General features: G+C 40.0%; 2 protein-coding genes across 3 annotated transcripts in view; both read left to right on the top strand.

Moving 5' to 3' along the window:
- Positions 1-27,610, top strand: part of CCDC112 (coiled-coil domain containing 112) — a gene marked incomplete at its 5' end in the record, with an annotated part of 29,024 nt that extends 1,414 nt beyond the window's left edge. Inside the window, 9 exons of one of the 2 annotated variants that reach the window (XM_080920466.1) lie at positions 10,866-10,987; positions 14,662-14,783; positions 18,365-18,454; positions 20,215-20,290; positions 20,667-21,057; positions 23,797-24,210; positions 25,812-25,907; positions 26,948-27,066; positions 27,475-27,610. In XM_080920466.1, the coding sequence (XP_080776592.1) occupies positions 10,866-10,987; positions 14,662-14,783; positions 18,365-18,454; positions 20,215-20,290; positions 20,667-21,057; positions 23,797-24,210; positions 25,812-25,907; positions 26,948-27,066; positions 27,475-27,505 (1,461 nt within the window). In that variant the 3' untranslated portion in view covers positions 27,506-27,610. The remainder of the gene's footprint in view (positions 1-10,865; positions 10,988-14,661; positions 14,784-18,364; positions 18,455-20,214; positions 20,291-20,666; positions 21,058-23,796; positions 24,211-25,811; positions 25,908-26,947; positions 27,067-27,474) is intronic. The other variant, XM_080920467.1, reaches the window with a different exon arrangement.
- A 3,159-nt stretch (positions 27,611-30,769) lies between these two features.
- PGGT1B (protein geranylgeranyltransferase type I subunit beta) lies at positions 30,770-60,019 on the top strand (the record flags this gene model as incomplete). The annotated part of the gene is made up of 9 exons (XM_080920498.1): positions 30,770-30,909; positions 35,385-35,503; positions 43,736-43,803; positions 46,654-46,805; positions 47,962-48,094; positions 52,103-52,148; positions 52,831-53,015; positions 55,009-55,117; positions 58,929-60,019. The coding sequence occupies 9 exons, from the start codon at positions 30,770-30,772 to the stop codon at positions 59,108-59,110; spliced, it is 1,134 nt and encodes a 377-aa protein (XP_080776624.1). The 3' UTR covers positions 59,111-60,019.
- Between the last annotated feature and the right edge of the window lie 12,070 nt (positions 60,020-72,089).

The following is a 72,089-nucleotide window of genomic DNA, read 5'->3' as shown; positions in this document are numbered from 1 at the left end:
TCCTGATGTACCTTTCTTACCAGCATCCTAACAGTGTTATTGGTATACACTAGCATGATTCTGCCACGGTGATTTGCAAAAGTTGTATTTGCCTTTTCTGGGGTTGGCTCAGAATGACCCTTGAGTCTGTTTCACAGTATGACATTTAGCAATCCCTGGAGATATCTTTGGTTGTCACAGAAGTCAGGAAACTAATTCCTAACTACCGCTACTACTGAAAAGTGCTACTAACACTTAGTAGATACGGGAAAGCAGTCCCTCCCTGAAGAATTACTTGTCCAGTAATGTCAGTATACTCACTGTACTTACCTTTTAGCTGAGAGCCACAGTAGCAATGGAGTAGAATTTCTCAAGAGTATCACTATTAAGGCTGGCTTTATTTTTTAACTTAAAATAGGGGCTCACATGGTGAACTGCTTGTTGTGTAACTGTGAGGACCCAAGTTTAAGGCTGGGCACTACAGCATTAGTGTAGTGTGCTGGAGAGTTGGAGGCAGATTCCTGGGGTTTGCTGGCTAACCAGCTTAGTAACATCAGAGAGAGAATCTGATCAAATAAAATAAGGTGGAGAGAAATAAAGACACCTGACATCAGCCACTGACCTCCACATATGAGTCCCAACACATAAACCGTACACATGTGAAAAAGTTAGGGTCATTGATGTACATGTATGGTATGATGTTTGGACGAGTGTATGTGTTGTCTGTCCTTCATACTCTCCCCAGCATTGCCACGGCCACCCACACACTTGCACATACAAAACCTGTACTCTATCACTGAATCTCAGTATTTGTCAGATGAGTAAATGGACATTTGGACTAACCCCCAAACCATAAATGTTTACTTGAGAAAAGCTAATTCTTATCATAATAGTCTCACGATTTTAGACATCTGTGCCAAAAGGTCTTGTCACCTGAGTTCCCTTGCCAAAATACCACAGTCAGGGTATTGTGAACTTCAGAAATTAATTTCCTCATTTTACTAGAGACTTGATGTCCAAATTCAAGATGTCACGAGGGTTAGTTTCTTGTGAGATTTCTTTATTGTCTTCTTGATATCTTCATAAGGTCTTCTATGATTCCAGATGTGGGCTGGAAAGACGGCTTACATGTTAAGAGCAATGGTTCTTCAAGAGGACTTGGGTTTGATTTCTAGCACGTACATGCTAACTCACAAACATTTATACCTCCAGTTCCAGGAGATCCCAAGCTTTCTTCTGGCCTTTACAGATAACAGTCACATACATGGTGCACAGACATGCATACAAGCAAATAACCATACACATAAAATAAATCTTAAAAAAAAAAAAAGATTCCAGCTGTTCTAAAGAAAGGTTCCTTAAGAAGCAGGAAGCAAACAACTCAGAAGCTTCAAGAAGTCCTTGAAATTGACCAAATATACTAGGGTGTTCCCTCTGTAAGCTTACATAAGCAGCAAGGACGGCTGAGAAACACTCTCAGAGCAGACCAGCTTCCTAGAAGAGGTAGATAGGACAAGCTGCCTGGAAGAAGCAGAGACCAGCTACGCTGCCTGGAAACGTCACTCACCAGCTTGTTGAGCTGCCTGCATGCTGAGCAGTGAGTTCCAAATTTCCAGCTTTCATAAGCTGTGGGCTCTTGGGGTTCCTGATGTCCTTGAGTAATTTCTTCTCCTGTAAGTCACCCCTCACCTGTACTCTGTAAGTAACTCCAATAAAACTCGTTGGTTCACCAAGTTGGATTTTTGGCAGTTGTCCTTTGTATTTGCTGGTTTTGTATCAACTTGACACAAGCTAGAGAGGAAAGAGGCTCAATTGAGGAAATGCTTTCATGAGATCCAGCTGTGGGGCATTTTCTGGATTCGATATCAGTAGGGTAGGACCCAGACCGTTGTAGGTGGTGCCATCCTTGTGCTGATGGTCCTGGATTCTATTAAGAATCAGGCTGAGCAAGCCAAGGGGAACAAGCCAGTAAGCAGCACCCCTCAATGGTCTCTGCATCAGCTTCTGCTTCCAGGTTCCTGGCCTGTTTGAGTTTCTGTCCTAATTTCTTTTGGTGATGAACAGCAGTATGGAACTGTAAAGGCTGAATAAATGTTTTCCTCTCCAGCTTGCTTTTGGTCATGGTGTTTTGTCAAAGCAATAGAAACCCTAACTAAGGCATTCTTACCTTGGTCTGTTGAACTGAGCAGACCTTTGTTCACATCTCTTCAGGAAGAGTCACACAACCCTTTTCAAGGCTGAAAAGTACTCTTCTCAAATGCCCTATTCATTCCTAGGAGCTGTTCTTTCATCCACGCACACACACTTGAAGAATCTAACAATATCACACTAATGGTTTTGAACCAGGTTTTATACCAGAGACAGGGCTTTATATTTTTTACTTTGGTTCTGGTGAACTTCGCTGTAATGACCTGAATTTTATGTCTCTTGGCTGACTGGAATAGCTCTTCAATAATAACTGCATTCCATTGGGCCTGAGAGGGGGCTCAGTGGTGAAGAACTACTTTTCTGGAGGGCCAGAGTTTGGTTCCTTTTACCGACATTGGGTGGTTTATTACCACCTCTACCTCCAACTCCAGGGCATCTGATGCCCTCGTCTGGTCTCTGAGGGCACCTGCACATAGAGTGCACACACGCACACTCACACACATAAAAAATATCAATGTTTGAAAATTAAAAACAAAATGAACATTTCTGGATTTTCTGATTTTAAATGTTATTCAAAATGAATTTCCTATAAAAAGTCATGTACATGATATAGGGCTAAGTATATGTCCACGTACGGCTGACTAGTGATCTTCAAGGATCTGTACATCTTAATTTCTAGCACCTGAGAGTATATAACTTTACATCATAAAAGAATTGGTGGATGTGATTTAAAGACCTTAAAATGAGTAGATGGTCCTGGGTTCTCTGAGTAAGGTCTAAGCATAGGCAGAAAGTTAGTAAGATCTAGTGATAGAAGCCAGAGAACGCAGTAATGTGTCGAGTGGTAGGAGCTGTGGTAAGGAAGTGGATTCTCCCTGTAAGACTAATGAACAAAGCTTCACCAATAACTTAAATTAACTAATAATTTAGCGAACACATTATGTACTTACTAGACATTGGGTGTGCTAGGCGGTATGTTTTTGTTTACTTTGGGATGGGTACGTGCTGTGTTACCCAAGCTGATCTAAAACTCAAGCGTTCAATATTCACCTGCTTTAACCTCCAAGGCAGCTGGGACTTCAGATGTTCTACCATTCACAGCCTTAATCATCTACTCATCTATTTTAAATATGTTTTAAAAAACTGAAGGGAATCACATCTAAAGAAATAAAAAATGTTGACAATGCTATCGAGAGAGAGAGAGAGAGAGAGAGAGAGAGAGAGAGAGAGAGAGAGAGAGAGATTGATTTAGGGGGTTAAAAGGTGCAAGAAGTGGAAACGTCACCAGGGAGGTTTACCCCACCCTGGTTTAGCTGGAAGGAAAAGAATCTGCCAACTTGTATAGGTTAACACAGATCATACTGTTTGGGAGACTCAGAACCAGATGAGGAGGATAATAATCATTGTGGAGGCCTCAGTTCATGACTTTGAAAACATAATGGAAACCATTCTTACTGTAGAAACTCAGAAGCAGTGTGAGAACCAGCAACCAGAGGTCGAACTATAACCTCCAAATACCTGCCCTAGTGACCCACTTCTACTAGTTTCCACCTCATGAAGGCTCCACCGGCTCTCAAAATAGAGTCAGTCACTAGCTAGTGAAGAAGCAATGGAAACAGGAGCCTGTTGGAGTAATTGAAGATTCCAACTATGACATTCCACTCCTATCCCTCAAAACTTATGCCATCATATAATGCAAAATACATTTGAGAGAGTTCAAAGTTCCAGTACAGTTCAAAAGTTGAGTTCCATTGAGGCAATCTCCTAGTTGTGAGCATATTGAGTAAAAAATAAAGATACTTTAAAGAAACAGTGGCTTAGAATATACATTTCCATTCCAAAAGGGAATAATGGGAGAATGAAGTGAGGGATAGGACCAAAGCTAGACTGACAGCCAGGGGGACAAATTTAAATTCTGTGGCTCCCTTGGCAGCACCTGGGGCACATGGTATCAGGATTGAACTCTAGTGGGTTTGGGTAATGTTACCTCTCCATGCCTTTTTTCTTGGGTTGCCTTTACTTGGTGTCTCGCTTTCTTAGGTAGATATGCCTGCCACATTCTTATGTCTACAGCATCCTTGACTCTACTTTAAAACCTAGGCTTCAGTCTCAAGCTCATATATAACTGTTTGTGGACTCTGGAAGGGAATCCACCTCTGCTACTTATTGCCTGTCCTCTAGGCTTTTCTCCGTGACCCTGTGACTCCTGTACTCTAGGCCTGTAGACAGCACCATGTGGGTGATGCCCAGCACTGCTGCAGGTTCAAGTGTTAGCCAGATCCCACTGGGTGGTGACTGCAGCAGGGGCATGGTTTGTGTCAGCCTACCTGAAGAATTGCTTTTATCAGATTAACCCATGGGCATGTCTGTAGGGCATTTTCTTGATTGCTAATTGATGGAGAGTCTAGACCACTGTGGGCAGTGCCATCCATAGGCAGGCATAAGAAAGGTAGCCAACCCTGAGAATGGAGTAAGCCAGTAAGCAGTGTCTTCCATGGACTCTGCTTCAGCCATGATAGACTGTATAGAGCCAAATAAGCCCTTTCCTCCCCAAGTTGCATTTGCTCAGATTATATCACAGTAATAGGAAATAAACTAGAACGAGTGGCCACTGAGTACCTGGTAGCTGAACCTTTTCCAGCAGGCAATCCTGGAGGCTTTTGTGTGAGGAATGTCTTTGGAGCCTGTGGTCGATGGGTTCTCACTAATTTCTGTAATGCCCTCAAGGCATCCTTTCCTTTGCCTCAATACTGATTGCTCAGCTTCTTCTTAATGATGTTAATCCTAATCTTTTTACCATCTTTGTCTAATTGTGAGTTTCTTTTCTGACTAGAATATAGGACTTTCACTCACAGTTCAACTTTGTTTTTTATTTGCTCCCAGTTTTCACTGTGAACTTGGCTAAGGGCAGTCAGAAATAAGTGCTGTAACATGAATGCCATGAGCCCTTGAAGCTTTCTTTCCCCACCAGTGGAATCAGTCTACTACTTTTTAATTCACCTCACTTACATCTCCATAACACAGGTAGAATATCTTGTCAGACTGTAACATGAATGGCCTCTAGTCCAATATAGGAGTCCTTGTCCCTATAGGAACTGTAATGGGAGTTGTTGGGGTCAGAGCTTGGGCGCTGGTGGCTCTCACAAGCTAGGATCATGACCCACCTTCACCAGACCACTTAACAGACAAGTTAACACCGAAAAGTAGAGGATTATTGGTTCCAAGATGCCCTTCCATCTGTCAGCTCCATCTCCAGCCTGACATGAGATTTTGGTGTAGAGGTTGTGTTATGACTTGTTGCTATGACAGAAGAGTTAGCACAGCAGCTCAGGAGGGGAAGGTCTTACTGGCTCACAGTGGGAGTACAGTGCATCACGGCAGAGAGCTCATGGCGCTAGGAACTTGAGGCAGCGTGTCGCTCTGCATCTCTGCATCTGCAGCCCAGAAGAGAAAGGTGGATGCCTATGCTCAGCCCACGTTCCCTTTTTATTTAGTCTAGGTCCGAAACACTGATTCATCTAGAAAATTCCTTACAGGCCTACCCAGAGGCTTGTTTGCATGATTCTAAACACTGCCAACTTGACAATCAGGAGTATCACAGAAGTCAGGAAGTCTGTAACAGCTAAGCAGTTCCAGTCAAGCTGTGGTTCTGCCAGTCACCGACCCATCATTTCTGGGCTACCATTTCTCCTAGGAGGTGGTCTGACACATTTTCAGAATTCTGTGAAATCTCTTCCTGGAAATAGGATTCTCCTGTGGCTGGCACCAGGCTTGAGCCTTTTTTATCTCCTAGCCTGAGAATTGTGGGGAAATTCCAAACTGTTGGAGCCCATTACCCCAGTAGCCTGACAGCTGAAGGGAGGACACAGCGTCTCTTTAGACTACCTTCCTGTAAGGATGGTTGGCGTCCAGTCGTCACTGTCTTCCTCTCCACTGGCAATCTGTTCTTTCACAGTCCCATCAGAGCCACCCTGCTTATCTTTACCACATTCAAGGACCTCCCCAGCCCAAATCTTGAGGCACTTGTAAATTCTTTCCACAGACCAGTTCCAAAGGCCTTTCCCATGTGCCCAGGTGTAGTTACACAATGACTTTGTATTAGATACTTTTGTGTTGCTGTGACCACTATACCCTATAATGACTGTTGCTAAACTCGAAATGCTCTTCAGAGCCTGGGGAGATGGCACAGTGGGTAAGAGCTCTTGCTACATAAGCATGAGAATCTGAATTCAAATTCTCAGCACTCATGTAAAATTCTGAGTGTGGCTGAATGCACTTATAGCCCCAGCAGTGCGGAGGGCATAGACAATGTCTGGGGCTTGCCCGCTACCAGCCTAGATCCAGGTATGCTGAGAGCAGTGAGGGGTCCTGTCTCAGGGAAGTAATGTGGTCATTGATGGAGCAGGCTTACTGATCTTCTCTGGCCTCTGCACACATTCAGGGGCACATCACACACACACACACACACACACACACACACACACACACACACACTAAAGTAAGATACCTAAAATAATTTAAAAAAAGGTTTTTTAAAAGAATATTAAATTGCTCATAATTCTTAATTCAAATCGCTTCAAAGCCACGGTAATCATAACCAAATGTGGCACTGATTTAAGGCTAACCAAAGAATACATGGAGATCTACGTTGTAGGCATTTGAGTTTCAGGAAGAGCACAACTACAATGAGGAAACATCACTTTCAACAAGTGATGTTGGAATGGTTGGATACTCACCTGTTTCTGCCCGTGCTGTGCACATGACTTAAGTAAGTGGATCAGAGACCTTGGTGTTAGGAGTCCAACCCTCAGAAGACCAGGCATAGTCTTTCTGACCTGTGATTGCACAAGAGTCCCTCCTGTTTGTCCCACAGAGCACAAGCAACTGAAGCTCGACTAAGATCAGGTGGACTCTGTCTCTCAGGGCTAACTGTTGTTCCTCTGTGGACGTTGTCAAAAGTGAAGGGGCTCAGGGCTTGCTCAGTGGTTAAGAATGTGCTTATTATGTGCAAGGGTGTAGCCTCAATCCCCAGCACCAAAAAGTGTGAGGTTGTGTATGTGTAAAGGCAAGTCAGAAAATGAGAAAAACATGGGAATTTTATATCCTGGCCAGGGTTCTGTGTCTAAATATATGTTAAAGGACAAAACTGCAACAACTTGAGCTTAGATATCAAGTTGGCCTTTATTTACAATTCATGAATTGGAGGAAATATCCTTGTTTAACATCAGGTTACCTTTCTTGTGTGGCCTTAGTGCTGTTGCTTTCAACTTAATTAGAAAGCCATGCATTTTGTTCCCAAAAGATAAAGAAGGAGAGTGGTGAACGGACTTCTCTTAAAAGGTGATGAGATGTCCAACATCATTGGTCATCATGAACTAATCTAAACCACTCTGAGAGGGGCTGAGTGTGTGATAACTGATAGAGTGTCTCATCATGAACTAATCTAAACCACTCTGAGAGGGGCTGAGTGTGTGATAACTGATAAGAGTGTCTCATGCCCAAGGCCCTGAGATTGATAATAAAAATACAGCGAGATGCCACTTTATAACCATTAAGATGGCTGTAATGAAAAGGACAAACAAATACCAGTTGGAGAGGATCCAGGGAAATTAGGATCATCACACATTACTGGTGGGAATGTAGAAGGAAGCAGCTACTGTGGAAATACCTGAAAATGTTTTGAGTCTTTGGCATTATCAAAGAAGTGAATAGATGATCAGCGTGGGGGAAACTATCAGTGATATATGAATATAAAATAAGGAGTTTACATTCAGAATGCATACAGAATGAATCCAAATCAACAACAAAAAAGCAACTCAAATGTTAAAAACAAGAAAGCGGAAAAACAATTTCCTTATGACTCAAATTCTGTTGCTAAGATAGTAAGAAAATTTAAAACATTTTTTACATTAAAACTTGTGTAATTTATTTATATTAGCACTTCATATTGAGAAGATAGTGGTAATAACCCAACTGTTCATCAGAAATGAAAGATAAATCCATATAACATAGTAACTCTCAACTTGTGGGTGGTAACCACTTTGAGGGTTGAAAGACACTTTTACAGGGATTGCCTAAGACCATTGGAAATATCAGATATTCATAATAACAAATCTACAGTTATGAAGTAGCAATGAAAATAATTTTATGGTTGGGGATTACCACATCATGAGGAAATGTGTTAAAGAGTCACAGCATTAGGAAGGTTGAGAACCACTGATTCATACAATATTAATTTAGCTATTAAAGGTATAAGGTGGGTAGGAAGATGACTCAGTAGGGACAGTGCTTGTAGCACAAGTCTGAGAACCTGAATTTGGATTCCCCAGTCCTTATCTGACAGCCAGGCACGACGGTGAATATCCAATTCTAGGGCTGGCAGAACAAAGGCAGGGGCATCACAGGGTCCTGTTGGGCACTCAGCCAGCCAGTGAGCTAAACTCAGTGAGTAACCTTGTCTCCTAAAGATAGATGGAGACAGCAAAATGCACCAGACACTGAGCTCTGGCCTCCACACACACATGAATACGTTCAGACATGTGAACATGTGTACAGTACACACATCCACACAAAAGGAATGAAATATAGATCAGAGAATAGCATGAATGAGTCTTAAAATGTTGTGCTAAGTAGGTTAGACATACAGGAAAGATTGTGTGTTCTGTAAGCCCCATTGATTCAAAATAGTCAAACTCAGAAAAGTAGGCACCGAGAGAGGACATTATGAGGGACAGACTGCTAATGGCTGTGGGCTTATCTTGGCATGATGAAAATATTTTGGAGCCGGACAGTGGTGGTGTTTTGTAACTTTATAAATACCTATAACTTCACTGTCAACACTCTTAACAAATAGTATTTTCTTACCCTGTGCTATTCTCATTTTAAAGCTGTTCTTGCTCCCAGAAATAGAAAGCCTTGTTTATTTTCCCCTCTTACCCCTTGTTCTCAGCAGCCGCCCTTGGTCATAAATACCATTGAGATCCACGTCACCTTTTACTTTGGGTGGCCCAGGTAGCTGTCACACTCTCATCCCTTCATGGTCCTCCTCCTGTTGTACTTGTCCCCATCACCATACTTCCTATCAACTTACTATGTCAGACAAACAAGCAACCCCAGCCAGACACATTCTGTTTAAGAAGTAAGTATGGCAGGATTTCCTAAACATTTTCTACTCTTCAACCCCATGGACCTTAGAAGGTTTTTTCAAGATCTATTTAAGTATGTATATGTGGGGTGGGGGTGGAGGTGTGTGAACATGCTCATGAGAGCTGGTACCCACAGAGGCCAGGGGCCTAGGATTTCCTCAAGCTGAAGTTATAGAGATTAATGAGCCTTCCACAGTGGGCTCTGGGAATTTGAACTTAGGTCCTCTGCCTGAGCAGCATGCACACCTAACTGCTAAGCCATCAACTCTAGTCCCTGTGTCAGAAATTTATGTGACACTGGGTATATAGGTATATAAAATGGGTCTCCAAACCAAACATTTACTGATAATATATTATAAAGAAATTTGTTTTAAAACAATTATTTAGCATGCATATAATTTTATCATTTATTGATGATGAAAGCAAATTTACATACTAATAAAGTTAAAAGAAATCATGTGATATGAAACTGATTGCCACTCCTGATAGGTTGTAAAAAGTTAGATTTCTTTGGAGAAATGAAGCACCCTAGGGGGATGGTAGAATGATTGGTCGCTCTGAAGGCTGTTCTCTGAAGAGGCATCTCTACCTCCCCTACTCCTCTCTTCCTTTCTCCCTTCAGTGCCCCCTCATGTTTATATCTTCACAACTGTGTCTTCTTCCTTTTCTGACTGACAGCCTGCTGTTATCATCTCTGTTACATTGAATAACATATACATAAATATGTAAACTCCAGTGGGCCCTAAACCATCTATATACCTAGCACAAAGCTACCGATATACTTCCATCTTAGCCACCTTTACGAATCTCTGGCCAGAGTTGTCTTTTCTCTGCTAGCCAGTCTTTCTGGCCCTCAGAATTCGCATAGCTAATTCCTTGACCTAATCACCTTCTGTTCTGATTTTACAAGGACTGTCTCCCTTCTTCCTTTGATGTGAGCCTCTCAGATAAACCCTTGAGGGTGTTCTAAAAGAAAAAAGCACCCCCACCTCAGCCCCTTTAGTTTCTTATTATCATTTAGCACACTTTCTGGCTTTTTGTTTGTTTTGTCTATTTTTTGTTTGTTTTGTCTACTTTTTATTGTTTGTTTATTCTTTTCTCTTTAAATCTTTTCCTCATGATACTGGGTCATGGTGGTATAGAATCGTCCTTCTCTGCTGTCCCTGTCATATCACAGTGTTCAATCTAGAGATGATAAGTGACTTGTGACCAAAGTATACCTTTTTAGTCAGTAATTCCTGAACACAACTTTCATGCTCAATTTAGCATTTTAAGATAGATTTCTTTTGTCTACAGATTATATTTTTATTTTATCTGTATGAATATTTTGTCTGCAAGTGTGTATGTTTGTACCATGTGCATGTGTTGTCCCTGCAGAGGCCAGAAGAGGTGTCAGAATTGGACTTGGAGTTATAGTCAGTTAGAAGATGTCATTTGGGTGCTAGGAACTGAACAAGCTCTCCAGCCCCCAAAGTATGTTATTTAAAACCCAGGCTGACCACATGATTGCCCCCAGAAAACTGCTGATGCTTTATTTCTCTGGACATCTCTTGCTACTTTTATCATGGATGTTTATTCTTGTTCTTTCTGCAGACTGATGGCAGCTTTAGTGCTTCAGGTGGAATTCGTCCTTTTCAGCTTCAAAACTGGAAACAGAAAGTTAGTCGGATGAAGAAAGCAGAATTCATACGCACAGCAGAAAAATTAAAAAATCAGTGAGTATAGAATATTGCCTCCAAATAATATCACTGGCTATTTTATAATGAACAATATAAAATTAATCCAACTCTACCTTCCCCAGACTCACAATATAGGAAACTTCCAGTCACTAGCCTGACAAACACAGCAAGAAGGAGGAAAGAGGCGTGAAATGCAGTCTGTTTAATAGAAAGTAGCTCTAGTGAAAATGTCTGTTTTATTTATTTTTTACCATTTTATATTAGTGTATTTTAAGAAAAATAAAACAATAATTATTTATAGTTTGTATCTCAAATTGTAGGTAGGCACTTTAAAAATATTTTAAGTATCTTATAGGTTATGAAGTTGGTCAATGATTGATGTCCCTCCCCTCTAGTTCCTCTCCTGTCTCCCCACTACTGTTCGCTCCCTACAACATGTGACTTCTCACTCCTCTTTTTCCACCCACTGATTTCTATTGCTGCCTCTGTATGCCTGGGTCCAGGACCATCAGTTGAAGCTCCTTTCAGGAGAACCCTGGAAGAAAACTTAGTCTCTCTCCTCCAGGAACCACTAGTTATCAATAGCTTCTCAGCTAGAGGTAGAACGTCATTCATGACATGCTAGGGTTTTGGTTGGATTGATCTTATGTAAATCTTATGTAAGCAGTTAGGGCTGCTGTGAGTTCATGTGTGCAACATCCGTGTTGTATCCAGCAAATCGTGTTTTAGAGAAGACACCTTCTACGTCCCGCTCTTATAATCTTTCCCCTGTGTCTTCCTCAATGATGCCTGAGCTTTGGAGAAAAAGAGTTGTTAAACTGATGTTTCATTTACACCCGGGCATTCTACTGTCTCTTCATCTCTGCATGTTGATCACTTGTGGATCTCCGTATCAGTCTCTGCCTACTGCAAAAATAGCTTCTCAGAAAGACTGATAGATATACTGACCTATGGGTATGAAGATAAAAACTTGGCAGGGACAGTTTAACACTATGTCCATTTAGCAGAATAATAGTATTAGGTTCTTTTATAGGGACTGTGTTCTAGCCAGTCACAGGTTTTGATCTGGTTAATAGTACCAGGCATGAGTTCTGTCTTCTGGAGAGGGCTTTAAATGCAGTCAGAAAGTAGTCAATTACTCCCATAAATTGATCCTACTATTTTATCAGTGGTGATATTTTGCCAGGCCAATTTTATTGTAGATTATTAACAGGGTTCATAACTAGGTAAGATTACTGAATAATTTTTCTCTCCCAGTATCAAGTGGGTAGCCCTAGTTAGGGTTACTTTTGCTGTGATGAAACATGATTATCAGAAGCAACTTGGGGAGGAAAGGGTTTATTTATATTATATATACTTCCACATCATTGTTCATCAGAGGAAGTCAGGACAGGAACTCAAACAGCCAGAACCTGGAGGCAGGAGCTGACGAGACCACGAAGGTGTGCTGTGTACTGGCTTGCTCCCTGTGACTTACTCAGCCTGCTTTTTTATAGAACCCAGGCCCAGCAGCCCAGGGGTGGCTCCATCTACAATGGACTGGGTCCTCTCACATCAATCACTAAGTAAATGTCCTACAGTTTTGCCTGCAACATGGTCTTACAGAGGCATTTTCTCAATCGATACACCCTCCTGTCTGATGATTAGTTTGTGCCAAGTTGAAATATAACTGGCTAGCACACTGCCCTAATTACTTTCCGATTGCTGTAATGAGATAGCACGGCCAAGGTGACCTACAGTTTCAGAGTGTCAGAGTCCATGACCGTCATGGCCAGGAACATGGCAGCAAGCAGGGAGGTATGGGTGGCCCTGGGACAGAACCTAAGAACTCATGTTCACCTTCACCGAGTGATCAAGCTTCTCTATGTTGTCTTCTAGTTCTAATTTTTTTTAATAATCCATTATACTGCTTGGCTTTCCACTGAGGCTTTAGTTTGGATTATTGAGCTTTTTATTGCCAGCATCACGTCAGTTTGTATTTTCCTCAGCCAGTCTCTTTGCTGAATGACATCTTCCTGTTGTAGAATGATGTTCAGCTCTCTGTTTTTGCACTTCTAGAACACAGTCATGTCTTCTCTGAGTTGTTTGAGCATACTCATTTCTGTTGAATGTTCTGTCAGAAAGTTCTTTCAGGATGCTTGTACTTTCATGTTTGTTGGCTAAGCCTTCCTTCTTTTCTTTTAGAATTTTTTTCTTTTTAAAATTCAAGTCCTTCTTTTTGCATTTAGTGGTGGCATTTGCAGTGTTCAGTGCAGAGAAACTAAGTCACAAAAGAGTTGAAGTGTTTCCCTCTGTGGGACTGGTATTTAAGGCTGGTGCTTCTATCTCAAGTCTTGTGAGAGTCACGTATCATCTGTATCAGCTGGGCCTCTTGCTGTGAGTTGTGGAACTCTCTACATGCCTGTGGGCCTCACCAAGAGTCAGTCTGTCCACAGCTTCACAAGATGTGGAACTCCTCAAGCACCCAGAGGCCTAAGTGGGTTCAAGACTAATCCCACTAGTTCCTCAACTACCCATGGAGCTTCCTATATTAAATCTACAGGTTGCACCAAAGCTGCCGAGAGATATAATGTAGGGGCTCTTGCCTGCTATCCTCAGGCACCCTGAGAGCCAGTGTTCCTCCTGAGCAGAGGTGCTCTGCAGTGAAGTCCATTGGCTCACATGCACATATGCTCACTGAAGAGGGCTATGTGCAGTTTTAGTGAGAGGCCTGTGCCCTGGAGCTATTTTTCAATGATCTTTTAATGAATTGTCCTCCATTGCTTCTGCTCCTCTCAGATCTCCTCTGTATAAGATTTCCACTTACTTTAAATTTTTATCATACAGTTCATGACTTTCCCCATAAACAGTGGTGTTTACTGAATGTAGGCAACTGCATCGTGATATTAGTATGTTCTGAAATATCTGTTAATATTTCTAGTCCATAAATAGCAAAATGTGATTATCATTGCATATTTTGTATTCACAGCAGACATTTCTGCTTGGTCATAGTAATTTCTCTGATGTCCAGCCAGACCTTCATAGGACTCCCAGCCTTACTTGGGATTTTTGGTAGCATTTGTCCTTCTGTTATTGTTTCTGTATAGGTCGAACTCTTGGCTTCTCTCTTCCTTTTTGTCTTTCTCACAAACAACAAAAGTTCCTGAACACATGGATGGAGGCTCAGTGGCCCAGCACAAAGGGCTTGCTGCAGTCCCCCCAAGTTCTCCCAGTGTGGTTATCAATATAATCTTTTTCTCTGTGTTGCCAGATGGGAAGCTCTGGGAACTGTGTTGAGCATTGCTTCCCAGGTTGTGTGCAGTGATGTCACTTGCTAGAGACCTCGTGCTGCGTATTGGATTCAAGATGAGAGAGCACATATGCACATTTACCTTATGGGAAAAGAAAAACAAACATTGAGAAAATTGATTTTTTGCCAACTTAAAAAATCCTCCTTAATAACACATTTTCTTTCTTTTGTTTTACCTGAGGACTGTAACATTTAGAGCCTTACAGCTAAAGGCTTCTGTATTTTCAAAGGAAATATGTAACAGCTCAAATTATAGTTGGTCAAAATTGGACTTAAGTAGTACTTCTATTTTAGCTATTGTTTTGATTCTTTAACTTTATTAGTCTAAGTAATCACACTCTTATTTTTTAAACAAATTGAACATAAAATGCTAATTATTTTAAATATAAGTCATTTATATCATTTGTTTCTTTTCCTAAAGAGTTAATGTCATAGAAAAAGATAAACACGGTCATTTCTACAACCAAAGAGGTGACTTCAGAGCTGAGTATAGTATGCTGGAAGAACTGGAAAACAAACTGATCAACAGCAGGAAGACAGAAAGTAAGTGGGGTTCGTGATGACTTACAGACTTGCTGATCTAAAGGGCAGTGTTGCTTTTATTGTCTTGTGCATAGACTGTGTTGTAGTTCTGTGGAGATACAGAGCTGGTGACAAGTCTGTCTCTTAAGGGCATGCATTTATTTTATTGTCAGGTTACTGTTTAGTATTCTAATGAATTGTTTTCTAAGTCTCTTTCTTCCATATTAATAGGAAGGGTGATTTGGGGTTAATGATCAGCAAATGCCATTAATATTTAAAAAAAATAAAAAGTACTTTGTTTCCTGTGCTATCTGATCCTTGCTCATCACTCTGGCATTGTTGACTGAGTGCTATAGCCAGTAAATGTCAGCCAAGTCAGAGCCTCCATCGCTGTTTGTACAAAGCTATAAAACTGGGCTACACCCAAGCCTGAGTTTCCTTGTCTGCATTCTAAAGCCTACAGTTTCTGTGGGTCTGATGCTGAGATGAAACACAAGAAACTACCTTATAGGTATATAGTAAATATGTTCTGTTGTTATGTAGATTAATCATTGTCAGGGTGTGAGAATGCCTTGCAGAGTTAGATTCTGTATGTTGCAAAAATCCTTATAATATCAAAGCTACTTTGCTTTGTGTACAGGAAAAAATGGCCATTACTAAGCTTTACAACATACTGATTTTCTAGGGATGATAAAACTGCTCATGATACTGTCTTATCACCAGTTAAAAGAAATTTCTAGAATCTTTCTTTTCTAAATACACGATCCTACCTTTTTAAAGAGATTTATTTTATCTATATGAGTACGCTGTAGCTGTTGTCAGACACAGCAAAAGAGGGCATCAGATCTCATTACAGATTGTTGTGAGCCACCATGTGGTTGCTGCGATTTGAACTCAGGACCCCTGTGGAAGAACAGTCAGTGCTCTTAATCCCTGAGCCATCTCTCCAGCCCAAATGCCTGGATTCTTATTGACTGAATGGTTTGGCTGTACAGTGTTTTATTTCCAAATGACAAATAAGATTACATAAGATAATGGCATAACTGATGAGCTGTGGGAAGAAAAGACAGAAGCCACTTCCTAACTATTTCACTTGCTAACAAAGTTTATTTCTTTACTGGTTTCCACCCTTGCCTACCACACCCCCCTCCCCTCCTTACTTCCTGAGTGCTACAGGTTACCACTGAGTATCATGCACAGCCTCAGGAAAGTTTTCTGATTTAAAAATCCAATAGAGGACAAGCTTTATACAATTAAAGGGATGATAATTTCTATGTTTTGCCGAACTTTATAACTGTATAGAGTATATCTTTAAAGGTGGAACTAAGGCAACAGTTCTCAACCCATAGGTCGCAGCCTCTTTGGTGCTCACATATCAGATATCCTATACACCAGGGATTTACATCATGACATAATGAGCAAAATTAGTTATGAAGTAGCAACAAAATAATTTTATAGTGGAGACAGGTCTCCACAATATGAGGAACTAAGTTAAAGGGTTGCAGCATTAGGAAGGTTGAGAACCACTGAACTAAGGGGCTGGAGAAATAGCTGACTATGTAAGAGCATTTGCTGCTCTTGCAGAAGACAGGTGTTCCACACCCACCCTGGAAGGCTCACAAAGCTTCAGGTGATTCAGTGCCCTTGTCTGGCCTCCACTGGGACCTACATACATATGTGAGTGTATGCAGATCTCTCTATATATCTATATCTATATATGTATATATAGAGAGATATGTATATACACACACACATGCACACCATATATATATATATATATATATATATATCTGATATCTATATATATAAGTCAAGATTAAAAGATCTTTAAAATAGAGTTTTTAAATTATTTTTTTAAAGTGGAAGCATGCCAAAGTCAAATACTTATATTTGGAGGCTTAATCTGGACATTGGCTCTGGCTCTAAACCCACTGATAATTTTTAAAACGGCAAAACCAAACACCAGTATCTCAGGGTTCTAGTAGTTGTCTTATATGTACATGAAAACTTGGGTTTGATTCCTGGCCCTGGAAAAGTTGCCATTAAGGATTCTTGTAATGAAGCCTCTGGTATTTTATGATTGTGACAAGTTACAAAACAAACATCAGAAAAGGGGATGCAAAGACTACTTGACTATGACAAAATGATACTGTCATTTGTGTGTGTGTTTTTTTAAGATTTATTTATTTTATGTATGTGAGTACACTGTTGCTGCTCTCTTCAGACACACCAGAAGAGGGCATCAGATCCCATTTCAGATGGTTGAGAGCCACCATGCGGTTGCTGGGAATTGAACTCAGGACCTCTGGAAGAATAGCCAGTGCTCTTAACCACTGAGCCATCTCTCCAGCCCCTGTCTTTTGTTGAGGTGTGAATGAGTGTGAGTGTTTACACCATGAGCCTTTTTACGTAAACAGACATTTACTTCCTGGTGCTTGGTCATCTGACAATGTCCCAGGTCATTATTTTGTTCTTATACTTTTCATTATTGACCTACCATTTTACTTCTGGGCTGTCCTCTGGTGATTTTGGCAACCTGTGGCATAGAAACCAGTAAGTACCACGCATACCTATCAAAGAACATGTGTTCAGGTGAAATGAGAAATTTGTCAGTCTCTGTAGAACTAATACTTGTTATGGGTTGAGGAGAAAGCTTGAGGACCCAAGTTAAGCTCCTTAGCCGTGAGATGAGGTGTGATGGTCTGTCTCTGGAACTTCAGTGCTGTGGAGCAGAGAGACCGGAGGAGTCCCAGAACACACTGCTGCTGCTGAGTCAAATTGGCTGGAGTGATGAGCTCCAGGTTCAGTGAGAGAAGTTGCCTCAAGAAATAAAAAATAAATGACAGCAGAGGTCCCAACAAGATGGCTTGGCAGACAGACACTTGCCTTATGACTGGAGTTTGATATCTGGGACCCACAGGGTGGAAGGAGAGAACTAACTCTCAGAAGTTGTCCTTTGACCTCTATATATTTACACTGCCACATAACACATGAATAATAAATGTAATACATTTTTGAAAAGGAGATGTGGGTCTACTCTTTTATTAAAAAGTTAGGAAGTTAGAAAACTGTAGAGTGGGGTATCTGACATTGTCACACTCATCCCCACAGAAACATGAAATCACATCACACATACCCACACCACATAGAATTAATGTTGGATAGATAGTTTTAATAATTACAAGATAAGTTAAAGGCGATTTCTGTTTCCAGAAATTATAACACGTTAAAAAGAAAGATGCTTTTAAAGAACACAATATGTTAACATCAGTTACTCGTCATTCTTTTCAAACAATAGTCAGTGACTCATCTTCCACAGAAGGAAGGAGCATCTGCACTGCAGGGTTACAGTGAAGTGCAGCCAGTGCTCCTTCCTTTTTTAAATGATTTTATTGGGTACTCTCTGTATTTACAGTGCCCCTTTCAAATATTGCATCTAAACTGAGATGTTTTATTTAGAGCAACGCTTCCTGGTGTTCATGTGGTTCTGACAGAATCATTCTTGGCTGTCTTTCAACTGAGGGTCAGTGCGGAGTTTACCTGCAGAAGCTTAATTGAGGCCACACTTGTCACAGGGTTAAAGTGTGGACCTTTCCTTACAGGAGCAAAAATCCAGCAACAGTTGGCCAAGATACATAACAATGTAAAGAAACTTCAGAACCAGCTGAAAGATGTGAAGCCTACACCTGATTGTGAGTCGAGTTCAATAGAAGATTCTCTTTATACATTGTTCTTTTCTGCTAGTGCATTAAAAAAATGTATGATTTTCTAGTAAATGTCTCACCTTTTCCATTTGGTATTAGTGGAGCCAGCCTTACTTCATTAGGAGTTGGAGTGGAGAAGTACAGTATTCAGAGTTTGTGTAAAATTCTTCAGCCTTTGAACTACCATTCAATCCTAAAACAGCGTCAAGTAGGCAGAAGAGCCACTGAGATGGAAACTCTTTGGCACAGGAAGGTTCAGAGTTAGCTACGGAAGTAGAACAAGACTGCTTCCCAGTTCCTAGTCCAGTGCTTATCCTGTTATTTTGTTTTTGAAACAAAAATCTTTCAGAGGTATTTCTAACACATAGAAATGGTTTGTCCCTACTGGGGCAAATGCTAGTCTGAAGGAGGAAGAAATAAAAAAAATTGCATCCCCACCTCCTGTTTCAAAATTTATTTGTACAGGCTCAGAGCACAGTGCTTGAACCTGTGGAATAATTGTGTCAAAGCCTTGCTCTGTTGTTTCCTAGTTAGGACATTTTATCCCAGAGCTTCGTGTCTTCTGCTGTGCAGTGGAGCTCACAGGCCTTCTAGGCTGTGGGTGGCATGCAGTGGAGCAGTGCTCCAGCTTATGGTGCAGTGCGTGGAGCGTGGCGAGCAGGAAAAGGATGGGAAGTAGTCATTAAATTAACGGGAGCCATAATGTGCCAGAGGGAACATGCAACATCTTCTCATAGAACTCTGTTGCATAAGAAGAAAAGTCAAAAATCTAAAGGAAAAAATGACCATAATTAGAACATGTAAACCCATAAACACTGCCGAAAGACAAATTAGAAAACTCTTAACTACATATGCGATTTCATAATTAAATATTCATAAGATATACAGAATACCTACAAATTAGAGCAACCAAGATAATATCGGGAAATAGATAGAGATTATGAGGCACACATTATATCAAAAGAAATACAAAGCTCAGGTGAAATACATGTCTATGCTTCCTAGTAATCACAAAAATAACATCAAAGTGATGACAGATTCTTGGCTTATTTTGTACGTGGGGAAAGTACATGGATGGTGGTGAGATGAGTCTGCAGAACAGATGGACAGAGCTACACTGTAGAGTAGACATATTTTCCTTATTTGGCATTTCAAGTGTTAGTAGCTATTTTATAAAAGTACTTACTTGGACATGTTATAAATATACATTCATGGATTTTTACTGTACCTTCTGCATATTTAAGCTTCATCACCAGGAAGATTGAGTGAATCAAGACGGTTCTAGGCTCTGGAATGCCATATGTAGCCATAGAAAGTGTGAGGCAGTAGTATATAGTCTAGGTTAAGCATGGCTTTTGTTTTCTTTTGAGGCCTCACTCTGTAGATCTGGCTGTCCTCTAACACACAGATGTTCATCTGCTTCCACATCCTAAGTGCTGGGATTAAGGTGTGCCACTGTGTCTGACTCTCCACAGTTTTTAACCAAAATATTTTCTTAAATAAAAATTAGAAGTCAAATGATATTGTATGTGTTATATGAACTAATTTTTATAAAAGTAATACTGACTAGGATTTCATAATATAGGTGTGAGGAAAATACCTTTAATCAGAAATTATAATCACTAAAATGTACTTAGGAGCAAGTTTTCTTAATTGCTTAGGCTAAGAAATGTTTTTAAATAGGGAAGTCATATTTATTATTAATTATTAACTCAGCTATATTAAAATGTGACTTTTTTTTTTTACAGTTGTTGAGAAGCTCAGAGAAATGATGGAAGAAATTGAGAATGCAATCAATACTTTTAAGGAAGAGCAAAGACTAATGTATGTTTTAAACTTCCTTAACCTAAAAATTTTACTTTGATTTTTCAGTAACTCACCCTTGCATTGTCGCATGTGAATATACTGAGTCTTATACAAAAGCAACATTAACACTGTCTTCTGTCCTACAGTTTAAATAGCCTTTCATATTTAAAGTAAATTTTCATTTATCTTGGACACCAGGAGATCACTAATAAAAGTTTACAAGATTATTTATGATTGAGGAAACAAATATCCTTTGAAGTTCATACATGAGTATTATTATTAGTAGAAATGTCAACAAAGGTCAATGAAATAATCAGGGATAATTAACCTTTTCAGAAGAGGGAAGGGTTAATTGGATCAGTCGTTACTCAAACTTCATTCTTGTTCATTTTAGATACGAAGAGCTTATTCAGGAAGAGAAGACAACCAATAATGAGCTGAGAGCCATCTCCAGGAGGATTGAGTCCTGGGCTCTGGGTAATTCAGAAACAGAGAAAGCTTTCAGAGCCATCTCAAGCAAAGTTCCTGTAGACAGAGTGACACCAAGTACACTTCCAGAAGAAGTGGTAGAATTTGAAAAATTCCTCCAGCAAACAGGAGGGCGACAGGGAGGCTGGGATGACTTGGACCACCAGAACTTTGTGAAAGTGAGGAACAAACATAAGGGGAAGTTGACATTTATGAAGGAGGTTGTAGAACACCTTTCGGGAAGAACTCTGGATGAAGTTCAGCAACATGAGAAGTGGTACCAAAAATTCCTGGCTCTAGAAGGAAGAAAAAAAGAGGTAATTGTAATTACAACAGCTGTTGTGAATCGTGTGTCATGTGCCAGGTGTGCAAAAATTAACTGTCTCATTAGCTTTCCATGATCAGATAAAGAAGCCCATGACTTCTTATAGCAGATGAAACCAAGGTGTTGAAAAACTAGGGAACTTGTGCTCAACAGTACACCTTCAGTTAGACTTCCCAAGACCAAACATTTCTGCCACAAGAATTTCTGTAATGCACTGTAAGACCTTGTCTCTCTACTCCCAGGACAAGGGCTGATTCAGAGCTGCACAGACAACAGGAAAAGGTCACCTTAGCAAATGCTACATTAGTTGCTATGGGGAGCAGTCTCTTAAAAGTTTCTTGCTATTTTTGAACTTCAATATCATTGTGTAGAGACTCAAATTTTAGCTACCATAAGAAAGTTATATAGCAAATATCTTTAAAAAGTTCATTTTCAGATAAATACTAGCCCAGCTTCAACTTAGATCAGGGTTTTATATCAACATCTGGTGCTGAATAACTAGGCTGTGGTGGCTGTCCTGTCCGTGGTGGACTGGTTAGTGCTGTCACAGCTGGGCTCAGCACTAGGTGCTTGCAATCAACAGCTATGTCTCTAGACATTGCCACTTTGGCCTGGGGAGTGAAATCACCCTGGTTGAGAACATCAATTTAAAGGAATAGGTTTCCTGTTGAAAAGTCTGGGGTGTTGTAGTTCATGTGTGTTTGGTTTGCTCCTGTTGTCTGAGGTCAGTTGTGGTGAACTTTAACTCGTTTGATTTAGCAAGAATACATGTCTTCTAAACAAATAATGATCTCAGTATAATCTGAAGTCTAGAGAGCTGTGGGTTTTATGTTCTTGCTCTTGCTGTTGAGGAGATTGACTTTGGGAGTTTTAAGTAATTTTTAGCATATAAATAATTTTTAAAGACTCAAAAAATCATAAGCTACCAAAATACGTGAAGGCTTTTCTTCTACCACAGCTTGGAACATTAGATTTTCGGTGATTGCAACACAGCGTCAGCACTGTCCTGGAACCTGTTAGAACTTCACAGATCTCAGTCCCCAGCCCTACTGCAACTCTGGGCCTAGCAATCCGTTTTTTTACCAACCAGCTTTGTAGAATACTGTATTTGAAAAAGGAATAGACATAGTGCTCCTTCTAATAGGAGCAAGCACCCCAACTCCACGTTACGTTTACGGTCCTTTTCCTCATATTTGACAGATTAGATAGAAGGCTGAGGTGGAAAGAGGTGTGAACACAGAAGTAGTGTGCGTGTTAGAGGAGAGGGCAGTTGGGGTGAAATGCAAGTATTGAATGTTAACTATACAGAGTTTAAGATGTTGAGTAGAGAACTTACCGTTGCATAAATGATGATACTTAATTATTTTCAGACACTCTGAGTACCCTTGAATACCTCTCTTTTTATGTACATCTCCTTTCCCCATCCATTCCCTGACTGACAAAATATTCCTAGGTCAAAGGCTATCACCTTCTTTTCAACCCGAAAATAGTGTCATTCACTAATGACTTTTCCACCATGCCCTATGATATGCTTATGCCGTGTCTCACTTGGCCTGTGGCACCCAGTGCTGACCCATGGACTGATCCAGTTTGTAACCTTTGACTACTCATCATGAACTGAGGCAGTGTGTGAAAGTCAGCAGTCCAGTAAGCAAACTATTCATTTCAGTTGACTTTTTTAATAGATATTTTTGGGGGGTTCTCAGTGAAAGAAGTACATTGTGCCACAAATCCATGATATGTTTGAGGACTGGCATGTCAAGTGGGACTGTCTAGACAGTACTTTGTATTGTTAATCATCTCTGAATCCTACGGCTTTGCATTTCACATTGTCTCACTGTGAACGATGTATTCAATGGATGTGTGCATGCATGAATGATACCTGTAAGGGAAGATGAGGAAATGGTTTTCTGACTGGGACAGGGAAGGGTTGCTAGAATTTTAAATAATCTTTGATATATTCATACATAAAGATGGAATGATTTTATTCTTTCTTTCTTGCACTTATGTAGCATCATGTACCAGACACTAACTCATTTACTTGTCACAAGAACTCTGTGTAAGAATTACTTCCTCCCGCTTTATGAATGGCAGTGACTTTTCTGGTGTCATGTCAAAACACCATGACCAAGGCAATTTTATAAAGAAAGCGTTTGACGTGAGGCATCTGGTTGCGGGGTTTAGAGTTCATTTTCATCACGGCAGGAGCAGGCAGGACAGGCAGCACGGTGCTGGAGTAGTAGTTGAGAACTTACATCTTGGTTCATAATCATGAGACACATGTCCTCCCACAAGACCACACCTCCTAATCTTTCCCAAACAGTTCCACCAACTGGTGACTAAGCATTCAAATATATGAACCTATAGGGCCATTCTCATTCAAATCACAACAGATTTAGTCTCATTTTAAAATCTTCTTTTGGTACTTGGTAAGAGAAAGATCTCTTAGAAAACACTGTATACCTAAAAATAGAATTTGAAAACAAAAGTGAGGAGTCAGGAGGGCTCCTGCATGCAGAGGAGGCAAAAGAATTACCCAGGGCCCAGATTTACAGCATACCATAAGTTTCTTAAATGTGAGTAGAAAACATTCCCCTCTTTTAAAACAAACCCTAAAAACCCGAACATCTCCAGCATCTACAAATAGAAATGAGGCTGTGTTTGAAATGCTTTTGGCTGATGTCATCACAAGCTTGTTTGGTTTTGTTGCCTTTCACTCTGATCATTTTAGTCTATTCAAAATTGGAAAACCAAAAAGCAGCAAAAGAAGGAGGAAATACTCAAGTTAAAAGAAAAGGTGGACACCACACCTCTGCCTTCTCAGAGCAAACCAGAAGATAATCCAAAGCAGAAAGAGGAACAGAGAAAGAAGCAGAAATTGGCAGTCGAAGCTTGGAAAAAGCAGAAGAGTATAGAGATGTCAGTGAAGCATGCTTCCCAGCTCAGAGAAGAGGAAGAGAAAGAGAGAAAGCTGCAGAGAGAGCGCCAGCGGCAGTCAAAGCTGAAGTTGCTCCTAGAAACCTACATACAGCAGAAGAAGGAGCAGGAAGAGTTCCTGAGGCTTGAGAAAGAGATAAAGGAAAAGACAGAAAAGGCAGAGAAGAGGAAGACTGCTGCCGATGAGATTTCTAGGTTTCAAGAAAGAGTGAGTAGACATACCCTTCCTAAAGTAGACATACCCTTGTTGTGCAGGCCTTGCTTTCAGGGTTGCTTAGGAAGACACTGAGTTCACCTTCTCACACATCATACCTGCTGGCATCACTATAGAACAATGAGAACGCGCATGGGAGGTTACACTTTAGTGGGGAAGATGGAAGCGAGTAAAATGTCCTGGTTACATTTTTTTTTTTGTCAGGTTGGCACAAACAAGGGTCTTCTGGGAAGAGAGAACTTCAGCTGAGAAAATGCTTCCATTAGATTGGCCTTTAGGCATATCTATAGGGCATCTTCCTTATTCCTGACTGACTTATTCCTTATTCAGTCCACTGTAACCTGTGCCATCTCTGTGCAGGTGCTCCTGGGTGACATAATAAAGCAGGCTGAGTGAGCCATGAGGAACAAGCTAGTAAGCAGAGCTCTTTCATGGCCCTTGTTTTAGTTCTGCCGTCAGGTTTCTGCCCTCAGTCAGTGATGACCTACAACTGTAAGATGAAATAAACATTTTATCTCCCAACTTGTTTTTGGTTGTGGTGTTCATCACACCACTAGAAACCTAATTAGGACAAACGGTGTGGTAACTAAGGTATAGACAGAGTATTGTGGGGTAGATAGTACAGAGGGGTGCTTACCAGAACTGTGAGTGTTAGAGAGCAGGGAATGCTTGAAATGAGTCTTGAAGGAGCAGGGAAGGAGCTCTAACAGAAGGAGAGCTCTTCTCTAACAGAAGGGAGAGCATGACTAAGGGCTTGGAGTGTCTACAGTGCTGTTAGTGAGAAACTAAACACTTTAGCGTACACTGCTGGGCATGTAGTTTTCTGGAAGAACACTGGTCTAGTAGGCTGGAGGTTCTAGGTTCAATTCCTAGTGGCCCACTCCTCCTACCTCCCCCTCCCCCCAGTTATACTTCCAGTATCTTTGGAACAACAAGCAACAGATGGGAATCGACAGTCAACGAGGCCATGAGCCAGGCTGAATGTGTTGTCTAAGCAAGACAGGGAAGATTATGTTAAGATTCTCAGAGTATAAACGAAATAGCTCCTAGTGAGTAAAAATGTTATGAATTGTTAAGGGCATCAAATGCACAGCAGCAACGTTCTTAAAGGGAGGCACAAAGGAACACAGATAAAAAGACATGAGTTGTGTGGAATTCATTTCTTTTTATTATATGAAATATATATATATATATATATATATATATATATAGCTGAATGACAAAAGAGCTTGTGCTTACTCATTCCCTTCTCCCCACAAAGTAAGCAGGCTTCATAATAAAAAATATAAGAAAAAAGAAAACAAAACTGGAAATATGAACTTATATGAGAGATTCTGGATTAAATAAAGCTAGGTGAAAAATGGGTTTAGTTTACTCATTAAGAGGTTTAGAGTAAAATAAGTGACATTTAAAAAGACATTAATGCAGGAAGGCCAGCAGGGGTCACAGTCTGGGAAGTACAGCTCTTAGCCTTTGGTGAAAACACTACCTTTGAAGGAGTGGACAGCTGACTTGATTTAAATTGCAAACCCTTAGGGAAGCAAATTTATGTTAATTGTGTTTTAATGAAATCTTTTTTGTTGGTACTTTCTTAGGATTTACATAAACTTGAATTGAAAATTCTAGATAGACAGGCAAAAGAAGAGGAGAAGGCAGAAAAACAAAGGCGACTGGCAAGATTAAAAGAAAAGGTATTCTACTGTTTTCTGACACAGCTCCTGCTATGTAGCCCAGGCCGTCCTTTTTCTTTTCCTCCCACGTGAGAGAGATTTATTGTGGGGAAAGGGGGCAAAGGGGGCAACAGAGAGGAAGGGGGAGAAGAAGGAGAAGGCAAAGGTCAGGAAGGGTCTCCAGGCTGTCTGTGAGCACACAGGTATATGCCATCATGCCCTGCTTTAAATCTTCCAAAACATTATAGAATCCTAAGTTTTTCACATTAATGAGTTATACATTTCTTCATGTATGTAACATGTATATTGTGTGCATTTAAGTAGATTAAGCATGGTCATCTCTTCAGATATTTATCATTTCTTTATGGCAAAATCAGTAAAAATCCTTTCTTCCTGAAATGTGCAGTGGAGGGTACCTGTAGTGAGGCCAGGAGCAGAGCACAGCAGGTCTGATTCCCTGGCTCCCTCCTCATCCCGAGTCCTTGGCTTTAAGGAGACTGTCAGAACCACCCCTTATCTCATCGTTCTCTCTCTCCACCTTACATCTCACACTTATATAGATGCCGCAGAGCAGGACTTAATACAGTCTTCGTAATTATTTGAGTTCCGCCATGTCATTTTAGAAGTACTGGTTTTTTTTCACCCTGGATTTTCTTGCTCCTCTCACACATTGTTCTTTCTGATCCTCCATTCAGCATCTGAGCAGCTGTGGGCATTGCTTAGTTCCACTGGTGATGGCTCAGAACCAGTGTGGGTGCTCTCGCGGGTCAAGTAGATGTCTTTATTGGTGTTATTTGTTCTACCTCTTACATAAGCTGTAGTCTGCTTCTTTTAATTAAAATAGAAAGGAAATAATAGAACTTAGAAGGAATACCTTAGCAGTTTGTTAATTGATGTTGTCAGCATACGCACAAAGGGAGCTTATTTTGGATACAGTACTTTGTTCATGTTTGGGTAATACCAAGTATAGTTTTTAAAACTCCTTCGTGTTACTGAGGATTTTACTCAGTACAAATTTAGTTCATATAAGTTAACTGATACTATTTTACTTCCAATCACAGGTTGAAAATAATGTCAGTAGAGATCCCTCTAGGCTTTATAAACCTACCAAAGGCTGGGAAGAGCGAACCAAAAAGATAGGTCCCTCAGGCTCTGGGCCACTTCTCCATATCCCACACAGGTGAGACGGTAGTAGGTGTTCATTTATAGGAACTTATAATGTGCTTTATTTTATGCAGTTCTATGCATGGTTGTATTTTATGCAGTTTTTGAATATATATTTTCATTAACATATAATTAGATAAGGGAAATTTATTTTTAACGTTTTATTATGTTTGTACTGTGTGTTTTGTGTGCATGGGTATGTGGGAGCTATGGCTGCTGTGGTGTCATGTGACTGTCAGAGGATAACTTGCTTCTTCCACACTGTGAGCTCAGCTGTCCAACAGGGCTTGTCAGGTTGCAAGTGCTTTTACCCATTTCCCTTAGAGCCATCTCACTGACCCTATATGTATTTTAGGTTGCCATTTAATCTGTTGTTTTTCTCTTCCTATATATTTATAATTGATTTTCTCTTTTTTCTCTTTAGGGCCATTCCAACCTGGCGACAAGGAATCTAGAGGGACTATGAGATAATCCAATTGCTAGTCACTTGATAAGAATGTTGGTATATTGCTATTTCAGGAGAAGGTTATGCTATGCTATTTAAGTATCACTACCTTTGTCAGGCTGGTTATTGTGCTGTGTATGAATGATTAGGTTTAAGTGTCTTATAGTATTGCAAATATTTTGTTTCTACAAAGATAGTAGATAGTAGATGTCTGTTGTTGATATGAAAGTTACTTAAATAAGTTTGTGTTACAGATGTTATTACATTTAAATACTCAAAAATATTTCAAAGATGTTTTTATCGTGGCTTAGTGACATAATTTGAGAGAATCAGTCTTTTTTAAGCCAAAATTTTGTTACTTTTATAACTTGGAAGTCATTAAGCTTGAGTAACAAAAATATGTCTTTTTTTCCCCCTTTTTTACAAAGACTTGTTCGTTTTAACAAAATGGTAGTTTGTTTATTGTTTTGCTTTTGTGTAATGGATATTTTGTATTTGATTAAAGCATGTTTTGTTTTATATGAAGATTATTTTAAATACCCTCCCTTCCTACATGTACCTTATTCATAAATTATGATGTCATTCTCTGGGTTTCCTGCAACTATGTCAATTTTCCTTTCAACCTTTTTGGAATCCACAGATTTATAAAATCTTTGTGTCTTTGTACCTTATTGGCTGGAACTGTTTTCTTCTGCTTGTCCCAAAGTAGGAACATTGCTTCTTTTGAAGTAAGCTAGTTTTAAACAGTATACTGATGGTTTTGGACTGAAAAGTAGAAAACTTCATATATGAAAGCAGAATTTGTCAGCTTTTTATATAAAACATTTTATGTCATCCTAACTTTAATAGGTTTCAATTCATAAGTAAAGTACTGTATACATAAAATATAAGACATTTACTTATTACAAATTTTATCTTTAAATGTCTTTAGTTATAACTTGAGACATGTAGTCTGAATGGCTCCATAATTACTAGGACTAGAAATTTAAAATTTTTCTTATGTAACGGTTAATAGTTGCATAAGTAATTAGATTCCAAAGTTTGGAAAGTAAATTTTAATTGTATAGTTATTGGTGCACAACGAGGAAGTATTTTATTTATGTATTTATTCTTTTAAATAATCTGGAACAACTGAGGAATATGTAAGATGAAGGAATTCAGCAGAACAGAACATCGGTCTAAAATGCAGGAAAGTAAACATTTCTTGTGTTGCTTTGAATTGTGCATAAATATGCTTCAGTTGCCTGCGTCGAAATTGTGCACCCTGCTTGAACCTTTGGTGCTGCTGTTTATATTGAACCTAGGGCCCTATGTATGCCAGTTACATGTTCTATGATCTTTACTTCCAGCCTTTGTTATTATTTGTGTGTGTGGGTGCATGTGTGTGTGTGCATGTATCATGTCTCTGGGGGCAGACACACATGTGCCACAATATGTTGGGGTAATATTAAAGGACAACTTGGTGGAGGTAGTTCTTTCCTGCCACCTTCATGCTGGTCTCTAGGATTGAACTCAGTCTGCCAGGCTTGTGCTGCAACTGCTGAGTACAAGTCATCCAGGTGCCTTAGGGTGTTGAGTTTAAAAAGTCTAACACAAACCCACAAGTTGCTGTTTTGTAGAACTGATTTTCTACAATTAAAAGTACACCAAAATTTGGTTGGTTTTTAAAGAACCTAGTTTAGCCCTAATCTTTGGTGGAATTCTTCCTCATGAGTGCCTTGTGAACTTAAAGGGGATAGTATATGGTCAAGGCAACTTAAATTCTATTTTTGTATGAATAAAGTTTTATCAAAACAGCCTTGTCCATTGGTTATATGTTGTCTATAGCTAATTATGCATTATAATGAAATTGCAACTGAGGGCCTGAATAGTTGTGAAAGCCTAACATTTTATAGTCTGGCCCTCTGGGGGAAAAAGTCAACCCATAATTCTTTTTTTAAAAGACTTATTTATTCATTATATATAAGTACACTGTAGCTGTCTTCAGACACACCAGAAGAGGACATCAGATCCCATTACAGATGGTTGTGAGCTGGGATTTGAGCTCGAGACCTCTGGAAGAGCAGCCAATGCTTTTAACCACTGAGCCATCTCTCCAGCTCAGTTAACCCGTAACTAAGTGTCTGTGTATTTGTAAACATAATTCAAATTCACTATTTTGTTACACTTATTTAGAGGAAATCTATATCAGTATTTCTAACCTATCAGCAATGAGGGAATAAAGTATAAGTATTTCTTAAATTGTCTAGTTCCCTTTATACAATCAATGATTTTTAAATTTTAAGCAAAAAATTAATACTTCTTAAGCAAACACTTTTACATATACTAGCTACTTGTATTTCTTTGAATCTTTTGTTTTGTTTGATTTTCATAAATTCTGCTTGGATAGCTTTATCTTCTGCCCCAATTGCCTGAACTTTCTTAATCCTAATTATTCTCGAGTTCTGCCATACAATGCTTTGCTCTTTGATGGCTCCATTCCAAGGATCTTCTCAATCAACGAACTGCTCCCTGCCAATTTGACACTGTCACTTTAAAAGCACCATACTCAGTACACAGCATAGGTCAAAACGTCGTAAAATGAGGACCACCTGTGCATACATTTTGAAATAATTTCAGATATTGTAAAGATATTTAGAAAAATGTCTGAATCTTCAAAATGTTGATAAATCTCTAGTGAACCGTTTGTCTCCAGTTTCTAATTCTATGTTTAGCTTCCCTATTCATTCAGCTTAAAAGTGTGTCCTTTCAAAAACGTGTCTTTGCAAAATTAAACTTTCAGATCTCACACTCTTACGGGTTTAGGGCCAGGATTTAAAATATTTTGGTTAGCACAAGAAGAAATAGGTTTCACTCAGAGGTTTTAACACAAAAATCTTATGTACCAGGCTTGGTGGCTCATGCCTTTAATGCCACCACTCAGGAAGATGCAGGCAGATCTCTGAGTTTGACTGCAGCCTGGTCTACAGAGGGAGTTCCTGAACGGTTAGGGCTACACACAAAGATCCTCTGTCTCTTAAGAACAAAATCTTATGAAGGTATTTATGAACTGATTTTACGAGGCGCGAGGATGGAAAACTATGGTACTGAGTAGAAAAGACTGTCCAACTCAGTGAGACGAGGGACTAAATGCTTCACCGGGGTTCCGGGTCGACAGGCTCAGGCTCCGGCGATTGCCTGGTTCTCTAGGCGCCAGTGAACAGCCTGTTAAAGTTAACTTCCCTCCGCGCGCCAACTGCTTCCGGATCGCGGAGGGTGTCGCTTCCGGGACAGCATGGCGGCCACGGAGGACGATAGACTGGCGGGGAGCGGAGAAGGAGAACGGCTGGATTTCCTGCGGGACCGGCACGTGAGGTTCTTCCAGCGCTGCCTCCAGGTCTTGCCGGAGCGGTATTCTTCGCTGGAGACAAGCAGGTAACTGGACGCTGCCGCGGCGGGGCTGGCGATGGTGGCCCTCCGGATGCGCGCCGCGGACTGGCTGGACGGCAGGGACCTGCCCGGTTGGGGCCTTAACTGCGATCCCTGCCTTGTCCGAGGCTCTCGGCTCCCCGTCACTCTGCACTTCTTCCGTCCCGGCCTCCCTCCTGTATCTCCGCTGGCAGCCGGCACCCACTCCTAGCGCCCTGGGAGGCGTGTGGAGCTCCTAGCTCAGGACTTTTGGAACCTCCCGGTTCCGCCTCTTTTCATTTCCCAGTCATTTTCTGTGAGCTTCCTTTTCCCACTCTCTTAAAACCCTAAGGGTTACTTTTGTTTCCTTACGTTAACAAAAGCAAAATACGAAGCGTTTGGCCCCCATCACTCCTATCCTGCCCTCCCACCTTAATTAACTCTTAATTAAAAGGCGGGGGAACCCCTAAGATATGATTAGTAGTTTACTTAGGAGGAATTGTAATATCATGGTAGGCATAAAAAGGCTTAGTGTTACCTGAAGCATCCTAAGTATGGAATTGTCAAATGCTTGGCATCTGACAAAAAGGATTAGGAACTGTTATAGAAGTAGAACTGAGAAAAACCAAAGGGAGAGATGAGATGGTTGCTGTGCACTGCTGTGTTTGGAGCCCCGCATCAGAGCCACCTAAGATCGGATGATGAGAAACATTGGCTTTATTTTAGACTAGATTGCACAGTACCCTGGAACTCACTTTGTAGACCAGGATCACTGTGAACCACCTGTTTCTGCCTCCCAAGTGCTGGGATTAAAGCCTCAAGCTACCATACCCAGTAACCCCTTGCTTTTGTGCTCGAATTCCCTACATTTTCTGAACTAGGAACTTACAGTATATTTTGAACACTTCATGACTGTTTCAGTTTGGGGATTTTTATAGATGGCTTCTACAAATGAGATGAAGAAATACTTAGCTGTGGTCTGGGTGGAGACAGAGCTGAAGGAGGCAGGCTAGCACTCCGAGTAGAGTTCTTTGCTACCAATGTAGAGTTTTTGAAGTAAATGGCAGTTACATGTACTGTAATCCAGATTTCTTTCGAAAAGCTTTTCTTGATTACCACCCAACTGCCTGTAGTTATTGGCTTGTTTAATAGCCGTCTTTTACATAACACTGGAGCTGCCCTTTTTGGGTTATTAGTAGCCATATTTGGCTGTTGTCATCTGAATTAATTAGATTTGGTTTAAAATTTGGTTCTTCTTTTACAATGGCCAACACACTTCAAGTTCTCCATGACATTTAAGCCACTGGCTGTTGTTTCCCAATGTTTGCATCATTTCTCATCATGTCTTACAGGACAGCATTGCACCAGAACCTTGGTGGCAGCTGCCATATGCAAGACATGAACAGATTATTTGCCAAGCAATGTGAACTGAGCTCTAGAGAATGAACAGAATTTTTAAAAACATTAAAAAATTTTATTCTATGTGTACGTGTATTTTGCCCGCATCCTACCAGGTGGCCATGGCTGCCAGAAGAGGGCCTGGGACTGGTTGTGAACCACTATGTGGGTACTGGGACTTGAAACTCAGTCCTTCGGAAGAGCAGCCAGTGAGCCATCTCAGCAGCTCCAGGATGAACGGATTCTTTAAAAGAAACAGTGAAGTATTGTTTATCCCTCCCCAGATACTGACTGGCCAGCGTAAGTTGCTATACATACTTCATGTATTACATTCCTAGACTTCAAGTTACTATTTCCAGAGATAGGAATGTGGCTCAGTAGTAGAGCAACTTGCTAGCATGCTGCAGGGACCATGTCAGTTCAGTCAGCCAACAGGTTCTCCTGGGAAGGAATGAGGATTAAAAAGAAAAAAAGACAACATTGTAGCATGACCCCAGCCAGTTCTGAGGCTGAGGCAGTTTATTTTTTCCCAGTCTGCTTTTGTACCATCTTAATTACATGCAAGCAACAAGGTTAAGGGGACAAGACAGTGAACACAGCCAGGGAACAAGCCCAGCCACAAACTAAATTCCGAGGTCACTGTTTCTAAGGCTTGTAAAGATGACCAGGATTATCCGAGACTACTTCCCTGTCGTAGGCAAAGTCATACTCTTGCCTGACCTACTGCTTTGTTCTAGCCTAAAATCAGATTCCTGCCTGAGCTTACTTCCCTGTCCTGGCCAAGTTCCTGCCTGATGTAGCCCTACTTCCTTGTCCTGGCCCAATGTCAAATTCTTGCCAAGTGGCCCCAAAAGCTCTCCACACTATAGGCCATGAATTCCAACATAAAAAAAAAGTCCAAAATCTGCACCATTAATACAGCAAAGAGATATTTTACCTAGCTATCAGTGAAGATTTATAATTGCATTTTCAAAATCCCACTGTGCATATTTGTAAAATTAGAGTGGTGCATGTCAGCACTACACAATATAATTTCTGCTCATAACTAGCAGTAAAATTGTCTGAATTCATAATTTATTAAATAACTGCAGTGTAAACAGCACTTTATACCAACTATCTTATGTTTATTAGTATGTATGTAACATCTCAATGCTTGGCTGAGAGCTGCTGTCCTCACTCCTATGTCTAGTACACTAGATTTATTATTTATGTATGTGTGTATATATGTAAATATATACATATGTATGTATGTGCATGTGTCTGTGGAGACCAGAAATGGGTATTAGAGCCCTTGGATCTGGAATTACATGTGGTTGAGAGCTGCCCAATGTGGGTGCTGGTAACTGAGCTAAGGTCCTCTGCAAGAGCAGCGTAAGGTCCAGAACCTCCTGTAGAACTGTTTAAGATAACTTTTTTAGTTTTCTTGAGTCCCATGTGATTTAAAATTTCTGACCTAACAGTGTATTGAATTTTCAGTGTTTTTTTCTTGATTCAATCTGCATTTCACTTTTGGCTTTGAGTTTGCTTTTTGTAGTTCATAATTGATTTTAAGTTTTTTTTTTTTTTTTTTTTTTTTTTTTTTTTTTTTTTTTAACTGAGAGATACAGAGAGCAGCCAAGTTATTTATTTCTAGAAGCAGGGTCTCCATAGTCTGTGGGGGCCTCCAGCTCACAGGCTTTTGCTTCTTCCCCTTGAATACTGGGATTTCTGGTGTGTGCAACCACACCGGCCAGAGTACCTACCTAGCTCTTGGGCTGAAGTTAGTTTGTATATTTACATGCCCAGTAATATTTTCTAAGCCACTGCTTCTGTAAAATTACACCATTTGGTTACACTGAGACAGGTGAGCAGTGTGCTGTGCGGGTATAGCAATGATGACTTCAGTGCTTTGGAAACACTGCTCTAGGCCAGGCATTGAACCCTTGTTTTGTTCCTTCCCTGAATAACCATTTCTAACTGAGATGTCAGGTGTCTTCTACAGTGAAGACATCTTTGTGTAGCCTTGGGTAGGGCTATGCATAATCAGGTTGCATTCTTCTAGAATGTTAAACAGCTACAGGAAGAACTGGATGGCACTGGAGAGATAGCCCACAGGTAAGAGGGTACTATTCTTGAAAGGACCCACGTTCAGCACCATAGTGGTTCACTTACAAACTGCCCGCAATTCCACCTTCACAGACTGACAACTCTGGACTCTCTCTCCAGGGACCTGGACTTGTTTGCACAAACCCACATACTTGGACACACATACCCATTGTTTGTGTTCTAGCTGGTGGTGGGACCTCGGAGAATGGAGCTGATAAATAAGGCAGACTAAAGGCTCATTCAGTAGTCAGCTTTATTCTGAGTGGCAGACAGATTAGATTCTGAAGGTTAAGAGGAGCCACACACAGTCTCCACAGTCGAAAGGGCAAACTGCACATGATGGGCATGCTGAGCTGCAAGTGGCAGAGCCATGTTTTTCTATAGAGGCATGTAAGCAAATCATAATAGCCAGTTGTAATGAATAATCTGAAGTAAACTATCCACTATACCTGGGAAGGGCACAAAAACGTGATCCACGAAGAGTTCTGTGATTTGAAGGGTCTGAGGTTTAACTCTTGTCTTCTTTTCTTGGCGTTTTCTCACAGTTCTCACTCAGAATTCTCCTTATACCAGTCCATTCTTAGACTATGTTCTGACACCTCTAATTAAAAATAAAAAAATAAATCTAGTGGTGTGTCAGTCAGACGTGAACACACAATAAGCACACAAAACCTACTTTTAGCCTTCAAGTTTCTCACATGCAAGCTTTGGTGGATTCCTGTACCCTACAGTCGAGAAGTGTTCATAATTCTAAAAGTCCCTTTCTTAAAAAATTAAAACAAAGGTTTGACTGGTACTGTTCAGAAATCATGAATACATTGTGAGGTTTTATTTGTTTTGTTTCCATATTTGTCAAGGTGGTAAATGACATCTAAATTATTTTAGAAGTAGAATGAAGGGTTGGTTTTATTTTGTTGTTGTTGGTTTTCTTTTGGTGTTTTGTTTTGTTTTTGTTTAAGCCAGAAAATGGTTCATTGGTTTGATAGTTCAGGTGACATTCTCCTTTTCTCTTCTTTTAGGTTGACAATCGCATTTTTTGCACTCTCTGGGCTGGATATGCTGGATTCCTTGGATGTGGTGAACAAAAACGATATAATAGAGTGGATTTATTCCTTGCAGGTTCTTCCCACAGAAGACAGTGAGTGAGTTTTTAACATTTTATTTTTAGTATGATTAGCTGTTTTTGGCATGACATGTATGGGATTGGCAAATCATAGTATTTTTTCATACTCATAGCATACTTTGCATATCCTTATTTTCCTTGTAGTTCAGGATCCCTTTCTGTTGAGATACAAGTGACTAGTATTAGTTTTAATCTGTCTTGAGAAAACAATAGAGTCATGGGAATTACATTGAGATTCACAAAAGTAGCAGCACACTGTTGTATATGCCTATATTCATGACTCATTAATTATTTGTATTTAGTGTTTATATATGGTCAGTCCTTCAGCATTTGCTCTAAGTTTTCATTCCCAACATTGTTTTTTCCTCTTCAGAAAATTTCTCTTAGTCAATTACTGTATTTCTTAAAGTTTTTTCATTAAATCTCCACAATTTATAACTTCATGATTGACATGTTTTGAGAGAAATAAGTATACAATGTATCGTTGGTTTATACAAAGTGTAAATGTAGTTCAAATTGCCTGAAGTCATGGTATGTGCTTAGAAGGAAATGGCAGAAGCTTCTGGAGTTCTTATCACATGCATTTCACTGAAGTTCAGGAGCTTAGTTTTGACAGATGTGCTTCCCTTTTGTTTATTACACTTGATATAACTTTAAAGCTTCTTTGGAATTAGAATTAGGATTTTGCCAAATCTTTTGAGATGGATTGAAAGTCCGTTATATTATTACTTACCTGACCTTCTTGGTTTTTTTGTTGGTTTGTTTTTGGTTTTTGTTGTTGTTTTTTAAGTATCGGTTATTGTAACTTTAAATAGCTTTACTTCCCGTGAGTTTACCAACTTCTGGAGGGCATTTGTCTTCCCTGTCAGTATTGTTAGGCTGATATTCCCTCAAGTCTCCCTTTCCTCTTCTATGTTTTCACGTTAGTCTAGAACATTTTCTGTTTCTTCACATATTTTTTCTTACAGCATGTTTGCACACCAAGTAGACTTTCCTCTGCAACTCACAGATACATATTTATGATTTTTGTCAGGCCATGTAAAGTTTAGGAAATCTAACACTAAATGATAAATGAACCTTGCAGATGATTAAGAATCATTTGTTAGGTTTGACTAAGTACATACTTGTAGTTTTATGGAGTGAATGATAACAAAATTAGACACATAATAGATTTAATGAAAATTGTGGTTGCCTACTTAGAATATGCAGATAAAACAATATTGGCACACTATTTTTTTTTTAACCTAACTCATCAATTTAGCAAAAGTTTTAGAAGTTGGCAAGACTATGGGGGGTGGGAGGATGCTTAATAATCTGGTGGAGGTAAAAATATTAAAACTTCTTGAAAGGCAAATTAGCACTATAATTTTTTTCATTTTATCTGGTAGTCTCATATACAGTGTATACTATATCTGATGGTTGGAGCACAGGGCTGTGTCTACCTAGAGCTTCATGTTGTGATCGTAGATGAATGAGGGTTTTGCATATGTAATGGGGGCGGAGATTGAGTTGAGACTGGTGTTCTTTACAGAGTGGGAAACACAAAGGGAAGATTGTCTTAAAGCAGATGAGGCATCATCAAGCTGAGGAATGGCAAGGATAGCTCAGTCACTCAAGGAAGGAGAAGACACGGATTGGACTTTTTCCAGCCTCCAGAAGGATATAACGCCACTAACACCATAGTTTTGGCCTTTAGAACTCTGAAAGAATATTGTTTTGTTGTTGTTATTTTATGGAAATTTAAGGCTTCTTTGGAGAGTCAGTTGTGTTGTATGGTGTTTTGCTGGGGCAAACATGTGAAGGAGTGTTTTCCTGAAGTGGACACATGTGAAAGACTAAGGCAGACTCATGAAGGAATATATCACTGAAGCAGATATAAGAGAGAGCATGTTCTGTTAAAGCAAGCATGTGAAAGAACACAGAATGAAGGATACTTTGCTAACAACATGCATGTACATACATGTATTGGTCTGCCTTATTTTGTGTAGTTGAGCTGCATTTGTTGGCACTCCTCAGACTCAGGCTGATAAGATGCACTGCTGAGGGAGGGCATGTGGAGGACACGTGGTGCTTGGAGGGTATAAATGGGACTCCACAAAGTGATAGAGGGAGCTTGGCTCTCTGGTCCAGCTAGCTGTGCAGTGCTTGTGGGTCTTTGCTGATCTTCTTCCCTGGCAGAAGCTGAGAACTTCTGGTGTCCTTCTGGGTCCCTCCTGCTGACTTGAGCTGAGGCTGAGGCCTGGCTTTTTCTGCTGGGTCATGCCACTGCTATTGCTCACCCGACTACTGAACTGGACTGGTGGTGTATCTGTGATGTGTTTGTGAGTGGATTGAGCTGCCTGCTGACCTGTAAACTGAACTGCTGATTTCTATGCAACACAGGCGGAGTTGCTCCAAAAATCCTTTCTAAACATGTCCACTTCCCCGTATCCTTTCTTTCCCACTACCTCTTGAGTAGTGGAATACAGGGAGGTTAAAGTGTTTAAGAACCACCATTAAGAATAAGATTTGAAAAAATTAAAGTTACATATATGGGGAAGGACTGAACGAACTGAAGAGGATTGCAACCCCATAGGAAGAGCAACAGTGGGGTTAGTCCATAGCTCCCAGGGACTAGGCCGTCAACCAAAGAGTGTGCATGGGCTGGCCCGTAGCTCCCACTACATATGTAGCAGAGGACTGCCTTATCTGGCCTCAGTGGCAGGGAAGGCTCTTGAACCTGTGGAGGCTTGATGCACCAGAAAAGGTGGGTGCTAGAGGGGTGAGGTGGGAGTGGGTGGGTGGTGGGGGAGCACCCTCTTAGAGGCAAAGAGGAGGAGGGGTGGGGCTGGGTTTTTGTGGAGGGGAGACTGGGAAGGGGGACAAAACTTGAAATGTAAATAAATAAAATAATTAATAGAAAAACAGTCATTTTTGTTTAGTTTGTTCTATATATTCCAGGTTTAACACAAACTCATGATTCCCTTGCCTCAACCTCTGAAGAACTGGGATTATAACTGCACTACCACATCTAGCTAAAGTGTTTAAGTTTTCGTTAAACCTTTATATTTTGTAAGCTTGGGTTGTGCGTGCGTGCATTCATGCGTGTGTGCATGTGTGCGTGTGAGCATGCCACAGCACTTATATGGAGGTCAGAGGACAGTTTCATGGAATAGATTCTCTCCTACTTTATATGGAATCTCGGGATTGAACTCAGGTCCTGAGTCTTGCCTGCCTTTACCCAATGAGCCATCTTGCCTGTGTAACATTGTATTTTAAGACTATACATTAGCCATCTTACCACCTCAATATTGTTTTTTTAAAACTATCTAAATGCACTGTCTTAAATTGCTTGGCATATAATTGGTCTTTATTTTGAACTTAATAGCAAAACCACAACCTTTAAAATGAGTCAGCAGGCAAATTACCCAGTCAGCAGGCAAAAGTCAGTTGCAAGGAACTTTTCATTTGTTTTGTTGATGCTAAGCATGAACGCTAGATGGTGCTCTTGAGTGAAGCTTTACCTTCACCTGACATACACTTGCAGTGCTAAGTTTAGAGAGAATTGAATGTGATAAAATGTGCAAGTTTCTAGAGTTACAAAGGAATTTTTCAGTAGAAACAAACTTGACAGGAACTAGAAAAGTATGCCTAATGAACTTGAAATGGTAAATATTGTCCTGTTAATGAACATTATTTTTAAAACATTGGTACTTAAGTGTATGGCCGATAAACCAGTTAGATGCATAAACCATCTTTTTTTTGGGCTGTAGGTTTAAAGTTAGTAAACATACCATGAGAAATAAGATCTTCCTTTGATGCTGTTGTTTACATTGAAAACATTTTTTAAATCCAGCTTCACAGTCCACAAGCCATTCAAAAGAGGGAAGGAATACTACATTGTGTCCCATATGCTGTAGTCTCTGAAGACTGTAAATAGACTTTCATGGTGACATTGCATTCTCCTCTATGGAAAAGAACGAACACTTGACTTTGAAGAAATTTTCCCTTAAAAATTGAAAAAAACTGGGGCAGGGGCCAAAACAATGGTTGGTTGTTTCTTCTTGTTTTGCTTTTGATAATGTTTAATTGGCCAATTTTAAATAGTTGCTGCTTATTAAGCTGTGGTCACTGCTAAGTTATAAACTGAACATGCCCATTATCCTTTTTTTAATTATAAAAATTAATATTTAATTAGAATACAAAATCACTCAGATATTGCTGGAGCCTTAAAGATTCAATTAAAGGCATTGTGATGTACATCTTTATTTTATTTTTAATTGGGACTTTACTTACATTTCAGATGTTATCCCCTCTCCCTGTTTCCCCTTTGGAATCTCCCATCTCATCTCCCCTCTCCCTGACTCTATGAGAGTGCCCCCCCACATCTCCCTGCCCTGACATTCCTCTACACTGGAATATTGAGCCTTGACAGAGCCGAGGGCCTCTCCTCTCTTTGATGTCTAACAAGGCCATCCTCTGCTACATATGTGGCTGAAGCCATGGTTTTCTCCTTGTGTACTCTTTGGTTTAGTCTCTGGGAGTTCTGGGGCGGGGTGGTGGCGGTGGTCTGGTTGGTTGATATTGTTGTTCTTCCTGTGGGGTTGAACACCCCTTCAGCTCTTTAAGTCCTTTTTCTAACTCCTCCATTTGGGACCCCCTTCTCAGTCCAGTGGTTGGTTGAGAGCATCTGCCTATGTATTTGTCAGGCTCTGGCAGAGCCTCTCAGGACACAGCTATATCAGGTTCCTGTCAGCATGCAGTTCTTGGCATCCACAATATTGTCTGGGTTTGGTGACTATATTTGGGATGGATCCCCCGGTGGGGCAGTCTCTTGATGGCCTTTTCTTCAGTCTCTGCTATATACTTTGTCTCTGTATTTCCTCCTGTGAATATTTTCTCCCTTGTAAAAACTGAAGCACCCACTCTTTGGTCTTCTGACTTCTTGATCTTCATGTGGTCTGTGGATTGTATCTTGGGTATTCTGAGTTTTGGGGCTAATATCCACTTATCAGTGAGTGCATGCCATGTGTATTCTTTTGTGGTTGGTTTACCTAACTTAGGGTGATATTTTCTTATTCTTTATAAGAACCCTGCAACATTCTACTTGTAGGATGTCGATGTTCTGGTTAGGAAGTGGAATAAATTTCAGCATATGATCTCATCTCTTGGGAAGCAGAGACAGGAGAAGCTGGAGTTCAAGGCTTTGGCTATATAACAGTTTGACAACCAACTTGAGCTATATGAGATCATCTCAGATAGATAGGTAGGTAGGTAGGTAGGTAGGTAGGTAGATTGGTAGGTTGGTAGATAGATAGGGAAACAAACTCAGACAAGTTGTTACTTGCATGTAGAACACAAGTATTAGGAAGAAAAGGGTCATGCCTTTAGTGAGTTTGGATACTTGTGTTTATCCTAATATAGTATTTTTGAGCATCAGTTTCTTCTGCTGCTTCTCAGAAAGGTTATGAGTTTAACCTAACTAACCTTAGAAGCAGACGTGTTCACTTTGACTCTAAGAAAGTGATATTTTACTCATTTTCTTTGAAGTCAGACTGCATGACCTAAGTAATCAGGGGGCTGAAGAACTGTAGCAATGAGTTCGCGCTACACTGCTTTGGCTGCTGGTCACACTCCTGTACTCTCCGAGGAGCTGTCTGAATTCGAGAATGGAAGATACACACGGCAATTAGTTTTAAAATGCTTTGGCTGCCACAAAGGCTGGCCTCTCCTAAAACTTTCCTTGCTACCCTAGGCTAATCAGGGAAGTGGCCAGTGGCCACCCACCCAAATTCTCATATGGCTAGTTGCTTAATCTTCTGCAGCTCCTACATCCATTAGCCACTGGCATCTTTATTGATTGATCAGAAACCAATTGGGGACAAGGACCTTTCCTGTTTGGATGCACAGATTCCCAATTAAATCAAAGCATTAGAACCAGCCCTCAAAAAAGAACTTCTTAAGGAGGGAATTATACTCAAGATATGCATAGAACAGATGTGATCAGATCACACGTTTATAGTGAAGTATCAGTGAGTTGGTAGCATGGAAGATCCTCATCTGGGGAGGAAAAGAGGAAGCTGATGTTCAGGTTGGATCATATAGGAAATACACTTTAGACACTGCTTACCACCTTGAAAGTGGTTAGAACAAAGTCATGATGAAGAATGAAGGCATCTGGTGAAGGCTGTGTGGGATGTGCTGACCCTATACCACATATTCTCATTTGTTCTTTTTCTGTCAGACATTGGGTTGTTGCTGGTGGACTTTGTAGATTACAGTTAAGGTTAAACTAATAGGTGCCCCCCCCCGTGTGTGTGTGTGTGTGTGTGTGTGTGTGTGTGTTTGTGTGTGTACATGTGTGCACATAGTACAATCACATGAGCAGCATGTTAGTTGGAATGTAGTGAAAGAACAGAAGGGATACTAATCTTGAAAAGAATTTGAGTGCTAGCTGCGCTCTGGTAAAGAGTGGTATGTAAGAAACTGTAAGTGGTGCTTTAGGAGCCAAGGAGAGCTCGTAGCTAAGAGCCCAATAAAACTGAGATTTTAGCTGCAGAGTAACAAGAAACTCATCTGCCAACAGTGTGACTGAGCTTGGAGGCAGACTTTTCCTCTAGAGTTTCAGTAAGTAAGGTAGTACCGCAAAGGCTTTGCGTGTGTTTGTGAGGCTTGTAGTGGACTCCTCATCATCTCAGGCAGTAAGATGGTAGGTATGTGTCATAGGGTTCTACGTTTGGTGTGATCAGTGATGACTCACTCAGAGGATGGCAGTCTCAGACCTGTCAGCCCACTGCTGCTTTGCGATTCCCTCTAGGCTGTTAAGGCTGTATGTACCATTTGCCTAATTATAAACATCACACACATGTGCTTTGTAGCCTTTGTTTCTCTGGTTCAGATACAGCTTTCCATATTGTTATTTAGTTTTACTAATAGTTACTTTCAAAATCAGCATAATATTTTAAGCCTGTTAGCATTTTCTTTTGCTTCTAAACTTTTGCCATCAAGCTGCATCAGAAACTTTTGTGCATATGACCTCATTCATGAAGGTCCTGAAGTACATTCTCAGATGTATCCTCACTTAGAGAAAGGGTCTGGAGTAACCTATGGTTTGGTTACTCTTTAAAAACCTTAAATGATTTGCCAATTTTTTAGTCTTACCAAAAATAAGGCATGTTTACTGAATCCACTGCCATCATTAGTACTGTGTAGAGAGGGATGATTGGCAGGAAGTTTTCAGTGTCTCTTATTTCTGAAAAGATGTGTAAGCTACCACTAAGTATTTTGGGGAAGCAGGATGAGCACAGTCAGAGCACTTTGAACAGGTAGAATGGGAAAGTTATGATTTGGTCCTCATCATAACAGATGAAAGTTCATAGCATCAGAGTCCATTTTGAAAGGTTCTTGAGTTTTTATTAGCTGTCAATTTTGGTATGCTAATACATTGTTCCTTTTATATCTATAATAATGGCTTCCTAACAGACATTAAACCCATAATTATAATGAGTTTTTGAGTTCTCAACTCAATATATTTTCATAAATATACATATACTTATGTACATATGTATGTATGTGTCCAGAAAAAGAAAAACTTACAAATAGAAAAAAAACAAGTATGGACTTAAGTATCCTACATATGTCAAAGTCAGGCACCCGGAACACGGGTTTAAGACTGAAACATGAATATACATTCTCTCCAGGGTGATAGCACAATACACGCCTTCAGTTTACTCATGTATCAAGAAGCAGTGAGTCAAGGTGGGAGACAGACACTGGGTGGGAAATCAAGATTCTAGAGTCTGTTGTATGAGACGTTCCCTCCAACATGTCACTTAGCCTCTGGGCTTGTTTCCTCATGAGCCTTCACCATTATCTCACATAGAAAAGGAGACAGTGAGTCTTAATATGTAAGAGGACATGCAGTGAAATCAAGAGGGCCTGAGTTCAGCACAGCACCTACACAGAAACCTGGCATGGCCGTGCAGACCTATAGCCCCAGCTGCCGGAGGGTGGACTGGGTAGCCATCCTAGCTGAAACAGCTTCGGGTCCAATGAGACCCCGTCTCTAAATATAGGATGGGAGCAGTGGAGGAAGACCCTGCTGTTCTCTTCTGGTCTCTGCCTGAGCACACAGCCACGTATACCCTCACTTACTTGTATGCACCATATGTATGTTACTGAACAATTGTATAGCTAAACTGTCTGGATTCTATTCAGAGATGCTGTATTTTAAATAAGCAAATAAGCAAAAACAATTTTTTTCCCTAGGGTCAAATCTGAATCGCTGTGGTTTCCGAGGTTCTTCATACCTGGGTATTCCATTCAATCCATCAAAGGTGAGTTCTCTGTAGGTTGGAGGGTTGGGAAGGGATAGAAGGAAATTTTAGTGAGAAAGCAAATGATGATGTTTGGAAAGAACAAGGCTTCTAGATTTAAAATGCTAAACATTAATGGTTTCCTGGAGAAACAAACAAAATATAATGCCCAGGTACTTTCTGTGAAGTCAGTGAACTTCCCTGTGTTGCAGGATTTATGCTGGGCTCTTGCTCTCCAGGAAGTGACTGTCAGCAGGAGCTTCCCCAGCATCTTGGACAGAGGCTTTTGAACCAGTGTACAGAGAAGTCCCAGTGAAGCAAAGAGAAGCAGGGCCAGAACAGGCACTGTAGGTTCTACTTGTAGAATTACCAAGATTCTTTATAGTAGAAAGTAGAGCAGAGTTTGATCACCTCTGCCTCCTTCCTTTCTTTCATTAGGATGGTATGGCACTCAGGACCTATAGCAAACCAGGCTTCTCCAACTGAGCCATACCCCTGCTCCTTTTCCTTTTAAAGAGGTCTCACGGGGGCCTGGTATAGGAGGCTCTATAATGAGATTACGGTTGGCCTGGATTCTATAATCGGTTCTGTGTCAACCTGGGCTACAAGTAAAAATAGGCCTCAGAAACAAGAGGCTTTTTTCTTGATGAATTAGTCTGCTTATAGGATGGTTGTCAGTCATGGGATTACTCTGAGTACTTCAAGAATGTGTACACTTGCAAGATGGATGAGAAATTCCCAGTCTTTCATACTCCGAATATTTTAGATGTGACAGTGGTTGTAGTGATAACAACAGTTGATTGAGACTGAGTTTTATTCCTCTCACTGTAGACAAGCCCATCTGAATCAGGGTCAGATGACATCAGTAAGATGTCTCCACTTAAGTGCCTTGGTAGCAGGGAATATGGCAGCAAAGGGTTCCTAAAATAAGTTTCTTTCTTTTCTTTTTTCCCTTCATACATGTATTTTCCAACGTAAGTCAGCCCTGAATAATGGGAGGCTTTTGAGTTAGTTACAAAGAACAGGATTATTTGTCGACAGGGAATGATGCCTGTTGTGTGGCACAAGGCCATGTGCAGATGCTGTACTTGTTGGTGTAAAACAGTGATTTAATTACACCTTTACAAGATAACCTCTACCTCCAAGGCATTTCATATCATGTTTTTTAAATTTTATTTTCAGACAGGGTCTTGCAGTATTGCTGAAGCTGACCCTAAAATCCCCGGTTCAAGATTTCCATTTTGTCCAGCGGTGTCGGTGTACCATTGTAACTGAATCCCTGCACATTTTAGAAATTCCAGGAACTAAAATGTCCCCTAAGAATTAAATGTTTGCCCCTAGTTTACATGTTCTCGGGACACCCAATTTTAACCCTCAATGTATCTCAATGTAACAGGAGCTCGAGACTCAGATGCAATCACATAGGCCTACAACAAGCTATCATTGAGGGCAGCTGGGGGACAGAAAAACCCAAGGAAATGAAAAGAGATTTTCTAGTGCCATATATAAGTAAAATCACCCCATCAATTTTTCCCTTCAGAAACCACCAGACCTCTTGGTGCCATTGCCATCCTAATATATGTACAGTTTTGATGGGTTATAAACACTCAGATCCACCCACCTTACCTCATTTATTTTGTATCACAAATCCTATATTCTCTGTTAAATTATGTAACACCTTTAATGTCCAGGGATTTTCTTTATTTGCTTCACTTTGATTTTTTTCCCCTATGACACCTTCTCAAGCCCTTGTACTGCAGCAGAGTCCCTGTTTAAATCTGTAGAACTGTATCTTCTTCATGATATTTCAGTACTCAACTCTAGATTCTCTCACTGGAACCACTCAGATTTCTCTTCATCTCTTAAAGGTCAAGGTTCACATTTAATTCATGTTTGGATTCCCTACCATTCTTTTAAAATAGCAGGTGTTTGGTTTGAATACTGAAAAATGAGACATGCCGTGGGCACTCCAAGAAGCCCATTATACATGTGAAATAGAACAGTTCAGAGAATTAGAGCTTGAGTTTTGAGGAAGGACTCAAGCCTGGGCACAATGAAAAGTGGTTTGGGGTTAGTGAGACTGTATGAGAGTTGTAAGTGGGGTGGGTCAGTGTTCAGAGTTAAAGGGATTGAATTTCATGCAGATTTGCTCTGTGAAGAAGCAAATGTACAAGAACATTATGGGATCAAATTTCTAACCCTTTTTAATACATAGACATTGTTGGCTAGATTCCGCATTTGAGATTTAAATGGGGTTTATTTCTGCGATTGTGTGACCTTGGTTAATACTATACAGATGAATAATACATAAAATTAACTATTTATACTTCCTTTACATTTGAATGCTAATGTTTATTAGAGTTGAGTTGGACATGCTAGACTGGTAAGGTTCTGTGGGGAGTAATACTGTGTTGTTTAATCTAGGTTTGTACCATATGCAGTACTTTTTTTTTTTTTTTTTTTTTTTTTTTTTTTTGGTTTTGTTTCTTGGGCAGCGCTGGGAATTAGACTCAGCCTCAACACACATTAGGCAAGCACTCTATATGCTCAGCACAAATTTTACTTCTTTTTATACAGTTTTTGGCTTGAAATATTGAGTTTCTAACTTTATAAGACTTAACTTTTATAAATGATAAGGTTGGGTTGAATGTCATAACTATTTTCATAAAGTTGGAGGATCGTAACATTTTGAAAATTATATAGCTTGTAAGAAGACGTATTGAGACATCTAAAAATTAAGGCATGTTTTTCTTATTTGGATTTCTGTACAAATTGGTATAAGCAACATTTACTAGAACCTCATGCTGAGCATTAATTTGTGAAATAGAATTTGAAATTTCAATCAATTTAATGTATTAATTTTGAATTTAGAATCCAGGAACAGCTCATCCTTATGACAGTGGACACATAGCAATGACTTACACTGGTCTTTCCTGTTTAATTATTCTTGGAGATGACTTAAGCCGAGTAGATAAAGAAGCTTGCTTAGCAGGCTTGAGAGCACTTCAGCTGGAAGATGGGAGGTATGAACTATTCACTGTTATTTTTTGTGTTTAAATAAAAACTATTTGGAACTTTAAAAAAGTAGATATAGTACTATAGTAGATCATTAGATCCCAGGACTAGAAATATAGTCCAAGAGTTAGTACATAATTAATGTGTTGAAGTTCTGTATTAGACCCCATTTACACAATGGAAATGAACCACATAATGTCTGAAATATAGTTAAATGCAAGATGAAAAAGTATCTCATTTTCCAGGAACAAAAATAAAGCTAACTCTCTAGTAGAACTCCTTTCTTGTTTTTTAAACTTAAACCCTTATTAAAACAAATATTTATTATTAAAACAAATATTTTGAAATAAACTATTTAATTTGAGTGTTGGTTTCTTAAAAGTACTGATGGGAGAGAAAAGATTGCACATTAAATATCACGTTCAGAGTTAGGTAACTTGCTCTCCAATCCATTGAGGAACATATTTAAAAGATAGAGAAGCTAGTGCCACTGATGCCCGATGCTTTATATTTTAAGATGTTAATGTAATGTATGTTAACAGTTCTAAGTTGTTAATGTGATGAAGTGATCTCCAAGAAAAAGGCTTTGTGGACCAAGCTACTGCTGTGTTACATCCTGGCCCTGTACACTGTGACCCTCATTTTCTTGTCTTTGTTTTCAGGATACTGCTCTTGATGAGGGAAAAATTACTGTAGACATAATAAATGGCCATTTGGGTATCCAATGTTGCCCAGATTTCTGTCAGAAAGAGGAATAGAACACAAACCATTACCTCTTGAAACTGTAATGAAACACAAGATAATAGATCGGTTAATAGTTCTCTTTATATACATTTAGGAGAAATTTCATATAATAAAACATGGGCTTAGGCGTTTCTTACTACTAAATAGTTTGTGTGCAGTTTTATTTGCTACTTTTTCTGCAGCTAATTGGGAGCTTGTGGCACAGCTTCCCTTCTTGGGAGTAAACAACTTACAGTTGTTTAGTAACATATACACAGTGATTACTTGTGCGTGTGAGTACCACCCAGGTGTTTAGGGGTCATTTGTAGGATGTGGTACAGGTAACGTCAGCAGCAGATGTTTCTGTGAGTGAAGACACAGAGCACGTGTTTCTGGCTTCAGGTAAATGAGCTTAATGCAGCCTCTCGTCCTTGTTTTCAGCTTCTGTGCTGTTCCCGAAGGCAGTGAGAATGACATGAGGTTTGTGTACTGTGCTTCCTGCATTTGCTATATGCTCAACAACTGGTCAGGCATGGATATGAAGAAAGCCATCAGCTACATTAGAAGAAGTATGGTGAGTTATGCTGATAAGTCCGAACCAGTGTAGGTCATTATCGCTTGCATTGAGTGGTGCAGTACAATGTGTGCCTCATCTCTTCAAGATCTGAAGATAGAGCAGCAAGATTAGGTTTTTTAGTGGATTTGTCCCAAAGCTCCATGTAGAAATGATCTCAGATATTGATATCTTAACCATTAAAACATAGTGTGTACATGTATTTTCTAATCTAATTTTAAAGACAATAACTAGAAATATGTTTCCACACAGTACAGTTTATTCTAGTAGTAGGGAGGAGAGCTTAGGTACCTAGGACCACCCTTTGCTCTGGTTTCTTCTGTTTAAACTAGAGGCAGTAGAGCTGCTCTCCAGACTCTGAGGGTTCGGTCGTATTATCGATGAGAGTTCTGAAGCCTAGTAAGGTATTGATTTAACCTGTAGCAGATCTGTTGGTATCTCTTTATGGGATATCTGAGCTCATAAAGGAGTAGGCTTGTTTTAACCATGCATCAAATGTTTTGTTTTCTTCTGTAGCTTGGGCTGGCCTTCAACTCTCAGAGATCCTCCTGCCTCTGCCTTCTGGGGGCCTTATGCATACAATGTTATCACCTGCACAAAACACAGAGTTAAAAGGCTTGTAACTGCGGAAAGAAGAGACCCTTAAGAGTTTTAAGGGATAAAAAGTCATAAACTGAGCTCAGTTCTATAAACTGAACTGTCAGGAGGCTGAGGAAGGAGAATGGTTGGGAATTTGAGGGAGGGGAAGAAGAAATGCGACTCGGGGTATAGAAGGAAGGAAGGAAGAAGGAAAGGAACATGTTCAGAGGTTGGGTGGTAAATGCTAATTTGTCCTATTTGTGTTTGCATGATTAAGGTGGTGTGTGCTAGTTTTCTCTTTAAAGCTAGTGCTTTTTCTTTTTGAGATTATTAACCATTTCATGATAAAATATGTGGAGAGTAAGTAACCTGTGTCTTATAACCTTTTATTGATTCATGTAGTGTGCACTGATAGTTTTCCAGCCCTAGTAGCTTTCCTACAATAATATAAGTGGAAATTCTATTAGAGAAAGTCTTCTTTGCCTTCATTCCTTTGTTTACATATCACTGTAGATTCAATAGAATATAGTTCTTCAGTATCACATTGTCCTAATTAGCTTTCATTGTCAATTCAACAAAGCCTAGAGCCATCTGACCAAGGAGTCTCAAGTGAGGGATTGCTCAGACCAGATTGGCCTATGGGGATGTCTATGGGAGACTGTCTTGATTGTTAATTGAATTGGTGTAGGAGGACCCAGCCCATTGTGAGCAGTCCTACACAAAGCTAGAAGCATGCGCCTCTGAGCTAGCAAGCAACATTCCTTCATGGTTCTTTAAGTACCTGCTTGAGTTCCTGCCCTAAACCCTTTCCTTCCCTAAATTGCTTTTAGTGAAAGTGTCTTTATCATAGTGAAACTAGAACATAAATATATTTTGATGGTTAGGTTGCCCCAGATTTGGTCAGTGAGAATGCTGGGTCAGAACTTTTTTGACATGTACTCTTCACCCTTTGAAGGCGTTCTGGTGTAAGAGTTTCAACTCTAGTATCTGAGTTTCAACTTTACTTTTCTTAATCTTGGGCTTGTATTCATGCATTAAAATTTTTTTATTAGATACTTTCTGTATTTACATTTGAAGTGTTGTCCCCTTTACCCACCCCGTATTCATGCATTTCTATAAGGAGCCTTGGAATGAATGTATTAAAAGAACTTGTTAGAAACAAAGGATCTGGGTTATAAGTATGCTTATTAAACATTGGATATCATTGCTTCTGGGCCTTTTCTCATTAAGCAGAGCTAATAAAATTATGTATGTATGTATGTATGTATGTATGTATGTATGTATGTATGTATGTATGTATACAGAGACTATCCACTCATACACATGCAAACAGTCTATGCTTGTGTGTTTTTATTAACCTATATATTAAGAACCATGACTCTATATAGATAAGCTCAAATTTCAACTTACTATATAGGATCTATTTATTTTCCCTCTTGGTAAATTTTTCCAACTACAGTTAGATTTATTTTTGTTTGAATTCCTCTTGTAGGTATTCATTCCATTTAGATTCCCCATCTCCCCAAAAGTTGTTGGTCAGCTGGTCAGTCAGTCAGTCTGTCTGTCATGTTTTTTACTTAATATGTATAACTTAACCTTTCTGGATGTCAGAACTATTAAAGAGACACCTCCGAGGAGTGTGACTTCTTCCTCCCCTTTACTACCCCCCTTTCTTAGCTACATCTTGCTTTCATTCACTCTGAAGGTAACACTCTCCTTTATCTTTCCTATATTTAAGTCTGATACGAAGATCCATGTGCCTTTTATATCTCCTTTTAAAACAGTAATGCCAAAGTCTGTATTGGACCTATATGTTTATCAGATGGGAGTCATAGAGTGGCTTACATAGGCTATGTTCTGGCTGGTCCAACAGTGGGTGTCTCCTCATGGAAAGGCCACAAATCTGGTTTGTTCAGTCCATGAAGCTAGATGTCTTGGCCTGTCACCAGTCTACTTTGGAGTCCAAAAAGTAGGCTTTATTGCAAGGGAAGCAATGCCTCAGCAACAGGAAAAACTTGCCAGTGAGAGGGAGGACAAGCAGGGAATGCTGGGGGCCTGCCCTGGTCTTCAGGGGTATGGTACTTGGAGGGACAACTGTTGGACAAAGGCTAAAGATCCCTGGTCTTACAATCCTAGTATTTGTGCACTGGTCTCTTTCTCTGTCACTCTCTGTATATATTTGTGCTCTAATAAGCACTGTTTTCTTCTCTGTCTCTCTCTTGCTCTCACTCAGTAGGTTGGAACTCATTAACTTTTTGTGAACTAGAAAAAAACCAAAAGAATTAAAATCTTTTACACAAGCAATATCCAGATACACACACACACACACACACACACACACACACACACACACACACACTGACATACACACTCTCTTTCTCTCTGGTTGGGCGTGACCACTTATCAACTCAACCAATGTTCATGCGTACTTACATACATACACATATACCTGCACATGCATGTATAGACAAACAAACATATACATATATATTTAGTGGGTGGGGCAGAGCCCTCCAAGCCACCCTTTATTTCTTTTCTCTGGCCTTCTTACAACTTTTTAGACAAAAGTTCTTTAGAAAATGACCCATAGATAAAATGTGACACAAAGGGGAATTACAGAAGGATGTTGATAGTAAGTTCAAAATGTGTACTTGCTAGTATTGGGGTGTGTGCATGTTTGGAAGCTGAAGTGGATATAGGGTGTTCTTTCTCAGTTGCTCTCTAACTTGGTCTTTTGATACTGACATTCAGTGGTCAGGCTTGCTTCCACTGAGCTTAAGGGTCCTCTTTTTTGGCATTACTGCCTCAGTGTTAGGGTTGTAGGCATGTGCCACTAAACCTGTGTTTTTATTTTTAGAATGATCTTCCTCCTGGGTAGTGGTTTTAGATCAATTTTACAACAAACCATAGCTCCCTCCTTTTTTACCCTTAAAATGTAAATGTTTATCAGATTAATCTGATGCTTAGGAGTGTCTTTTTGAAGTTTGTGTTTTATAAATTTTATTGTTCTTACTGTTTGGATTTTATATATATATATATATATATATCTTGACCTTGAAATTTAAGAGGCTCTTAGCCTCAATAAAACCAGCATCTCAGAATAGATTTTATTTATGACTGGAGTTGAATAAGTATGAAATCCTTGTATTTTAATTCACTGTCTATTCACTTGGAGGGGTGTGAAGAATAAGGCTTGGAGATTGTTGTTGAATAGAACCACATATGCAGGGAGCCCTGGACACATCTTAGATGTGTCTTTTCCGGCCTGCTGTCTATGAGAATAGGGACTGCAGAATTCCCACTGTGTTTCTCAGGAGAGAGCACTTACTTTAGAAGACAGAAAAGAGATCAAAAGAGTTAAGTCCTTGCCAGCTTACTTCCTATGACAATTATTATTTCTCCATTAAAGTAAACTGTCTTTCTTTTCAGTCTTATGACAATGGCCTGGCACAGGGAGCAGGACTTGAGTCTCATGGTAAGTCCTCTCACGTGGTTGTTACTTCTACAATATCGTGTAGCATCTTCGCTGTGAGAACACCTCAGCCTTTCCCAACCCTTACGGTAGTGTTGCCCTTTGTCGCCTTCCCACGTCTGTATTTTTCTTTTACACTGTGGTACTTAGCTGTTTGAGTGCTAATAAAATTCACAAAATTGAGTAGTAAGGCTATTATGGGACAGAGAGTTTGAACTGCATATAGCCCGCATTGTTGCTCCTGTCTTTAATCTCTTGGGCAATAATGCCTATGTAAATACTGTTTTGCTGAATTAGCTAGGAAGTGGTAAGAGGAGAAAGTCTGTATAGAAGCCATTTGCTTTTTAATGGTTTGGATTCTCAGCTGCCTCCCTGAATGCAAGCTGTGGACATAGAGAAACTTATGGGAACTTGGGGGAATTAGTTGGGGTGTAAATGTAAATCCTGTGATTTGGAACAGATTCCTAGATCTTGCTCCTTATAAGTATGATGTCCTACAGCTTTAAATTATTTTAAATTGAATTCTGTTTTGCCAGTTGACATGGGAGACTTTGTTACAGTATTCTGAGTTTGTTACTGAACTTTATTTCATTGTCCTGTAGGCTAATGGGACTGTTCCCCTCTCCCGACATGTCGTGCTGCTTTCATAGGCCCATAGACATACAGTTTGTGTTTTGATCATCAGGAGGATCCACCTTTTGTGGCATTGCGTCACTGTGCCTGATGGGTAAACTGGAAGAAGTTTTTTCAGAGAAAGAACTGAACAGGATAAAGAGGTGGTGCATAATGAGGCAGCAGAACGGGTACCACGGAAGACCTAACAAGCCTGTGGACACCTGTTACTCCTTCTGGGTGGGAGCAACGCTCAAGGTAATAAGACGCCCAAGCTACATGATACCTGGACCTGCTTAAAGTGTTTGTAGGCCTTGTTACTTAACCCGTTAGATCAGACATCTTGTTAGTAAAGCTAATTAGAGCGTCTAGAACAGAGATTAACCAGGAAGTCATAATCCAGAAACAGGAAGCTAATTTAAAAAGATAATGTTGCACATTCACTGGAAATCCATTTGAAATTTTTCTTTTTATTGTTTGCTTTGCCTAAAACTTAAAAAATTCAATGATTGGATTTGCCACATGAAGTCACTGAGCCATTATTCATATAATTTTCATCTTGAAATTCCTGTACTCTTAAGAACCACCTTTTGTGCACATGTTCTGGACATAGCAGAGCTTGTGTTCACCTTATATGTCATGTCCTTGTGTTAGTTAGGATTTCACTGCTGTGAAGATACCATGACTAAGGGAGCTCTTAAAAGGACAACATTTGATTGAAGCTGGCTTATGGTTTCAGAGGTTCGGTCCATGATGGTCATGTGGAAAGCTCTACATCTTTATCCACAGGCAGCAGAAGGGGACTGTGTGTCAGACTGGGTGTAGCTTGAACATAGGAGACCTCAAAGTTTGCCCTTACGGGGACATACTTCCTTCAACAAGACTACTCCCTATGACCAAGCGTTCAGACACAGAGCCTTCACAGTCCTATTTTTTTTCCCCTCTTAAAAATCATGCATGTGGTTGAAACAAATCTGAAAACAGACTGGTTTAAAATTAAGACAATAGCCTATCTGTTTAGTTCTAATGACATTTTGAAAATATGTTCAGACATACGTAAAGTAGAGAGGATAGTGTGCTGAGCGCCATGGATCCCTCATGCATCAGTAGGGCCACCCCAGAGCCGCACTTCATCATTTCATACTTACTCTTCCCAGTCACCGCGTTCACTTTAAGAAATGACACCACTAGTATCAATCCCACATCTAAAAAGTGAGCTGTAATTACTCTCCACACTAAGTATCACTAAGTTATGACAGTGTTTTCTGTTGTATCACACCCAGAAGTACCAGACCATCTCTCCTTTCACTCAAGAGGCTCTGAGTAGTCAAGCTTGTTCTGTTGTAATGTTCCTATGAATTTTTCTTTCACGGTGGTGAACTATAGCACAGTATGTCTAGCCTTTAACCATTCAGTAGTAATAATGATATCCAAAATAATATGTACACCATGGCCATTGTACACATGACCTCTCACTGTCCTCTCTCCAGCTTCCTGTAGTCCGTGTTGTACTTGCTGTCTCCATGTGTCCTTTCTGGGCATCTCATCATGTTATTAAAATACCTGAAAGAAGCAACTTGAGGGAGGAAAGGGCTGTTTAGGCTTAAGAGTTAGATCCCATAGTGGCACAGAGGTCTGCCAGCAGGAGCAGGGAGTGGCCCATCCCATCTGTCCACAGGTGGGAAGCAGAGAGCAGGGATTGCTGGGGCTCACTTAGCTTCCCTGTCTATGCAGTCACCATCCTAGGAGGGAAGTAGTGCTGTCCACATTTAGGGTGGGTCTTCCATCAGAGGCATGTCCAAAGGTCTGTTGAAAGTTGACTCTAGATCCTGTCGAGTTGACGTTGTAAACTATCACATTCATATATCACAATCATGTACTATTTGTTCCTCCGTGTCTTCCTTATTTCCTTTAGCATAATGTTAAGAACCATCTATTTTTTAAAATATATATACAGTTTTTCTTTTTGTGCCCAAGTAATGTTCCTCTGCATGTGTTTAGTAGGTATTTACTGAATCTATAGGTGTATCTGGGTAGAAGTCATATCTTGACAATATCAAACCTTCCTGTTAATGAGTTTGGTAAGCAAATAAAAAAGATACTACAGTTGGTTAATTTAAGTGCTCAAGTCTTCAGAGATTTGCTCTGAGAGTAAGCTACAATAAGTCTGTCTGAGTGATCATTAGCTGAACTGTGAGCCATAGGCCAGTAAGAAGTTTTGTGCCTGTTAATTTTGTTATTTTGTTTTTAGCTTTTGAAAATTTTCCAGTACACTAACTTTGAGAAGAACAGGAATTACATCTTATCAACTCAAGATCGACTTGTGGGGGGATTTGCTAAATGGCCAGACAGTCACCCAGGTAATTACATTTGACATGAATCTAAAGAGTATGTATTTTACTTCTTTTTTTTTTCTTTTAAAGATGTATTTATTATGAGTATACTGTAGCTGTCTTCAGACACACCGGAAGAGGGCATCAGATCCCATGACAGATGGTTGTGAGCCACCACGTGGTTGCTGGGAATTGAACTCAGGACTTCTGGAAGGGCAGTTAGGGCTCTTAACCACTGAGCCATCTCTCTAGCCCTGTGTTTTACTTTTGAGTAGACTTTGTAAGTATATGTTTTCTTCAGAAGCTGTATATGATAGAAAATACTGCCACTAATGTTATAGTAAATAATATGCTTTGTAAAAAATGATGTCTGGAGGCCAGTGAAATGACTCAGTGGATAAATACATCTGCTGCCAGACCTGGTGACCTGGGTTCAGTTCTCAGGACCCACTTGGTAGAAAAGGGGAACAAGAGAGACTTCTAAGTTTGAAAAAAAAATCTCAAAACCAAATTCAACAACACACTAAAAACATTGTTCAAGGGCTTGCTCAAGCCCAAGTGTGGCTAGTTGGTGGAATGCTTGCTAGAATGTTGAAGCCCTGGATTCAATCTGTAGCACAACATAAACCAGATCTGGTGATGCATGCTTGCAGTCCCACCTCATAACAGTGAAGGCAGGAGAGTCCGTACCAGTTCTCCCAAAGGATCGTAAGGCACCATGCTACAGAGAGCCTTGGGCCACCATGCATTCTCAATAGCCTAGGTAAGACCCAGCCTATGTGTTCAACAGACAGTGGATGGGTAAATAAAGTGAGGTATATATACCCAATGGAGTTTATTCAGCCATAGAGAATGAAATTATGTTGGGGGAAAATGTTTGAACTGGAGACCCTCATATTAAGCAAAATGTACCAGGCTCAGACAGGTCCCTGTCCCATTTTCTCTTGTTTGGGACCTTTGACTTTATGTAGACACAGAAGATTATTTATGTGCATATGGAACTAAAGCAGCAGAGACTGTCAGTTTGGAGAGAAAAGAAGGTACACATGAAAATGTCTTATGCAACTCATGTACAGTGAACATATACTAACTTAGTTAATTTTTAAAATGTTCTCAAATTCTGAATTACAGGTATTCCTTGCTGCCTATAAATTTTGGCAGTTTCAGTTAGCTTATTATTATTACTTTTTAAAAAGACAAGGTCTTACTTTTTAGCCCCCAGATGGCCTGGAATTCACTATGTAGATCAGGATGTCCTCAAACCACAGAGAGCCACCTGCCTCTACTTCCCAAGTGCTAGGATTAATGGCCACTACTCTGGATTCAGTTAATTTATTTAGACGGGTACTTTAATTTCTGGATTCTCATGTTGATTACCTAAAACACAGGAACCAAGTAGCTACAGACAATATGACTGGCACCCTAAATTAGCACCCCGTCTAGTATTCTTCTCCAGCCTTTACATACCCTATTTTTATTTACTCCAACAAAATGAGTCTTTTTGCAACTTGTCTATAAAAATCATTGCTAAAATAGTGGAGCGCTCTGGTGGATTTGATCACGTTATTGGAGGATTCGCACTAAGGCATGGCTACTGTGGCATTGTGAGAGATCATGTCTTAATTACATGACACCAGGGACTGTGTTTCTGCTCAGCTCTGTAGAGCTGTGTTTGGAGTGTGTACTTGAATCAAAACATAAAGAAGATGCTCATGAAATTTGTATTTTTTGCTTAAAGTAAAAGGAATAATTACACCTGTTTTTATGAAAAGCATGTTGTATTAAAGAAAATGTGGGATACTTCAAAAGCATACACCAAGATATGTTTTAACAAATAAATTTCTCAAGCAAAGTAATAGTTTTGAGATTTTCTTTTGTATATATAACACATAACCACATAGCTGTAAATACATTTAATGTCTAAGAAATCTGGTGATTATTTTGGTCCTGGCTCCCCCCACCTTTTTTTTTCCATCAGCCTGGCATTATTTTAACAAATAACCAAAATAAACTCAATCTTCTGAATCTATTTTATATATTCGAAATGCCAATTAATTCAGGTACCATGAGTTTTATTTTTGTGGGCTTTAGGTTTTTGAGACAGGATCTTATGAAATGGTCCATGTTCCTCTTGAACCACTGCATAGATGATCTGACTTCTTACTCCTCCTACTCTTGCTGTGTAAGTGCTGGCTTCAAGGTGTGGACCACCACCAGGCCTAGCTTTCAGTTCTGTGTTTAGAGGGAAATTCTTGAAGCTTTTTTTCTAGAGATATCAGTTGCTGAGTTTAGTTGTTTGTGTCCACATGTGGGTGGATATGAGCTGACTTAGACACAGTGACTTGGAGCCTGTTCACCATTGAACAGAAGGTCTGAAGGCAAGGTTTGCTCAGTGAGCCTATAGGAAAACCTCTGAGCTACTGTCTCCCAGATGAGCGCCTTAACTATTTTAGTGAGATTAGTAGCAGATTTGACTCTGGGCTTCTCTTATTCTTGTGGAGAATATATCACTGTCTACAGAAGAGGGCTTTGGGTTTTAGACTCCTTGAGTAGTTTTGCTCTGGTTTAATGATTGAAGGTTTCAAATTAACAGATTTCTGGCTTTTACAAAACTTCTTTTAAGGAAAAAAAATTTCATATGGGGAGATTTAGATTTTCTACAAGATCCAGTTGATACTGTTCTCATTATGTGTTACACCCCTTGCTGTTCATCTCTTTCTTTTCACCTTTATTTTGTGTGTGTGGATATTTTGCCTGTTGTATGTCAGTGTACCACATGCATGCTGTGCCTGCAGATGCCACAGAAAGCTGTCAGCTCCCCTGGAACTGCAGGCACGGATGCTTATGAGCTGTGGATGGTTCAGCTTGGGAGAGCAACCAGTGCTCTTTTTTTCTTGAAAGATTTTTGATTTCCAAACAAGGTTAATACTGCCTTGTTCACCTTGTAATTTTAGAGTAACTTTAAGGAACAGGGGGAAAATTATTCTTTTACTCTGAAAATTAGAGGAAAGTGAGCCATTTAGCTTGTGACAAAGTTAGACTTGAGAACATATTTTGAACTTTAATAGCTTTTAGGATCTTAAATGCTGGACATTTCAAAAATAGAAACACATTCTTGGCTGCTGTGAAACTTTTTTTTTTTTAAGTGTCCTATAATTGAAGAGTTCTGAGCACTTGAGAAGACTATATAAGGTTCTCAGGCAGGCAGAGGCCATGCGTTTTCATGACTACGATCCCTCTAAGTGGGAGACTGGTAAGGCTAGAACACAGGTGGTTCCTAGCCACGTAGGAAGTGAGTTTGTGCTGTCTGTCAGGTCAGAAGCTGCACAGCACTCCAGGTGGCCTCTGCTTCTCTCACCGCACACAGCATTGGTGTATACCTAGAATATGTGGAGACAAAGCTCAGGTGGGCAGGCAGGTGCTTCTGGTTGGTTTCAGAAGCTTTTTTTTTTTTTTTCAGGTTTAGAAATTTTTCTAAGACTCTGGTAAAGGACATGGTGAACATCTAGAAGGTCCTGGATCCAGTTAGCACCACAAAAACAAAATTGGAAATGAAAGAAAAATTATTATATAATTTCCCCCTGTATTTTGTAGTCAGCAGAAAGTATTGCAGTACAGATCTGTAGAGAATATAGGCAAGAAATTCGTGATGTATTCTAATAGTAATTTTTATAGTAAAATACATGAATTTGATAGGACTTTTAAAAATAGTGTTTGAAATTAAGCTAAGTCTTTCACAAACCAGCATTTCTTTAATTTTAAATGTAGTAATTTGCTGTAGAGACTTTGCAGTGTGTATAAGTAAGAATGCTGATCGTGGCTTCAAATGCCTTTCCAGATGCTTTGCATGCATACTTCGGGATCTGCGGCCTGTCACTAATGGAAGAGAGTGGAATTTGTAAAGTTCATCCTGCTCTGAATGTAAGCACACGGACTTCTGAGCGCCTCCGAGATCTCCATCAGAGCTGGAAGACCAAGGACTCTAAACAGTGCTCAGACAATGCCCATTTTTCCACTTGACTAACCCTGGGGTAATGGGTTTGTAGCATAAGTGTAGCTCAAGGTTAAAAGCCATGTGTAACCAAGTGTGCTCTTCTTTAAGGGGTAGTCGTAAAGTCAAAGGCGTGCACTGCTGATACTTCAGGATGTGCTCTTGAGCCAGTAACCACTGTACTGGATTTCAAGAAAATCCGTGTTGAAGTTTGGACATCAGCAGGACTCTGGTATGGGTCTTAACTGTTTATACTGTGTTTCTGAGACGTTTCATGGGTCAGATTGACTAAATGTTTGTAGGTTATCTTCTTCAAACCCTAAGTACAAGTTCTGGCTTACAAAATGGACACAAATCTTCAAAACAAGTTTACACTTCATATGGCATTGATAATCTTCAGGTGAGCATTTAATAATGATCTCTCTTAAAAAAAAAAAAAACCTCTACTGCTGATGGTAAGAAATTTGTTTATTGAATTAAGTATTTGGGATTATTCTTTAAAAATAGATTGTCTCATAATTTTCTTAAAGAATAACATATTTTGTGTTATTCTTAAGGTGTGCCAACTAGACTTATGTAACTTATACAGATAAAAATTAAAAGTTCATATAAGAAAAAAGTAGGCTTAACTGATACTACAGTTTTCTAATTGAGGGAAAAGTAATTGAACTGTTTAATTATGAATAAAAAAGTTATGTGTCCTTATTACAGATTCCTTAGGTGAATACCTGTTGTATTTTGTTTTAATCCCAAATTATTGACTGCCATTTGTGTGGAGCAAGGGAAGAAGTGATCTTTGCTATCTAGAGAAAAGACATTCAGTGTTTTATTCTTCTGAAAAACTGTTAATTTTACTTGTATGGCTACAGCTGAGTTATTTTTAGTTGCCTAGGTTTTTTTTTTTTTTTTTTTTTTGGTGTTTTGTGAACAGTATAGTTAGCTGCTTTATCTCCCATCTACCAGGTTGAGCATCCTTAATCCAAAATTCAATATCTGGGTCAGGCATATTGGCACATGCCTTTAGTCCCAGTACTCAGGAGGCCGAGGCAGCCAAGTCTCTTTGAGATCAAGGCCAGTCTGGTCTACAGAGTGAGTTTCAGGCCTGCCAGAGCTATATAATGAGACCCTGTCTGGGAAAACAAAACAACAACAAAAATAATAATAAAATCCAGTATCTGAAATGCTCCAGCATCTAAATTTTTTAACTGACAGCTTGGCACAATTGGAAAATTCCACTCTTTATGTGATAGGTCACAGATAAGTTTCAGAGACACTGTAAATAGTGTATAAAACTACTCAAAACTAGTGAATAAAGGGTATGAAATAAATGCATTCAGTATTTACACCGAAGTCCTATCCACATGGTAAAGTGTATATGTAAAGTCTGAAAACAGAATCTAAAATCTGAAACATTACTTTTGGTTCCAAGCATTTTGGATAGTGATACTCAACCTGTAAATACTTTTCTAATGTTTTTAAGTTTGGTAAATCTTTAAATATAAACAGAACCACTGAAGTATACATAGTCATTTATATTTTTATATTTTTGGCTAAGTGGGAGGGAAATTCATTTAGAGGGATAATCTATCTAAGGTTTCACTTACTCATTGTCTTGGGTTTTTGTTTTTGTTTTTGTCTTAATTCTGTGAACTAACAACCAAAAGGAGACGGTATAAAAATTCTTTGTTAGCAACCAACATGTCACATTAAATCACATCTATGACTTGGTGGCAAGAAGGACATTTCTTCGGTAGAGGAAATGGATGTGTTCGTTTTGGTACTAATAAGAGTTGTATTATTAATCAACAGACATCATTGTAAAAGATAAATTACTAGTGTCCCTGGATAGACAATAGTATTTTCCTAAATTAAAGAGATATTTCCTACATAACAGTTCTTCTAAAGGGAAACCTGGCATATGGTTAAAAACTACATCTTTTATCGGCAAGCTTGCTTTTAGACTTGAGTTTGTAGTGTAGTCTAGCTCACTGCCTGATGTGCACAAGGCCCTGGTTTTGATCCTTGGCCCCCAAACTAACAAACCAACCAAATCCTAATTAGAAATAAGTCTTCCAGTGGTGGAGAGGAAAGTTTTGCCAAGAAATGTTATCCTCTCACGAGTTTTTCCACTTGTTTCTATTTAAGTTCTAACATAACAACATTTCCGTCTCAAACTGGGTTATCTCCTAGACATTATGAGCTGAAGTAACATGCTGAAATGCTGTAGGAGTATTCCAAAGCCAGTGCTTTTCCTGAGTTGTCATAGTTGTTAAAAACTAAGAAACATGGTTATTGTCAGGAGGTGGTGGGTCTCTAAGTTCAAGGCCAGCCTGGTCTACAAGTTGAGTTCCAGAACAGCCAGGGCTATTCAGAGAAATTTTATCTCAAAAAACAACAAAAAGTGGTTACAAAATAGATTTATACCATAAAAGTAATTTATATTTTCACACTTTTGAATAATTTACTAGCAAAGGAATATTAATGGCAGAATAATCTTAATATAGCTAAGAGTTAAGGTTCCATATACTTTATGGACCAGTGAATGTTTATGTTTCATAGAAACCAACCAAAAACTACTGAGTTGTTATGAAGTATGGGAAAATTGTTTCTAGCTTTTCTTAAATAGTTAGTATAAGGAAAGTATTTATTCATAAATTATAAGCAACATATGTAATGTTTCCTAGAAGTAGTGGCATGGTAAGAGGGAAAGCACACAGTTCAGACACACAGCTCCGTTTACTCCTCACCAGCCTCTCCCCTCTTACTGTACTTTCTGAAGAATAGTAGCAAGAAACATGTGTCACCTACATTTTTAGGTTAGACCTGTAGTATTTGTTTTTATTAGGTTTTAACATACATAGATATATGTAGTTAAGTTGAAATATAAATTTTGCTGACAATGGTCATAGTTTAAGAAGATAGACAGAGAAGGAGGTCGCCTGAAGCTAAGATGATTTGCAGTTAATCTGCCCATTGAGCAGCATGATCTTGGACCCAGTTCTGCCACTGATAAGATGAAGTAGGGTTTAAACTGAAGGAAGATGCTACCAATGGTGTGGTTTTATTTATTTAGTTATTTTTAACTGTCCCTGTAACAAAAGGAGAGCAAGTATAGCCATGGTCACTGTAGACCTAGGTGACAGGAGTCACCCCACGAGTCTCAGAATACAACTGAAAGAGCAGATGAGCGGAGGATGTAGGAGAAAGCAGCGTAGTCTGACACCTTGCAAATGGGAGAACTGTGGCATTGCCATGTTCTCAATTCGAAGGATAGTGGGCCAATCCAAACATAATGGCTGAAACTCAGAAGAGCTCTACAGAATCCTGTCAGCGGGCTGGTGAGTGTTGGAATGGTGGAAGGCCTGGCTGGATACGATATACTTTTTGATATTAATGAGATAAAGCTAGAATTGAATCCAGATCGGACAGGGTAGGCATGAGACATAAAAAAGAGACAACTAAATAAACGTTGGGAGTAAAAGCCTGTAAATATAGGTGCATACATATAGGCATACATATTCATTTACATCACAGGGAATGGAGGGAGCTGGAAAGATGGAGCCATTTTCTAGAGCAGCCTTTCCTTCAAAACCGTGACTTTAGTTAAAGATGTAAGAGTGCAGCTGGTTCCTAAAGGTAAAATAGGCAGAGCAGCTCCTCACAGAAGGCACATGCAAGGCCCCTGGACCTCACCCTTGAAAAGATAGTACCATGTAGTGTTTGCAGTGATGCCCATGGTCTCAAAAGTGGGGCAAGGAGCAAAACAAAACAAAGCAGAGAAAGGAGGCAGAAAAGATGAAAGCAAGAGGCAAATATTCTAAAACCAGAAAATTCAAAAGCTTCTTGGCATGGTCAGGATGCTCAGGGAAATAACTCATTAGCTCACCTCTTTAAGAGACAGGAGAGACATGTGGGAAACTTTAAGTGAGAAGGAGAATGGGTGGTTAAACAACTTTCCAGGGCCTGAGAAATCTCACACAAATTCAAAGATGAGGTGTTTAGAGAAAATACTAACTGATAAAAGTTAGTACAGAGACTACAGCAGCCATGGGGAAATGCAAACATAAGACCATAGTACAGACGTGAAGATTGAAGAACCCCGTGTTGCTTTAGTAATTCCTGAGGCTAGAAAAAGGATCTTGAATCTTAAATTACTACATAAATTTTTTTTCTGTATTTACTTTGTAAAGTTGGTATAACAACAATGATTCGAAAAACACAGTAAAGATTGTGTGAAAAGGAGATTTTAGGTAAGTCTGGCTTGCTACTGTCTCCAGAGAGTGGGGCCAAACTCTATCAAAAAGGCCTGAGGTTGATCTGTAGCACTCAAATAAAAAACTGGTCTTGATGCTGAGCACTTGTCCCCAGCACAGAGAAGGCAGAAAGAGGCAGATGGCTGGAGTGTGTTGGTTAACCAGCCTGGCAATAACAGCTGAGCTTCAAATCCCCGTCGTCCCTGTCTAGAAAATAAGATGGGGCAGATGAGCTGTTTCAGTTAGGGAGGTTCTTGGCATACAGGCCTGGCAACCTTAATTAGATGTCCTAGAACCCATGTCAAGAGGAGGGAGAAAACCAACTCCACAGAGTTGTCCTATGACCTCCATATGCATGCTCATGGCACATGTGCCCACACATACAAATAATAAATTTTATCCCAGTGCAAAAAGCTGAAGAACAACTGAGGTTGACCTCGGGCCTCCACACATCTGCAAATACATAAGTATCAATACAAGTTATTCAGTGATTAGTTAGGCCCACAACCCAGCACCACTTGAAAGAAAGAATAAAATCATGGCTCATTTGAGTTTATATTAGGCGTGCAAGGATAATTCAATTTTAGATAATCTTAATATGATGCTAAAAGACATGGTTTGATAGAATTAAGCATTCCTATTAGAAACTGATATATGATTCACTGACATGGCAGCTCTTCCCTAGAGGCAAGCTTCTTACCATTGAAACCAAAGAGCCTTTCTGACAAAGCCAGGCTGTGCTTACTGCCTCCTGTACTACTTAACAGCATGCTAGACCTTTTCACCAAGGAAGTGACAGCAGGCATGGATCAGGAAGAGTTCAGACTTGGGGAATAGGATCATCTACTTGAAAAACCAAACCATAAAAGAAGCTACGTAGCTGCAGTAGTTATCCTACAGGCAGCAGTAGGATTTAGCAGACCTGGGCATAAGGCCTTCGTTTCCACAGCTTCAGATAGTGCTGAGTATTGTCAGAAACCTCTCTCTTTCAGCCACTTTCTCCCTGCCCAAAAATAAGTGCTATCAGGACTGGCTCAATGACCCGCTAGGGCCACCTGTCTGTGTACAGCGTCTGCTCTGTGCAAGTGCAGCCATGTGGAATATACTGGGTTTTACTTGGCTTTTTTGCCCTATAAGAGAACACAGGGCTCTCTGGTGCTGGTAGTGTTTGTTTTTGATTTAGGTGCTGGTTACATGGGTGCATTCAACATCTTATGAGTATCAATCATGCTTTGCGTACTGTGCTGTATTGTAAATATAATTCAATAAAAATGTTTACTTAAAGACTTCATATATCTATATCTATCTACATTCATATCTATCTATCTGATAAACCAAACAGTTTAGAAGACAAACCACAAGACCTCTTCTTGTGATTACGGAGACAGAAAGACTCTCGTATGACTCAGTGAGACATATCTTAAAAACCTACATGAGAGAATCCAGTTTTGAAGAAAGAAAACTCCTGGGAGACAAAATAGACTCAAACAAGGATGTGCCTTATTGTTATTAGGAAGATAACATTAAAGCAGTTTCTTGGGTTAGTTTGTAAATTTACTACCACTGCAATAAACAACATGTGTGTTCTCATTTAAGAGAACATACTAGAGTGTGCATGAAAACCGGAAAAGTGTGAAGAAACCAGCCCCACTAGACACTGAGTATGATGGCAAAGCTATCAGAATTATAGTGCGTACATGCTTTGCTTAGGCAGTTCCATATCTCCCGTGGAGATGAAGCACACAAATACACCATATTGTGTCTCAAGGATCTTCTGATGTATTTTAAGTCATAGAGAAAGATGCTGTTTATGCTACATTTATATAGTGTGATACAAGTATCAAAGACACAGTGGCATTTGTGATATATTGCTAAATGAGCTAAAAGTTTGGTATTGGAAAAGTCTAATAAAACTAGGGAACGAAGTGTTGAAAGTAGTTCTAGTAGCACATTATAATTAGATAAAGGCAGCATCTGAATTCAGTGAGAAACAGGACTTTTAGCTAAGTACTTTGGGATGTTCTCTAATTATTCACATATTTCCAACTTCTTAAATATATAGTTTGATCTGTCTCGAGCTTTTGCATGTTGCACTCACTATATGCCGAGATACTATATATTCTGTAATGTTTTGTAACTCTGTGATTCAAACATCTTAATATGTGTATTTTAATGATTGTTGAGTATTGCCTAAGTTACCATTGGTGCCTTGATTTTCAGTTACAAATGTGTTGCTGTAAGATTCCTAAAATATACCACTATTTGTATGTTTCTGTATGCTAAGTTTACAGATATGGAATTGTTGGGACAAACATTTGCCCATTTCATATTCTGGTAGCTCTTGCCAAATTGCTTCCTAAGAAAGTCATGCTTGCCTTCACTTGAGACTTTATATACCGTGACAAAGTCACTGCTCCGTGGCATTGTGAAAGATTGGTGGCTTGGTTTCTTGTCCTCATCTTGCATCTTGATCTCAGCTCCAGCTGCAGAGTGCCTGATGTTAGGTCAGTAATGCTGGCAACACTACTGCTCACACTTGTTTGCTCTTTTCGTCTGCAGTGGCTCTTTATACGGCAGCTGTAGACCATGCTGGACGTTAATTGTATATCATACTTTGTAATTTACATGATTGTTATAGTTTTGTTCAACTTATAACTTTATAAGTCTGGGAGAAGAGGTATTGATTGGTTGGTTGGACAGAAAAGGTGAGTTGTAGGAGTGGAATTGGTTCTTGATCTATCAGTAGAGATGCCATGGGCCAGTTGCTGGGTGGAAGGATAGGTGGGACTTCTGGGTCACCGCAGGCAGGCTAAGAGACACAGGAGAGAGAGAGGAAAAGAGTGTTGGCCATGCTTTGGAGGGAGAAAAGCCATCCAACCATGTGAAATCTCTGGTGGAGTGGCCTTGAGTTGCTTCTCCAGGTGGGAAGTTGGGCTGTTGAACTGGGACTGAAGGTGGCTGAGCAACCGAAGCTGGGACAAGTTGAGAGGTGTTGAGCTATTGGGAAGGACATGCTAGCTGTGGGAGATTAATAGTGCTCAGCAATTGAGTCAGTAAGGTGGGTTGTAAATGAATTAAAAGTGTGTGTGTGTGTGTGTGTGTGTGTGTGTGTGTGTGTGTGTGTGTGTGTTTCATCCATGGATCTGAGAGAACCTAGATGGGGGCTGGTAGCACTGTGTTCCTGGAGCTTAGGAGGGGTAGCAAAGCCACACACAACATGTATTTGTTGTGGTGGGAAAGTTAAAAGTGGAAGGTTAAGCTGCTACTACCTGAGCACACTTTCCCTAGAATTTCTAGAAGTTACTGGGAGCATTTAGAAGTAGCGAGCTTTCTGACAGCATGCAATTCTTTACCAAAAGTATTGGGACTAGACCCAGTTGCTGCTGGGTTTAACCAACAGGCCTAACAAGTGAAATAGGAAGATGATCGCGCAAAGAAGCAGGAAACCATTTCCAGAAAGTGAGGTGTCTAAGGTACTTAGCAAGTTTTTGGCATAAGGAACGTGGAGGACAAGGTGTCATACCTAGACTGAAAATAACAGTGTGATGTACCCATCACAACAGAGCGTTGACCAGATTAGCCTCAAACTCAGGGATCTGCCTGCCTCTGCTTCTCTCAATCTCCACCTGTACCATGACAGAGTTGTGAAGACTGGATTTATTTTCTTCAAGAAAACATTAAAACTTTAGTGAAGTCTGTAGGCTGGTGGCTATCTAGACATTAAATATCAGGGAATGGGAAGTGGACTCTGAGACAATGAAAGAAAAATGAGATGAGCAATTTCTTGTCTTGCTCCTTGGAGACTTCCTGAACCACCTCACAGAGAGGAGACTCGGGGAAAGAAGACAGAGGTTTCTAGGAGATCAGCATGGGTGGAGTTCATAGGTCAAAGTATAAGGAGATGAAGTCATAAACAGCTACTTTTCCTTTTCTTCCTTGGAGACCAGGTTTCTCTTTGTGTAGCCCTGGCTGTCCTAGAAGACCAGGCTGGCCTCGAACTCACAAAGATCTGCCTGCCTGTCTCCTGAGTGCTGAAAATAAAGGCATGGACCACCATCACCAGGCCTGACAGTTGTATTCTTATAACACTTATGCTCAAAATGAATAGAAGAAAGAGTAAGCATGTTGAGTGGAAGGTGTGGACTCAGCTTTTACATAGGAAGAAGTGAGATGAGACGGCGCATTACAGAAAAGGTTCATGAGCTTGAAGACAGCAGTAGAAGCTTATACAAGATGAAATGCAAAAAGAAATGAATTTTGAAAATGAAAACGCCATACATGGACTGGGGCAGTGTTCAGAATCCTAATGTCATGATTTGGAGTTTCAAAGGCTGAAAAAGCATTCAAAAAACCTTAAATGCTAGAATGTTTCCAAATTTGACTTAAAAAAATCATAGATCTATAACTTAAAGAAACAACTTGCTTAAGGTCAGTAATTAGACAATCAGCTTTGCACAGAGCAGAGGTGTGTGGTAGAGTTCTCATTGGATACAGCAGGACTGGAGAACAGCTTCCTCATCTTTAAGTTCTAAACCCCATGCAGTGGCGAGAAGACCCCCCCCCCAGGGTCCCCTGTCTCTACTTCCCATATTACCTACATCTACCAGACCCATCCTTTGAGGCATTGGTTTTCATCCGGGCTCTTTATAGCTTTGGGCCTCTACGGGAGCTAAGCTGAATACACAAAACGGGGAGATTTGAAGATCTCTCACAGACTGTATTTGAGGTCCACATCAGAGGATCTAAACCTGGCGATAGATATATTCTTACTCAAAAGTCCATGATGGTTGAGGTCCCAGGTCCTTTTCTGTTATGTAGCTAAGTTGGCATAGCATTGAGTTGCCTTCTAAATATGTTTTAACCCATAGACAACCACTCTTCATCTTAGAGAAGTCTCTGCCACGAATGCGGAGACTTAAGACTATGTAGTGTACTGAGAATAATACAAGACATTTTTCCTACCCACTATAAGTCTCAGGGAATGCTGCAGATGGGGGCAAAAAGAAAGCACAATCCAGGAGATAGGGAAAAGGTTGAATACAAAACCACAAATCCAGATCTTTCCAGGGCCTGCAAAAATATGCCATCACCAGCCAGACATGGATGGAAGAAGGCTCAGGAGATCCTGTTCCTCACAGCTGAACTGCTATGGCCAGATCGGGGAGAGGGGGAGTTGTTGCCTTTAGTTCTCATTTGTAACCCTACTAGGGTACAACCCAGTGGTCACACAGGTAGGTTTGGTTAAACTAAATGGTCCACAAAACCAAAGCCAATGTCACGAGTCTGGGAAAAAGTCAGGTAAGGAGCAGGAGGGATAGTAAGATTAGGAGGAAAATCAGAGGGTGGGGGGATGGTTAGCCAAAATATATGTATACATGTATGACATTGTCAACTAAATCATTAAGATCTGAATGTCTGGTGTGGCAGATGTAGGTAGGCAGGTGAGTTTCTGGGACACTGTTAATTGTTCTCAAACACTTAGAAAGGTGTAAACATGGAATGAGATTCAGTCCTGATCCTAATTGCTACAATTCTCCCTTGCACACAGGCATGTACCAGCATAACTTTAGAGTTCCTGTTGCTTGGAAAGCTCACTCCAGTTTATTAAAATGAGGTTTTATGTAAGTCAGGGGATTGTAGACTGGATTCTAGCTTCTGAATGTTTAATACAGAATTTATGGGAGACAATAATACTTCTTCTGTGCTTATAAATATATAATAGCGTAATGGAAGCTCTCCATCAGCTGTTACTGGTCTGTAGAGTACAGAGCTGGTATATGCTTCCCCAGAGTTCTGTCATAAAGTTGGGGTTGAGGAATGGCTGAGAGATGGGCAGAAAACAAATGTGGTTTTCGCTGGTTCTTTTTGTAATGCTTGTCAATTATTTTACTATTGTCTGAACATAAAGCAGAAATTATCAACTGAAGGTTTTATGTATCAAAGGCTGACCTCAAACTTGCTAGACACCCTGAGGATGATCTTGACTTTCTGATCCTCTTTTTTTCCACCTCTCAAGTGATGGAATTACAAGTGTGAGTCACCACACCCCAGTTTGTGATGCTAGGAACTGATCATGAAGCTGGGGCTTCATGAATGCTAGGCAAATATTCTTTCAACCACCTTCTACCTCCAGTCCCTGAGAACCTTTTAGAAACATTGTTGTTTTAATTACTGTTCTATTTCTGTGAAGAGAGACCATACCATGATGAATTTTTAAAGATTTATTTTATAAAATAAAAGTACACTGTTGCTCTCTTCAGTCACACCAGAAGAGGGCATCAGATTCTATTACAGATGGTTGTGAGTCATCACGTGGTTGCTGGGAATTGAACTCAGGACCTCTAGAAGAGCAATCAGTGCTCTTAACTGCTGAGCCATCTCTCCAGACCCATTTTAACTTATAAAAGCATTTAATTGGGGGGGCATGCTTACAGTTTTGCAGGGTTGGTTCTGAACCATCACAGCAGAAAGCATGTCAGCAAACAGACAGGTGTGGTGCTAGATCAATAGCTGAGAGCTTACATCCTAATCTGAGAGCAGCAGGAATAGGGGGTAAGGGGAAGAGGAGGAAGTAAAGGAGACAGACAGAAAACCTGGCTCTAGTTTGGATTTTTGAAACCTCAAGCTCACCCCCAGTGACACGCCTTCTCCAACAAGGCCACACCTAATATCTACTTCCCTAGTTCTCCCTCTCTTAAATACACACATGTGCACACACAAATGGAAATCAAAGCAGACAAAAAACAATAAGACACCCCCCCCCAAAAAAAAGCCAAAACAAACAGAACTCCCCTCGACACAAACCAACAGAACTGTGGAGTTCATTTTGTCAGCCAACTATTCTTGGGCATGTGACCTGCCATGGATATACCCTGTGCTATACTTCATTGGGGAAGACAGACTTTCCCTTTGGCAGCTGAAATCAACTGCAAATAGCTTCTTGATTAGGACTGAGACTGTCTACTTCCCCCTCTCAGTGCTGGGACATCGCCTGGCTTGAACCTGTGCAGGTCTTGTGTGTGCTGCCACAGTGTGAGTCCATATGTCCATCAGTCCTGTTATGTTTGGATTCATCCATCACTTCTAGCTCACACTCTATCTCCTCTTCCTTGAGCTTTGGGGGGGGATTATGGAGACGTTCTGTTGAGGAGTGAGTGCTCCAAAGTCTCTGTCTCCACCCCTCTGCCCCCATACACATACACACTGTCTTGTTGTGGGTCTCTGTGTTAATTCCCACCTACGGCAAGAAAAGGCTTTTCTGATGAGAGCTGAGTGATCTTCGTTCTGTGAATATAGCAATATGTCATTAAGGGTCATTTTATTGGTATCTTTCTTTAGCAGAATTGTGTTAGTTTTTTTTTCTAGGGCCTAGAGTCCAGGCTGATGACCTATCTAGTCACAGATTCTTGGCCACATCTCATGGAGTGGGCCTTAAATCCAACATTAAAAACAGTGTTTAGTTACTCCCATAATATTTGCGCCACCATTGGACCAGTTTACTTTGCAGGTGTAGATCACTGTTGTAGGTCACAGGGTTTGTGGATGGGTGATAGTAATAATTGTCTTTCTCCTCCAGTAGCATGCATGCAGGGTACCTACTAACAAACAGTCAGTAGGGGTGAGGCTTCTAGTTAGGCACCAGCTGAACTTCTCCATGTTTGATGACGTAAGTGTTGATCTCAGCAGCAGGGCCTTACCATCGGGTTATAGAGAGAGCAACCAATAGCCTCTGGCTGTTATGAACAGAGCAGCAGTGAACATGATGGGCAACTGTAGTAGGATGCAGAGCTTTTTGCATATATGCCTGTGATGGCTATTCTTAGGTGTCAACTTGACTATATCTGGAAAGAATTACAACCCAGAAATGGAGGACACGCCTGTGAGAAAGGTTTTGCTTGGTTTGAAGTGGAGAATCAACTTCTAATCTGGACCTTTGAGATGGGAATACACATGTATTTGATCCAGATCTTGAGGTAGGACACTATTAATCTGAGCAACACCTTCTGCTGGATGCCTATATAAGGACGCTAAAGAAGGAAACATTCGTTCTATGCCTGCTTGCTCTCACCTTGCTAGCAAGTCTATTCCTTCACTGGCATCAGCATCTACTGAAGAGCAGCTGAGACACCCAATTTATGGATGAGAACCCTAATACAATGCCCAAGAGTGGAATAGCTGGATCTTGAAGTAGATCCATTTTCAACTTCCCGAGGGACCGCCGCATTGTTCTCTACAGAGGTTGTACCAGTTTATACTCACTAGAATCAGTAAGTGTTCCGCTCTCCCTAAACTCCTGCCAGTGTGTGCTCTCAGTTTTTTAAATTGATCTTGACTGTTCTGACAGGGGTGAGATGAAGTAGTTTTGATTTCCATTTTTCTAATGTATGCCCAATTACCAATCACTCATTCTCTTCAAAGATACAAAGAATCATCCAGAACTTTGGTTTATCCATCTTAAGATCATGTTTTTATATTATCTCTTTTTAGCTCACGAATTGTTAACATAGTTCCACATACTACCTTTTAAGTCTTCATCTATTTGCTGGGGTCAGTCCACCATGTTGAGGAGTCTGGAAAAGAAAAAAAGATATATATTAAAAACCAATTTCACCGGGCTGGAGAGCTGGCTCATCAGTTAGGAGCACTGGCTGCTCATTTATAGGATTCAGGTTCAACTCCTAGCACCCACCTGGTGGTTCACAATGGTCTATAACTCCAGTTCTAAGGGATCCTATGCCCTCTTGGTGTCAGGGGT

This window comes from Micromys minutus, assembly GCF_963924665.1.
Source record: "Micromys minutus genome assembly, chromosome: 8".
Lineage (NCBI taxonomy): Eukaryota > Metazoa > Chordata > Mammalia > Rodentia > Muridae > Micromys > Micromys minutus.
The sequence above is the reverse complement of the archived record's forward strand: the minus strand, read 5'-3'. Positions and strand labels throughout refer to the sequence as shown.